Below are 72,089 nucleotides of genomic sequence, written 5' to 3'. Positions count from 1 at the left end.
AGATGGAGGTACAGTGAGACGTTTAGCATCAGAGAAACGAAGTGTGTGGGCTGGATTGTAGAAGAGTAGTGAGGTGAGAGGTAGGAGGGGACAAGGTGATTAAGTGCTTTAAAGCCAATGATGAGGAGTTTTTGTTTGATGCGGAGGTGGATGGGCAACCACTGGAGTTTCTTGAGGAGGGAGGAAACATGGTCTGAACGTTTTTGAAGGAAAATGATTTGGACAGCAAAATGGAGTATGGACTGAAGTGGGGAGAGACAGGAGGCAGGGAGTTCAGCAAGAAGGCTGATATAATAATCAAGGCGGGATAGGATAAGTGCTTGCATTAATGTGGTAGCAGTTTGGACGGAGAGGAAGGGGTGGATTTTGGCAATGTTGTGAAGGTAGAACTGACAGGATTTAGTGGTGGCTTGAATACGAGGGTGGAATGAGAGTGAGGAGACGAGGATAATGCCAAGGTTATGGGCTTGTGAGACGGGAAGGATGGTGGTGCCGTCAACGGTGAATGAAGGGGATGAACCTTTCTGATAGGCTGATAGGCAGATAGGAGCAGATGGGAAACAGAAACCAATTTGGCCAGGTCCAGGAGGCGGGCAGTGACGATGACGATGATGATGGTATTTGTTAAGCACTTACTACGTGCCAAGCACTGTGTTAAGTGTTGGGGTTGATACGGGTTAATCGGGTCGGATATAGTCCCTGTCCCTCGTGGGGCTCACAGTCTAGGTAGGAGGGAGAACAGGTACTGAATCCCCATTTTCCATTTTTCAGATGAGGCCCAGTACTCTGCCTGAGTCATGGATTCCCCACAGCCTGCAGGTTTGAGGTTCCCACGGCACTTTGTTTACAAAGGGAAACTTCATCAGTTCACTCTATCAGCTCTCTTCTCCCCTACACCCCAGCTTGCACTCTTCATTCCTCCCAAGCTGACCTCACTGTGACTATGACTCCTCACTGTGACCTCACTGTGATTCCTTTCTCATGCTCTTCCTCCTGCATGGGACTCCCTTGCCCTCCAAATGGAAAGCAGCAAGGCCTAATGTGAAGAACACGGGCTGGGAGTCAGAGGACCTGGATTCTAATCCCTTCTTCATCACTTGTCTGCTGCATGACCTTGGGTAAGTCACATAACTTCTCTGTGCCTCAGTTTCCTCAACTATAAAATGAGGATTCAATATCTGTTCTCTCTCCTACTTAGATCTCTATGTGGGACAGGGTCTTTGTCCATCCTGACCTACCAAATACTTATGACAGTGCTTGACATACAGTAAGCGCTTAACAAATGCCATCCAAAAAATGGGCTAGGACACAGCTCAGCCCATCTTCAAAGCCCTTCTGAAATAATACCTCCAGGAGGTCTTCCTCAATTAATTTTCTTCTCCCCAGGTTATGTTCTTCCATATACCCACCTCAGTATTTGTGCACTCACAGCGATCCTTAGCGCTTTTGACATACTGATTTAGTAAAAACACTTGAATTAAAAATTCATTTTTTCACCTATCCATCTTTCCATTCCCTTTTTCTTCCTTGTCTAGTCTTATGCCGTCTAGTCATTTCTGACCCAAAGCGACACCACAAACACATCTCTACCAGAACACCCCGCTCTCCATCTGCCATCGTTCTGGTAGTGTATCCACAGAGTTTGCTTGGTAAAAATACGGAAGTGGTTTACCATTGCCTCTTTCCGTGCACTAAACCTGAGTCTCCGCCCTCAATTCTCTCCCAAGCCACTGCTGCCCAGCACAGGTGAGTTTCGACTGGTAGCAGATCGCCTTCCACTCGCTAGCCACTGCCCAAGCTAGGAGTGGAATGGGTATGCCTCTGCTTGACTCTCTCTCCCGTAGCCAAGACTGGTGGAGTACTGGAAACAAATGCCATCAAAAAAAATGGGCTAGGACACAGCTCAGCCCATCTTCAAAGCCCTTCTGAAATAATACCACCTCCAGGAGGTCTTCCTCAATTAATTTTCTTCTCCCCAGGTTATGTTCTTCCATATACCCGCCTCAGTATTTGTGCACTCACAGCGATCCTTAGCGCTTTTGACATACTGATTTAGTAAAAACACTTGAATTAAAAACTCATTTTTTCACCTATCCATCTTTCCATTCCCTTTTTCTTCCTTGTCTTGTCTTATGCCGTCTAGTCATTTCAGACTCAAAGCGACACCACGAACACATTTCTACCAGAATGCCCCGCTCCAGGTACAACCCCGAGAGGGGCTTTTTCCTCCAAAAGGTAAAATTTATCGCCATTAAATTGTAAGCTCCTTGAGGGCAGGGATTGTGTCTTTGACCTGCTCCTTGTGGGCAGGAAACGTTTCTTTCAACTCTGTTAATATTGTACTCTCCCAAGAGCTTGGTACAATGCTCTGCACACAGTAAGCGCTCAATAAATACCTTTCATTGCCTGGTTGATTGATTGATTCCCTGACTAAGCTCTAATTTCCTTTTCTCCCACTCCATTCTGCAGTGCCCTTGCATTTGGATTTGCTCCCTTTTTTCACTCCATGCCTCCCGCCCCACAGCACTTATGTACATATCCGTAATTTATTTATTTATATTAATGTCTGTCTCCCCCTCTAGACTGTAAGTTTGTCGTGGGTAGGGAAAGTGCCGACCAACTCTGTTATATTGTACTCTCCCAAGCTCTTAGTACAGAGCTCTGCAAACAGTTGATGCTCCTAATGATTAATTTGGGGTGTGGTAGGGGGAGGGAGGGTCCTCGCCTATTGGTAGCGGATGCTGGGGTTTCCCAAACCCCCAGCGTCTCATCTCCTGGGTTCTGAGTCTGGCTCAGTCCAGCACCCACTCCCGTAAATCCACAGGGCTCTAAAACCTGACCTCGTCTGTTGTCCCAGGGACCCAGACCAACCCCCATCACCACCTTCCAGCAGTAGGGGAGAAACAGGATTGGGTCCTTACAGCACCAGCTCAGCCCACAGCGACCCTCAGGAGGGAAGGGGCATCCCTGGGTGGGGGGGGGGGAGGCCTAGAAGCCAGAATTGATTGAAGAACGATGGCAAGGCCCTTTCAGAAAATGTGGGTTTGGTTTTCTGCCATTAACATCATCTGAGGAAAGGGGCCACTAGACGAATCCACTGCCCCCAGGGCAACTAGACCAGCCCTTCAGCAGAGCCTAGAGTAGGATCTAAGGGATGCGGGCTGAACCAGCCTCAAGATTACAGTGTGGCCCTAGGATACCACCTGGTTGAGGGCAGGGGGCATGAGGAACGGACTTTCCCGTTTAATATATAGCCCCTGAGCTGGACCATGCCATGCCACAGGGACCGCGGGCCCAGGACCCTGCTCAGACAGCTTCTCCTTTGGGCCCTTGGCATTCCCGGCAAGCTAGAACCCTGAGGGCCCCGAAAGCCGACATATCTGCCATCTGAGTCACGGCTTCGGAGAAACCACCCAAATTATCTAAAAGAACAACCCCTCCAGCCCACTGTCCCCCACCACCGGTGCCCCAGGGGATGAGGCCCTCAAAAGGGAGTGGGAGGAGAGTGGGTATCCACCCTTGGGTGCCCACCTGTCGTGGTCCCATGGCCTCCAGGTGGGGTGGGTCCAGGAAAGCTATTTCAGGGTCTCTGTCTGGAGGGTTCAACACATGGCACACGCTCCCAGTGAGTCACCTCGGCAGTGAGTCAGGTGATACCATCCCCCTGCACCACAGCCCCAGCTCTGTCAGGCTGTCAATCACTCACAGCAGTACAGGGAGGCAGAGGTGGGGAGTGGAAGGGATGAGAGCTGGTTGCCAAGGTTCAGGGTTATCTAGCACCCAAATGGCAGATCCGCCCTTTCCTCTCCATCCATACCGCTACCCTGCTCATTCAAGCTCTCATCCTATCCCGTCTGGACTACTGCTTCAGCCTTCTCTCTGATCTCCCATCCTCGTGTCTCTCTCCACTTCAATCCATACTTCATGAGGCTGCCCGGATTATCTTTGTCCAGAAACGCTCTGGGCATATTACTCCTCTCCTCAAAACTCTCCAGTGGCTACCAATCAATCTGCGCATCAGACTCAAACTCCTCACCCTGAGCTTCAAGGCTCTCCATCACCTCGCCCCCTCCTACCTCACCTCCCTTCTCTCTTTCTACAGCCCAGCCCGCACCCTCCGCTCCTCCACTGCTAATCTCCTCACCGTACCTCTTTCTCGCCTGTCCCGCCATCGACCCCCGGCCCACGTCATCCCCCGGGCCTGGAATGCCCTCCTTCTGCCCATCCGCCAAGCTAGCTCTCTTCCTCCCTTCAAGGCCCTACTGAGAGCTCACCTCCTCCAGGAGGCCTTCCCAGACTGAGCCCCTTCCTTCCTCTCCCCCTCGTCCCCCTCTCCATCCCCCCCATCTTACCTCCTTCCCTTCCCCACAGCACCTGTATATATGTATATATGTTTGTACATATTTATTACTCTATTTATTTATTTATTTATTTACTTGTACATATCTATTCTATTTATTTTATTTTGTTAGTATGTTTGATTTTGTTCTCTGTCTCCCCCTTTTAGACTGTGAGCCCACTGTTGGGTAGGGACTGTCTCTATGTGTTGCCAATTTGTACTTCCCAAGCACTTAGTACAGTGCTCTGCACATAGTCAGCGCTCAATAAATACGATTGATGATGATGATGATGATTGTCCCCTGCCACGCTTCCCAGAGGTCAATCCATCCATCCTGACCCTTTCACTAAGGTCGTGATTTTGAACCCCCTCCTCTCTGTGTTCCTTTACCTCTGAGGAACTCGGCCTATTGATAGGCCACAGACCCTGAGCTGTGTTGAGACATTGGGCAGACTGTCAGATGATCCTGGCAACCCCCCATTTTGCTCCACTGAACACGCTCGGGCCCTTACCCACTTGATCTGGCTCAGCTAGCCCAGTAACCCACAGTGGCTCCCGGCACCTAGTTTCCCTGGTTTGGGGAATCAGTCTGGGTGAGTGGCAGGAGAGTCCGGAGAGTGGATAGCATCCCTGAACCCCACTTCACAGCCTGTGACTGGGCCCTCATCCCCACCACAACCCAGCCAGAGTGATTTCAGCACAGCTTAGAGAAGCAGCATGGTTTAGTGGAATTCCCCAACCTGCCCGCTGTGTGACCTCGGGCAAGTCACTTCACTTCCCTGTGCCTCAGTTTCCTCATCTGTAAAATGAGGATTCAATACCTGTTCTCCTTCCCCCTTAGACTTTGAGTCCCGTGTGGGACAGGGACCGTATCTGACCTAATGACCTTGTATCTACCCCAGGTACAGTGCTTGGCCCATAGTAAATGCTTAACACCTTCCACAGTTATTACTACTATTATTAGGGCACCTTCTTTATGACAGTTCCTTGCCTGTCACTCTAGGGACAGGGAGAAAGGTGAGACAGGAATGTGGCTGCCTTGGAGCTACCACCCAGGTCCCTGTCCTCCCCAGGAAGCCCCAGCCGCTCCTCCGTCTTCCTCAATGTCATTCCCAGCCCCCATCCGAGTGGTGTAAATGACTTTCCATGTTCAGGGCTAAGAGTAGTCCCCAGAGGGGGTGGCTGAGAGCCAAGCTGCTCCATAAATACGATTGAATAAAACACCTCACACACCCTCCCCGGGCCCAGTACACACTGCAAGGTGGGGGAGGATGCAAGGCCTCTGGCACTGGAGCCTAGATCCTGGACCAATCACACATAGAGGGGAAAGGGCAAACACAGCCAGATGTCCGAGCTGTTGCTGCTGCTGCTGTTCTCCTGGCCTGGACCTGCCCCCCATCCCCACCCGCCTCCCTTACAGACCCAGAAGGCCCAGGCTCTTTCCTCTTCCCTTGAAGGAACTGCCTGAGATAGCTGCATCCCTGGAAGGCAGAAACCAAGTAGGTGAATTCATCAGTTTACTGGGACTTCAACTTTGTGCCCAAGGTCACACAGCAGCCAAGTGGCAGAGCTGGAATTAGAACCCAGGTCCTTCTAACTTCCAGACCTTTGCTCTGCTTCTCTAGTTTAGTTGTCTGTCTTCCCCTCTAGATAGTAAGCCTGTTGTAGGCATGAAATGGGCCTACCAATTCTGTTATACTGTACTCTCCTAAGCTGTATGGCCTAGTGGATAGAGCATTGTCCTGGGAGTCAGTAGGTCATGGGTTCTAGTCCCGCCTCCTCCACTTGTCTGCTGTGTGACGTTAGGCAAGTACTTCACTTCTCTGTGCCTTAGTTACCTCCCCTGTAAACTGGGAATTGAGACTGTGAGCCCCACGTGGGACAACGCGATCACCTTGTATCCCCCCAGCGCTTCGAACAGTGCCTGGCGCATAGTAAGCACTTAACAAATACCACAATTATTATTATTATTACTATTACAGTGCTCTGCACACAGGAAGTGCTCGATAAATATGACTGATTGACTGAAATACCTGTACTCCCTCCAACTTAGACGTAAGCCCCCTCCTATCTTACCTCCCTGAGTTCCTGCTGCAACTCAGCCCTCACACTACACACTACGCTCCTCTAACACCAACCTACTCACTGTACCTGGATGTACAGTGGATAGATATCGCCACTGACCCCTCGCCCACGTCCCGCCTCTGGTCTGGACCTCTCACACCCTTCACAACCGATAGACGATCACTCTCCCCACCTTCAAACCCTTATTAAAGCTCATCTCTTCCAAGAGGCCGTTGTGGGAAGGGAATGTGTCTTTCAATTCTTATATTTTCCTCCCCATAAGCACTTAGTACAGTACTCTGCACACAGGAAGCGTTCAATAAAGACAACTGATTGAATTATCTCCCTCTCCCTCTGTGAGGGCCTGGAACCAAGGTCTCCCCAAGCTAGGTAGCAAGGCAAGCACAAGCTCAATAACCAGGTCTCCAGAAAATGCACCGATATCCTGCACCTGGCTCCCCAGGCTCAACGCAAGCAACTCCGTCTGGCTACGGACTGGAGGGGGCTAGCTGGGGAGGAAGCACAGTCCAACTCTAGATAACTTTGGTCATCAGAGCTCAAGAAGACTGTGCTCTAGACTGTGAGCCCACTGTTGGGTAGGGACCGTCTCTATATGTTGCCAACTTGGACTTCCCAAGCGCTTAGTATAGTGCTCTGCACACAGTAAGCGCTCAATAAATACGATTGAATGAACGACTGAGTGAAGAAGAACAGAGCAGAACTGAAGAAGACCTGGAAAAGGACATCCAGGATGGTCAGGAGCGTGGAACACGGCTTAGTGGAAAGAACACGCGCTTGGGAGTCAGACGACATGGGTTCTAATCCCACCTCCACTACTTGTCTGCTGTGTGACCTTGGGTAAGCCACTTCACTTCTCTGTGCCTCAGTTACTTCATCTGTAAAATGGGGATTAAGATTGTGAGCCCCACGTGGGGCAACCTGATTGTCTTGTATCTACCCCAGCACTTAGAACAGTGCTTGGCACATAGTAAGCACTTAACAAATATCATAATTATCATTATGGAACAGCTTTTGTGTAAGGTGAGACTGAAATGGTTAGGGCCGTTCCATCCAATAATAATATTTGTTAAGTGCTTACTGTGTGCCAAGCGCTATCAGGCAAGGCAGTGTCCCTGTCCCATATGGAGCTCACAGTAATAATATAATAATAATAATAATAATAATTATTATTATTATTATAGTATTTTGTTAAGCACTTACTATGTGCCAGAAACTGTTCTAAGCGCTGGGGTAGACACAAGGTAATTGAGTTGGACACAGTCCCTGTCCCACGTGGGGCTCACAGTCTCTATCCTCATTTTACAAATGAGGTAACTGAGGCCCAGGGAAGTTAAGTGACTTGCCCAAAGTCACATAGCAGACAAGTGGCGAAGCTGGGATTAGAACCCATGACCTTCTGACTCTCAGGCGGGTACCCTCTCCACTATCTCCACTATGTCATGCTGCTTCCCACAGTATAAATAATAATAATAATAATAATGGCATTTATTAAGTGCTTACTATGTGCAAAGCACTGTTCTAAGCGCTGGGGAGGATACAAGGTGATCAGGTTGTCCCACAGGGGGCTCACAGTCTTAATCCTCATTTTACAGATGAGGTAACTGAGGCCCAGAGAAGTGAAGTGACTTGCCCAAAGTCACACAGCTGACAATTGGCGGGGCCGGGATTTGAACCCATGACCTCTGACTCCAAAGCCCGGGTTCTTTCCACTGAGCCACGCTGCTTCTCATAATGTGTGGGGGGCTGGGCGGCGCAGAACACTGAATCCTCGTTTTATAGTTGAGGAAACAGAGCACCAAAAGCATCAAGTGACTTCCCCAAGGTCACCCAGCAGGCCAATGGTGGAGCCAGCCAGGAATAGAACCCAGATCTTCTGATTCCCAGGCCCATGCTCATTCCACTAGGCCACATTGCTTTTCATCTGGAAAGATACAGGTGGAGAGGGGACATAGCTCTAGTGACTCTAGTGGGTCACTAGAGGGAAAGTTAGAGAAAGTCAGGAGACTTGAGTAGGCCCACCCTAGCCATGCAGTTAGTTAATAATAATGACAATAATAATAATAATAATGGCATTTATTAAGCACTTACTATGTGCAAAGCACTGTTCTAAGCGCTGGGGAGGTTACAAGGTGATCAGTTTGTCCCACGGGGGGCTCACAGTCTTCATCCCCATTTTCCAGATGAGGGAACTGAGGCCCAGAGAAGTGAAGTGACTTGCCCAAAGTCACACAGCTGACAAGCAGCAGAGCCGGGATTTGAACCCCTGACCTCTGACTCCAAAGCCCGGGCTCTTTCCACAGAGCCACGCTACTTCTCCTGGTTGTCCAGGAGGACCACCGTCTCATGGTTCCCCCAAACATCCTGGCACCACTGTCGGACCCAGAGTCCTAGACTGGATGGACTGTGGAGCTGAGCCAGGAATGGCGTGGCTCTTTGCCTTGGGTGCCCTTTGCTAACTCCCTCCCCACTGCGTAGTGGATAGGGCATGGGGCTGGGAGTCAAAAGGTCATGAGTTCGAATTCCGGCTGTGCCACTTGTCTTTTGTGTGGCCTTGGGCAAGTCACTTCACTTCTCTGTGCCTCAGTTATCTCATCTGTAAAATAGGGATTGAGACTGTGAGCCCCAGGTGGGACAGGGACCATGTCCAACCTAATTTGCTTGTGACCACCCCAGCGCTCAGTACAGTGACTGGCACGTAATAAGCGCTTAGTAAATACCACAATTATTACTTCCATGCCACCCATCTGGCTGGAAGTGGAGGGGATCAACAGAGAGAGAGGACTGCTGGGAAGGGGAGGGAGGGTGGGTGGGTGCACCAAATAATCATAATGATGGCATTTATTAAGCGCTTACTATGTGCAAAGCACTGTTCTAAGCGCTGGGGAGATTACAAGGTGATCAGGTTGTCCCACGGGGGGCTCCCAGTCTTAATCCCCATTCTACAGATGAGGTACTCAGGCCCAGAGAAGTGAAGTGACTTGCCCAAAGTCACACAGCTGACAATCGGCGGAGCCGGGGTTTGAACCCATGACCCCTGACTCCAAAGCCCGGGCTCTTTCCACTGAGCCACGCTAAATGGCGACTGGGTTGTGGCTAAAGCGGAGGAGGGAGGTAAGGAGGAGACTGGGGAGGAGGGGAAGGTGAGGCCCGGCCGGGAAAACGAGGATGAGGCAGGGATAGGGGCCAGGTGCAATAGCTCCACATGGAGTCCTTGTCTTGGCATCCCCAGTTGTTGAGATCCTCCCAGTCTGGACCTCTCCCCTGGCTCCACCGTGCCTGCCAAAATCATTATTCTCTTTTGTGATGGGCGGTGAGACTGTAAAACAGCTTCACTTGCAATTGAGCATTTTATTTCCTCTTTATTCAATTTCCTGCCTCTGGGGCTGTTTCCCTCCCCGATCCCCCACCCCGTCCCCCCAACTAAGTACTTTCCCAATGTCTGAGCAGATCCTGGCCCAAATATGCCCCTCAAGAAAATGCCCAGGACTAGCTCAGATCTTCCAGCCTGTTTCTTCCCATGGCAGGGGGGCAAAGGGAGGGAGGGGCATGGACAGGCTGGGGAGCAGTGGACGCCAAACACACATACACAGACACATACATAACGATGCCTTCCTGGTGGGGTGGACAGCTTGGAATGGCACAGTCCTAGGTCCAAGGAGGAGTTGGATTTTTTATTTGTATTCAAATGCTTCCTGGCCTGTTACTACGACTAATAATAACTCTAGTATTTGTGAAGTAAGCACTTACTATGTGCTAAGAACCGTACGAAGCACCGGTGCAGATCCAAGGTAATCAGGCCAAACAGAGTTCCCCTCCCACAGTCTAAGGGGGAGGGAGAACAGGTATTTAATTCCCATTCTACACATGCAGAGAAATTAAGTGACTTGCCCATAGTCATATAGGAGTCAAAGTGGGCACTTGGGTTTAAAACCAGACTCGAGCTTTTTCCGCTAGGCTTGCCAGAACTTTCCTCTCTGTCAAGGAAACAAGTTTCCCTGCCCCTTCTCGCTGGTTTGTATTCCTCCTGGTGGAGTTTAAGATGGCAGCAAAGTTCCCGTTCTCCCTCTGCTAGCCTGGGGGTACCAACCGTGTCCCCAGCTGGGCAACTTGTACTTCCCAAGCGCTTAGTACAGTGCTCTGCACACAGTAAGCGCTCAATAAATACGACTGAATGAATGAGTGAATCTGGAGCCCCACACCAGCTGAAATTACTGAGCCAACCTGGTCCCAGATGGACCCTGATTGGGCCCAGCCACAAACCTGAAATGCAGTCTTCTTTCGGGCAGACTCCGATGGGCCCGGTTGAGATCAAGGACTTCCTGCATCCCAGTGATACATCCCTCGCTGGAGAAGCAGCGTGGGGAAGTCAGCCCGGCCGAGTATCTGGGTTCTAATCCCAGCTTCACCACTAGTCTGCTATGTGACCCTGGGCACACACTGCACACTGCACTTCTCTGGGCCTCCATCACCTCACCTATAAAATGGGGATTAAGACTGTGAGCCCCTTATGGGACATGGACTGTGTGATTAGTCTGTATCTACCCCAGTGCTTAGAAGAGTGCCTGGCACACAGTAAGTGTTAACAAATGGTGGGAAAAAAAATGGCACGCACACCAAATTGGGCCCTGTGGCCTTGGACCAGCGCCCAATTGGAAGAGAAGCCGAGGGCAAACACGTGCATGTCAAGCCTCTTTTTTTCCCCCAAAGCCCAGAAGTTGCTTGCCGGGTGTTGGCCCGCCTTGTTAGGGATCTCAAGTTACAAACCCTGGCAAGATTTCCGCCATCCTCATCCCTCACTGGTGTTTCCTTCTCTTCCAGAAGTGGTATCAACTCCCAGGGCTGTCTAATTAGGAGGTAATTTTCTCATTTTCAGCCGCTGATACCCGATCACCAGGCTGTTTATGAGATGTCAACACTGACACAGACTGTTTATTGCCACAAAACAGCCCCTTCCCCTGGCACCCAGTGGCCAGGGTGGGCTCGAGGGGCTCAGGCCCAGCAGGGAGAAGTTGACTGGCGGGGCCTGGTTGTGGAAGCTGCCTGGAGCCCTGGACGAGGCCTTGAATAAGCCAGAACAGGGGGACTGTGGGAGCATACTTGCAAGCCGAAATCCCCTTCCACGCGGATTGCGGGATTTAAGGGGATTACTCCAGGGGCGAGGAAATGCGGCTGGCCTGGCCAGTAGAAGCCCAGGTGGTGTTGCCTGTCATTCAAGGAGGGGCATCTGGGGACGGGGATGGGCTGACCGGTCAGCAGCTACTGTGGTTCAGTGTCCCCCAAAAGTCTCCCTGTTCTAGCTCTAGAGAAGCAGTGTGGCCTAGTGGAAAGACTAGGAGCCTGGGAGTCAGAAGACCTGGTTTCTAATTCATTCATTCATTCAATCGTATTTATTGAGCGCTTACTGTGTGCGGAGCACTGTACTAAGCGCTTGGGAAGGACAAGTCGGCAACATCTAGAGACGGTCCCTACCCAACAGCAGGCTCACAGTCTAGAAGGGGGAGACAGACAACAAAACAGAACATATTAACAAAATAATCCCAGCTCTGCCACTCGTCTGCTGTGTGACCTTGGGTAAGTCAATTCACTTCTTTGTGCCTCAGTTCCCTCATCTGCAGGGTGGAGATTCAATCCCTGTTCTCTCTCTTACTTAGACTGTGAGCCCCTTGTGGGACCAGATTGTCTTGTATCTACACCAGTGCTTAGTACAGTGCTAGGCACATAGTAAGTGCTTAACAAGAACTGCAATTAGTATTATCATTATTTATTCACTCATTCAATCATATTTATTGAGCACTTACCGTGTGCAGAGCACTGTACAAAGCGCTTGGGAAGTACAAGTCGGCAATTTATAGAGACGGTCCCTACCCAACAATGGGCTCACAGTCTAGAAGGGGGAGAGTGTCTCCACGCTGTAGAAGCAGCGTGGCTCAGTGGAAAGAGCCCGGGCTTTGGAGTCCGAGGTCTTGCGTTTGAATCCTGGCTCCATCACATGTCTGCTGTGTGACCTTGGGCAAGTCACTTAACTTCTCTGAGCCTCAGTTACGTCATCTGTAAAATGGTGATTACTACTGTGAGCCCCACGTGGGACAACCTGATCACCTTGTATCCCCCCAGCGCTTAGAACAGTGCTTTGCACATAGTAAGTGCTTAACAAATGCCATCATCATCATTAAAATTTCTGGAACTGTCCCCTCCCTTCAAATCCACCAGACCACAGGTGTCCCCATCTCCAAAGCTCTTCTGAGATCCCATCTCCTCCAAGAGCCCTTCCTCAATTGATTTCTCTTCCCCTTCTCCCAAGTCATATCCTCCAACCACCGATGTCTGTCTCCCCCTCTAGACCTTATGCTCACTGTGGGCAGGGAATGTGTCCGATATATTGCCCTTTCCCAAGTGCTTAGTCCGGTGCTTCTGCACACAGAAGCAGCGTGACTCAGTGGAAAGAGCATGGGCTTTGGAGTCAGAGGTCATGGGTTCGAATCCCAGCTCCACCACCTGCCTGCTGTGTGACCTTGGGCAAGTCACTTAACTTCTCTGAGCTTCAGTTACCTCATCTGTAAAATGGGGATGACGACTGTGAGCCCCACGTGGGACAACCTGATCACCTTGTATCCCCCCACCCCCGGTCTTAGAACAGTGCTTTGCACAGAGTAAGTGCTTAACAAATGCCATAATTATTATCTATTATTATTATTATTATTATTAAGTGCTCAATAAATACGATTGAATAGAATGAATGCCGTTGATTAAGAGACTGTATAAGGGCCCTGAGGATCGGGAATTGTCTTTCTCCCCTCGCCCGTGCTCTCCCATCTCTCAGTTCGGTGCTCTGCATCTACGTCGTTCAATACTGTTGCCGCCCGGCTCATCTGAACTAGGCTAGACTGACCCGGCTCCTGCCAGACCCTGCCGGCCATTTTGCCACAGTACATCCATTAGGGGTGTTTACCGAGCGCTTACTCTGTGCAGAGCACTGCGCTAAGCACTTGGGTGAGAAGCGGCATGGCTTAGTGGAAAGAGCCGGGGCTTGGCAGGCGGAGGTCGTTGGCTCTAATCCCGACTCTGCCACGTATCAGCTGTGGGACTCTGGGCGAGTCACTTCACTTCTTTGGGCCTCGGTCCTCTCATCTGTCAAATGGGGATGAAGCCTGTGAGCCCCACTGATGACCCTGTATCTACGACTTTGGGCAAGCCACTTCGCTACACTTGGCCTCAGTTCCCTCATCTGTAAAATGGGGACTAAGATTGTGAGCCCCACATGGGACAACCTGATCGCCTTGTACCCTCCCCAGCCTTTAGAACAGTGCTTTGCACATAGTAAGCGCTTAACAAATACCAAAATTATTATTATTACCCCAGCACTCAGAACGGTGCTTGGGACATAGTAAGCGCTTAACAGACACCCTCGTTATTATTATAATTTTTATGCTACAGTCAGCAGGCACGGTCCCCTCCCGCCCTGCAGATGTTCAGCTGGGATGCCCGTGGCCTAATAGTTGGAGCTTCCCACTCCAAGGTGTCACATCTCCTCCAAGAGGCCTTCCGTGACTGAGCCCTCCTTTCTTCTTCTCCCAGTCCCTCTTACTCCCTTTCTTCATTCCCCTCTCCCAGCCCCATACCCCTTCATTTATTTTTATGGCCCTTCTCCCCCTCTAGACCATCAGCTCACGGTGAGTAGGGAATGTGTCTGTTGATTGCTCTAATGGCTTCCCCCAGGTGCTTAGAACAGTGCTCTGCACCTAGCAAGTGCTCAGTCAATACGATTGACGGGAAGGAAGGAAAGAGAGCAGCAGGTGCTGGGGCTGAGTGAAGGCCTAGGCCTGTGCCCCCTCCTCGCCTCCGGCATGGCTCAGGGGAAAGAGCCAGGGCTTGGGAGTCAGAGGTCATGAGTTCTAATCCCGCTTCTGGGGGGGGGAGGAGAAAGGGAGGGGGTTAAAGTTATCGGGGGTGGAAGCCCCCACCCTGGTTCTCCTCCCACCCACCCGCTCCCCCCATGGGTCCGGTGGCGGCAGCGGCGGCGGTCCCTCCATCCCTCGCTGGCTCACCGGCGGGGACGGTGGCCACGTCGGCTCCGGTCTGGGGGCTCCTCCGGATTGGGGGTTCCTCCGGCCAGGGGCAGTGGCGGCGGCGGCGGTGGCGGCGGCGGCGGCGGCGGGGATGGGACGGGGGCAGGCTCTGCTGTTCTCCACCAGGAGATAACTGAGGCACAGAGAATTGAAGTGACATCCAAGTGACTTCCCTCCTCCTTTCCATATCAGACAGAGCACAGTTTTCCCCACATTCAGAGTCCTGTTAAATCTTACCACCCCTAACCAGCTTCCTCCGATTGATTTCCCAGCACCCTAATCCATATAATTCCTTCAGGAAACTCTGGCATGAATGTGGTGACTTGCATGCTCCTTACACTCATCTACAAATGAACTGTCAGTGCTGTAAGTCTCTTTATTTTCATCTCTTTGTAGACAAGGATTGGGTCACTTGCTTTCAATCTTAGCCAACACCTAGTCCAATACATGGCATCAAGTGGGTGCTCAATAAATACTTTAAAAAAAATGGCATTTGCTAAGCGCTTACTAGGTGGCAGGCACTACACTGAGCACTGGGGAAGATACAAGAAAATGGGGTAGACACAGTCCCTATCTCCTCTAGAGCTCAGTCTTAATTCCCATTCTTCAGATGAGGTATTCCGAGACACGGAGAAGCAAAGTGCCTTGCCCAGTGTCATCCGGCAGACAAGGGGCAGAGCCAGGATTAGAACCCAGGTCCCTGAGCCTGTTGTCGGGTAGGGATTCTCTCTATCTGTTGCCAAACTGTACTTTCCAAGGGCTTAGTACAGAGCTCTGCACATAGTAAGCGCTCAATCAATATGATTGAATGAATTAATTAATAGCAGAGTCGGGATTAGAACCCAGGTCCCCTTACTACTACCACTACTGCTTGCCTCTCCCTGGGCCCAGACACACTTTTTCCTTGGAAAGTGATGGGAGAAGATTCCCTTTTCCTCCTCCCCTCCAGACCTCCGCCAACCAAGGATTCCTCACTGCCTCCTCTGCCCCACCTTGGATACACAAACAGCCCCCGACACAACAAATCTGACTGTGGTTCTCAGAGGAAAATGAAACAGACTGAAGTCTGGTTGACTCCAATTAATTCCTTGCCACTAGCTTCAAGGCTTTTGACCGATGTTCTCCGTGTATCCCTTCCCTCTTCACCAGCTCCCCTCCAGGCCTTGGAAACAGATCTTCTCCCTGTGCTTCTCCAAGGACATTCCCTTCTTCAAAACATGGCTGAGATCCTTCCTTCTGCCCGAATCTCCCTCTCCCTTCAAACTTGCCCAGATTAATGTTTCTCCTCCTCTTGACGTTTCAGCCCAGATACCACCTCTGCATTTACACATTCGCAACTGCTCACAGTTCTTCCGTACCTATAGATTCACATGCCTGAAAGCACTTATTAAACTGTGCATCCACCTTTCCATTCTTATTTCCTCCTAGCTGTAAATTCTTTTGGATCAGTCTAGCCCAGCAGACTGGTAAATCCAGGAGGGAAGGAATGAATCTCTCACCTCCATTGCGTTTACTCGACTTTCCTGCACTGAGTAGCTGATGATAGTGCTGTTGGTCTAAAACCGATCACACTCTCTCATTCCCTCCCCGTCATTTCCCACTAAAAACATTTTCTGACGTCCAGGACCCACTCCTGGCCAAAGTGCCGACCCTGTGCTTAATGGCCTCAGCCAGGCAAGCGGCTTCCATTTTAGCTGGATGGAGGTGGATGAGGAAGGGGAGACGAGTGATGGCTGGGGCCACTGCACTGTCAAAAACCTACCCTCCTGAAAACCCATCTGCCCCTCTGGGGATGTAACCCTGACCCAAAGTCCGACACGGCCCGTGTGTGAGCATTTCACCTGAATGGCTCCGTCTCTTGCATCCCCATCATGATGTTTGCCTCCTCTTCCTCCACCCCCCGGGTCACACTCACTGGGGCAGCGTAGGGCTGGAGGGCTCTGACCTCTGCTGGGTTGGGATGGACCTCTCTCCACTCCAGTTCTTGGGTGCAGCTGTCTAGGAAGGAAGGGACAGCATGGCAACCTCAGCCCCTCTCTGATCTTCTATGGGCAGGGAGATGACCTCCAGAGAGTCCCCCATTCCCAAAGATGAAGCAGCCACTGTTGCATGGGGAACCCCTGGAGGATCAACTCAGGTGGGACCTCGTGATCTGGCCGATGCCAAAAACCTCTGTCTGTGAGGTCCCTGAGGTCCTGTAGAGATAAAGTCCCAGTCCCTAAAGCTAGAGCAATGGTACTGTACCCCAGGGTTCCCATGGAAACAACAGCATCTGCCTCCCAACATCACAACTACTTCTAAAGTTACTGACAATCTACATCAACTGCCTGGTTTCAGCTTCATCTCGTATGCCACTTTAGACAATCAGCTTCTCATTCAACCCGTAAATTGATCGATTTCATTTGCTGACACATTCTGATTTCAAAGCTCGATAGAGCAAGAGATTCCTCTGACTCTATCCTCTGACCCTCCCCCAGGGTGAGTTGGGTGGGGCTGGGACTGAGAGTTTGAGAATGGGGTGATGGGAAAGATAAATTCCTGGCTTGAGGAAGAATTATTTGGAAATGGCTCCTCTTGTTGTGATGATTTACTCACCTGGGTTCTGGAAACTAGAGTTTCATCAGTGAATGCCCCTGTCTCCTCTCAAGATAAAACCAAGTCCTATAACCCAACCACCCTGACCTGGACAAACCCTGAATATCCCGACTTGTTGTTTGGGCCTCTGGGTCAGTGGTATATATCGTTATGTCACAGGGCAATTCCTTTTCTAAGGGGTGGTAGGGGATTATTGGTACATGGACACAAACATTTTGTCCCAGAATGGATGCGGAGGAATGTCCCCTTTAGGATCCTGCCCATGGCATCCTGCAGGTCCCTGTTCCTCAGGCTGTAGATAAGGGGGTTCACAATGGGGGGCACCACAATGTAGTACATGGAAACCAGCAGATCTAGAGTCGAGGGCGAGTCTGCAGGTGGTTTGAGATAGGCAAATGCTGCGGTAAAGATAAACATGATGATGACAGTGAGATGGGGCAGGCAGGTGGAGAAGGCTTTGGTTCGGCCCTCGGAGGATGGCATCCTCAGCACGGCTGAGAAGATGCTTACGTAGGAGAGGGTGATGTAAATGAAGCAGACTGCAGAAGAGAAGAACCCAGTAGCCACAATCACATCAATGGCAATGTGGACCTCAGAGCAGGAGATCTTCAGCAGAGGGGGGACGTCACAGAAGAACTGCTCGACAGCATTGGATCCACAAAAGGTGAGGGAGAAGGTAGAAGCTGAAAGCAAGACTCCAAGCAGACCCCCACTGAGCCATGACGCTGCTAGTATGCACATACAGGCTGTTTCATTCATGATGAGCTCATAGTGCAGCGGGGAGCAGATGGCGGCATAGTGGTCATAACACATTGCAGTGAGGACAAAAATTTTTTAAGAACCAAAGAAAATCACTAGGAAGAGTTGTGATATACAACTCAGAAAGGTGATGGAGCTGTCACTGGTCCAGGAGTTGACAATGGATTTGGGGACCGTGGTAGAAATGTAGCAGAGGTCTATGAAGGACAAGGTCTTGAGAAAGAAGTACATGGGGGTGTGGAGACGCTGGTCGAGGGTGGTGACAGCAATAATGAGGAGATTCCCCAGAAGGGCGGCTAGGTAGACAAGGAGGAACAGCGTGGCATAGACCAGCTGCAGCTCCCGGATGTCAGAGAACCCCAGGAGGAGGAATTCAGCCACCGCGGAGATGTTGGTCATTTCTGGGAGATGATGCCGACTCCATGGAAAGGAAAAGGGGAACTTCAATTTAGAAACATTGGCATTCTCCTCCAGACTGTATGTTCCTTTTGGGCAGGTAACATTTCTACAAATTATATCATATTGTACTCTCTCAAGCACTTGGTACAGCGCTCTACACACTGTAAGTGATCAATAAATAGGATTGATTCCCATTTCAATAAATAAAGCAGTTGCATTCATTGATCACCTATAGAGTTCAACAGTATTGATACATTTTGAGGTATGAACACATCAATCAATAGCTCAATGGTATTTACTGAATACTCACTGTGTGCAGAGCACTGTACTAAGTGCTTGGGAGAGTTCAATCCAATGGAGTTGGCAGATATTTTTCTGCTCACCAGGAGGTAACAGTCTAGTGGGTAGACGACTCTGCATACTATAAATGCATTAATAAATACGATGGATTGATAGCATCGATGAAGTAATCAACACAAATTCCTTTAGGAGTTTGCCAGCGTTTAGAACAGTGCTTCACACATAGTGAGCATTTAACAAATATAATAATAATAATAATAATAATAATAATAATAATAATAATAACAGCATTTATTGAGCACATACTATGTGCAAAGCACTGTACTAAGTGTTGGGGCGGATACAAGGTGATCAGATTGTCCCACATGGTGGGCGTGAGGTGCTCACAGTCTTAATCCCCATTTTACATCATCCTTATCATTCAATCTACCTGTTGTATTTATTTGTCACCTGTAGTGTACAATAGTATTAATATGTGTAGTGGTCTGGCATGCCTTGACTTATGCTGTCGATTCGCCTCCGACCCATAGTGACTCCATGGACATATCTCTCCCAGAATCCTCCACCTCCATCTGAAAGCATTTTGATACGGTATCCATAGAGTTTTCTTGGTAAAAACAGAGGAGTGGTTTACCACTGCATTCTTCCACCCAGTAAACTTGAGTCTCCACCCTCGACTCTCTCCCCTACCACTGCTGCCCAGAACAGGTGCGTTGTGACTTGAAGCAGATTGCCTTCCACTCACTAGCCACTGTACAAGCTATTGTACAAATGAGGAAAATGAATCCGATTGAGGTTTGGTTGACTCCCATCAACTCCTTGCCATTAGCTTCAAGGCTTTTTACGGGTGTTCTCCTCAGTGTTTCCCTTCCCTTTTCACCAACTCCCCTCCAGCCCTTGGAGATAGATCTTCTCCCTCTGCCTCTCCAAGGACATTCCCGTCTCCAACACATGGCTAAGAACCATCATTCTGCCCCAATCTCCCTCTCCCTCCAAATTTGCCCAGGTTGATGTTTCTTCTCTCCATGTCATATCTGCCAGATGCCACCTCTGCATTTACACATTCACACCTGCTCATAGCTCTAACCTGCCTTTAGAGTCACATCACTATGTAAGAATTTATTAAGCTGTGCATTAACATTTTCATGCTCATTTTCCCCTAGCTGTAAATTATTTTGGCTCAGTCTAGCCCAGCAGACTGGCAAGTCCAGGAGGGAAGGTATTGAATCTCTTACCTCCATTGTGTTCACCAGACATTCCTGCCATGAAGGAGTTGATGATAGTGCTGGTGGCCTAGAACCAATCACACTCTCTTATTACCTCCCCGTCATTTCCCACCAGAAACATTTTCTGATGTCCAGGACCCACTTCTGGCCGCAGTGACCACAGCATAATGCTGACGCTCTGCTGCGGGGCCCCAGCCAGCGACTCTCACACACACACACACACACACACACACACACATACACACACACACACACACACACACACACGCTCCTTTCAACTGACTGTGGCTGCTTACACATAAATACACCCAGTCACACCAACCCATACCTATTTAGCCACTCATTTACTCATTTAACTATTTGCTAATGCATCACTCCCCCAGCTCAGAATTGTACCTGGAGAGTTTCTAGTACTCTACCAGTCTCGGCTACCAGACGGACGGTTAAGCACCGGCATACCCGTTCCATTCCTAGCTTGGGCAGTGGCTAGCGGGTGGAAGGCAACCTGTTGCAAGTCAAAACATGCCTGTGCTGGGCAGCAGTGTCATGGGAGATAGTCGAGGAGGAGGCTCAAGTTTACTTCAGGGAAGAAGGCAATGGTAAACCACTTGTGTATTTTTACCAAGAAAACTCTATGGATGAACTACCAGAACATTCACAGTTAGAGAATGGGGCATTCCTGGAGAGATATGTCCATTCATTCGCTATGGGTCAGAGATGACATGAAAGCATAAGAGAAGACAAAGAAGCGCTCAAACATCTCTCCTCCAAACCCTTCACTGACATCATGTATCTTTTCACATGAAACAAAAATACCTCACAATTATCTTCAAGGGTTTCCAGCATGTGAGACTCATTCTAAATTTCCATTTTCCAGAGGCAGTATCTGAGGCACGGAGAAGCAAAGGGACTTGCCTAACGTCATACAGCAAACAGGGGCAGAGCCGGGATTAGAACCTAGGTCCCCAAGCCGGTTGTTGGGTAGGGATTGTCCCTATCTGTTGCCAAATTGTACTTTCTAAGTGCTTAGTACAGTGCTCTGCACACAGTAAGCACTCAATCAATGATTGAATGAATGAATGGCAGAGTCAGGATTCGAACCCAGGTCCCCTTACTACTACCACTACTATTTGCCTATCCCTGGGCCGAGACACACTTTTTCCCTGGAATGTGATGGGAGAAGATTCCCTTCTCCTCCTCCCCTCCAGACCTCCGCCAGCCAAGGTTTGCTCACTGCCTCCCCTGCCCCACCTTGGATACACAACGCAGCTGCTGACACAACAAATCTGATTGTGGTTCTCAGAGGAAAATGAAACAGACTGAAGCCTGATTGGCTCCCATCAACTCCTTGCCACTAGCTTCAAGGCTTTTGAACTGTGTCCTCCTTGTTTCCCTTTCTGTCTTTACCAGCTACCCTCTAGACCTTGGAAATAGATCTCCTCCCTTTTCCTCTCCTCCTCCTCCCCTCCCCATCCTCCCCGCTCCCGCCACCCTACCCCCTTCCCCTCCCCTCAGCACTTGTGTATATTTGTACATATTTAGTACTCAATTCATTTCACTAATGATGTGTATATAGCTATAATTCTATTTATCCCGTTGTTATTGTCACCTGTCTATTTGTTTTGTTTTGTTGTCCGTCTTCCCCTTCTAGATGGTGAGCCCGTATTTAGGTAGGGACCTTCTCTATATGTTGCCGATTTGTACATCCCAAGCACTTTGTACACTGCTCTGCGCACAATAAGCGCTCAATAAATACGACTGAAATAATGAATGAATGAAAGAGGACATTCCCTTCTCCAAAACATGGCTTAGATCCTTCTTTCTTCCCGAATCTCCTTCTCCCTTCAAATTTGCCCAAATTGATGTTTCTTCTCCCCATGCCAAATCAGGGCAGATCCGACCTCTGCATTTACACATTCACAACTGCTCATTGCACTTCCCTACCTATAGATTCACATTACTAAGCATTTATTAATCTGTGCATCCACCTTTCCATTCTTATTTTCCCCTAGCTGTAGATTCTTCTTTTCAGTCAGTCTAGCACCGGCAGACTGGTAAGCCCAGGAGGGAAGGGATTGAATCTTTTACCTACATTGTGTTCACCCAACACTCCTGCATGAAGGAGTTGATGATAGTGCTCCTGGTCTAAAACCAATCACACCCTCTCATTCCCTCCATGTCACTTCTCACCAGAAACATTTTCTGATGTCCAGGACCCACTCCGGGCCGAAGTGACCAAAGCATAATGTGGAAGCTATGCTGCACGGCCACGGGCAGGAAGCGACTTCCATGTTAGCTGGACGGAAGTGGATGAGGAAATCTACATCTCTGCCCCTGCTCTCTCTCCGTCCCTCCAGGCTTGCATCTCCTCCTGCCTTCAGGACATCTCCATCTGGATGCCTGCCCGCCACCTAAAACTCAACGTATCCACGACTGAACTACTTGTCTTCCCTCCCAAACCCTGCCCTCTCCCTGACTTTCCCATCACTGTTGACGGCACTACCATCCTTCCCATCTCACAAGCCAGCAACCTTGGTGTCAACCTTGACTCCGCTCTCTCGTTCACCCCTCACATCCAAGCCGTCACCAAAACCTGCCGGTCTCAGCTCCGCAACATTGCCAAGATCCACCCTTTCCTCTCCATCCAAACCGCTACCCTGCTCGTTCAAGCTCTCATCCTATCCCGTCTGGATTACTGTATCAGCCTCCTCTCCGATCTTTCATCCTCCTGTCTCTCCCCACTTCAATCCATACTTCACACTTCTGCCCGGATTGTCTTTGTCCAGAAATGCTCTGGGCATGTTACTCCCCTCCTCAAAAATCTCCAGTAGCTAAAAATCAACCTACGCATCAGGCAAAAGCTCCTCACACTCAGCTTCAAGGCTCTCCATCACCTCGCCTCCTCTTACCTCACCTCCCTTCTCTCCTTCTACAGCCCAGCCAGCACCCTCTGCTCCTCTGCCACTAATCTCCTCACCGTGCCTCGTTCTCGTCTGTACCACTGTCGAGCCCTGGCCCACGTCATCCCCCTGGCCTGGAATGCCCTCCCCTCGTACATCCCCCAAGCTAGCTCTCTTCCTCCCTTCAAGGCCCTACTGAGAGCTCACCTCCCCCAGGAGGCCTTCCCAGACTGATCCCCCTCCTTCCTCTCCACTTCTCCCTCCCCACTCCCCGCCTTACCTCCTTCCCCTCCCAATCCCCCCCACCTTACCTCCTTCCCCTCCCCACAGCACCCATATATATGTATTTATGTTTGTACGTATTTATTACATTATTTATTTATTTATTTATTTGTACATATTTATTCTATTTATTTTATTTTGTTAATATATTTTGTTTTGTTCTCTGTCTCCCCCTTCTAGACTGTGAACCCACTGTTTGGTAGGGACCGTTTCTATATGTTGCCAACTTGTACTTTCCAAACACTTGGTACAGTGCTCTGCATACAGTATGCGCTCAATAAATACGATTGAATGAATGAATGAATGAATGAGGAACGGGAGATGAGTGATGATTGGGGCCACTGCACTGTCAAATACGTACCCTCCTGAAAGCTCACCTGCCCCTCTGTGGATGTAGTCCTGCCCCAAATTCCGACACTGTCCCCATGTGTGAGCACTTCCCCTGAATGGCTCCATCTCTTGCATCCCCATCCTGGTTTTTTCCTCCCGCTCCACCATCTCCCGGTCACACTCACTGGGGCAGCGTAGGGCTGGAGGGCTCTGACTTTGGCTGGCCTGGGATGGTCCTCTCTCCACTCCAGTTCTTGGGTGCAGCCGGCTATGAAGGAAGGGATGGCGTGGAAACTTCAGCTCCCCTCTGATCTCCTGTGGGCAGGGAGATGTTCTCCAGAGAGTGCCCCGTCCCCAAAGATAACGAGGCCACTGCGTTACAGGTGGTTACAGGTGATACACGAGAGGCAGAGCTTCTCATTCAGTCAATGGAGTGATTTCATTTTCTGACACCTTCTGATTGCAAAGCTAGACAGAGCAAGACAGTCCTCTGAATCCATCCTATGGTTCTCCCCGAGGCTGAGTGGGGTGGGGCAGGGGTCTGAGGTTTTGAGAATGGGATGATGGGATGGAGAAATTCCTGGCTTGAGGAAGAATAGGATGGAAATGGCTCCTCCTGTTGTGATGATGCATTAACCTGGGTTCTGGAAACTAGAGTTCCATCAGTGAATGTCTCTGTCCACTTTCAAACACCATTATTATGATTATTATCACTTTTATTATTCGGTGTTAACAATTTCTGTGTCAACGTCTGTGCCACGTGATGAAGCAGAAACAAAATAATTCAATTGATCGATGGTATGTGTTGTGTGTTTACTGTGGGCAGAACATTGTAGTAAGCTCTTTGAAAAGTACAATACAATGGAGTTGGTAGATTCAATCAGTGCTCACAATGGGCTTGCAGCCCAAAGATCAATCAATCAATCAATCAATCAATCGTATTTATTGAGCGCTTACTATATGCATAGCACTGTACTAAGCGCTTGGGAAGTACAAATTGGCATCACATAGAGACAGTCCCTACCCTACAGTGGGCTCACAGTCTAAAAGGGGGAGACAGAGAACAGAACCAAACATACCAACAAAATAAAATAAGTAGGATAGAAATGTACAAGCAAAATAAATAAATAAATAAATAAATAGAGTAATAAATATGTACAACCATATATCCATATATACAGGTGCTGTGGGGAAGGGAAGGAGGTAAGACGGGGGGATGGAGAGGGGGACGAGGGGGAGAGAAAAGAAGGGGCTCAGTCTGGGAAGGCCTCCTGGAGGAGGTGAGCTCTCAGCAGGGCCTTGAAGGGAGGAAGAGAGCTAGCTTGGTGGATGGGCAGAGGGAGGGCATTCCAGGCCCGGGGGATGACATGGGCCGGGGGTCGATGGCGGGACAGGCGAGAACGAGGTACAGTGAGGAGATTAGCAGTGGAGGAGCGGAGGGTGTGGGCTGGGCAGTAGAAGGAGAGAAGGGAGGTGAGGTAGGAGGGGGCGAGGTGATGGACAGCCTTGAAGCCCAGGGTGAGGAGTTTCTGCCTGATGCGCAGATTGATCGGTAGCCATTGGAGGTTTTTGAGGAGGGGAGTAACATGTCCAGAGCGTTTCTGGACAAAGATGATCCGGGCAGCAGCATGAAGTATGGATTGAAGTGGAGAGAGACACGAGGATGGGAGATCAGAGAGAAGGCTAGTGCAGTAGTCCAGACGGGATAGGATGAGAGCTTGAATGAGCAGGGTAGCGGTTTGGATGGAGAGGAAAGGGCGGATCTTGGCAATGTTGCGGAGCTGAGACCGGCAGGTTTTGGTGACGGCTTGGATGTGAGGGGTGAATGAGAGAGCGGAGTCGAGGATGACACCAAGGTTGCGGGCTTGTGAGACGGGAAGGATGGTAGTGCCGTCAACAGAGATGGGAAAGTCAGGGAGAGGACAAGGTTTGGGAGGGAAGACAAGGAGCTCAGTCTTCGACATGTTGAGCTTTAGGTGGCGGGCGGACATCCAGATGGAGATGTCCTGAAGGCAGGAGGAGATGCGAGCCTGGAGGGAGGGGGAGAGAGCAGGGGCAGAGATGTAGATCTGGGTGTCATCAGCATAGAGATGATAGTTGAAGCCGTGGGAGCGAATGAGGTCACCAAGGGAGTGAGTGTAGATTGAGAACAGAAGGGGACCAAGCACTGAACCTTGGGGAACCCCCACAGTAAGAGGATGGGAGGGGGGAGGAGGAGCCTGCAAAAGAGACTGAGAAAGAACGACTGGAGAGATAAGAGGAGAACCAGGAGAGGACGGAGTCTGTGAAGCCAAGGTCAGATAACGTGTTGAGGAGAAGGGGTGGTCCACAGTGTCAAAGGCAGCTGAGAGGTCGAGGAGGATTAGGACCGAGTATGAGCCGTTGGATTTGGCAAGCAGGAGGTCATTGGTGACCTTTGAGAGGGCAGTTTCCGTGGAATGAAGGGGACGGAAGCCAGACTGGAGGGGGTCGAGGAGAGAGTTGTTGTTGAGGAATTCTAGGCAGCGCGTGTAGGCAACTCGTTCAAGGAGTTTGGAAAGGAATGGTAGGAGGGATATGGGACGATAACTAGAAGGTGAGGTGGGGTCAAGAGAGGGTTTTTTTAGGATGGGAGAGACATGGGCATGTTTGAAGGCAGAGGGGAAGGAACCAGTGGAGAGTGAGCGGTTGAAGATGGAAGTTAAGGAGGGGAGAAGGGATGGAGCGAGAGATTTCATAAGATGAGAGGGAATGGGGTCAGAAGCACAGGTGGCCGGAGTAGCACTTGAGAGGAGGGAGGAGAGTTCCTCTGAGGATACCGCTGGGAAGGATGGGAGAGTAGCAGAGAGTGTTGAGAGCCGGGGGGTTGGAGAAAGGGGGGAAGAGACTTTGGGGAGGTCGGACCTGATGGATTTAATTTTGTTGATGAAGTGGGAGGCCAGATCGTTGGGGGTGAGGGAAGGAGGAGGGGGAGGAACCGGGGGCCTGAGAAGGGAGTTGAATGCACGGAAGAGCTGGGGGGGGGGGTGATGGGCATGGGTGTCAATAAGGGAGGAGAAATAGTTTTGTCTGGCAGAAGAGAGGGCTGAGTTAAGGCAGGAAAGGATAAACTTGAAGTGAACGAGGTTGGCATGGTGTTTAGACTTTCGCCAGCAGCGTTCGGCAGCTCGAGCATAAGAGCGAAGGAGGCGGACAGTGGCAGTGATCCAGGGCTGTGGGTTAGTGGTGCGAGAGCGGCGAAGGGAAAGGGGAGCGAGCGAGTCTAGCTGAGTAGAAAGGGTAGAGTTGAGAGCAGTAATCTGATCATCAAGACTGGGTAGAGAGGAGAGGGCGGCGAGGTGGGTTGTGAGGCGCTCCGAAAGATGGGTGGGGTCCAGAGAGCGGAGATCTCTGTGAGGGAGTAATACGGATTTACAGGGGAAAGGAGTGTGAGTGAGGAGGCAGGTGAGGAGATTATGATCAGAGAGAGGGATCACAGAGTTGGTGAGGGTGGACACAGTGCAGCGGTAGGAGATGATGAGGTCGAGGGTATGACCAAGTTGGTGAGTGGGTGAGGTGGGGTGGAGGAAGAGGTTGGCAGCGTCAAGGAGAGATAGAAGGCGGGTGGCAGAGGAGTCGTTAGGGATATCCATGTGGATATTGAAGTCTCCGAGGATCAGAGTGGGCATGGAGAAGGAGAGAAGGAATGTGAGGAAGGGGTCAAAGTCGTTAAAGAAGTTGGAAGTGGGGCCCGGAGGGCGGTAGATGACGGCTACAAGAATCTGGACGGGGTGGTAGAGGCGAATAATGTGGGCTTCAAAGGAAGGGAAGGAAAGGGAAGCGGGAGGAGGGATAGTGCGAAAGCGACATTGGGGGGCGAGAAGGAAACCGACACCTCCTCCTTTTCCGGTGAGTCTGGGGGATTGGGAGAAGAAGATGAAATTACAATCCAATCAGACACGTTTTCTGTCCCACAAGGGTTCAGAGTGTAAGAGGAAGTGAGAGCCCAGGAATGGTAAGACACTAAGGCCAGGTCACACAGCAGGCCAGTGGCCAAGCTGGGATTAGAACTCAGGTGATGTGACACCCATTCACGTGCCATTTAGCCATGAAGCCTCCTAGGGAATGCATTGTCAATCACTACCTAGTCCTATCAGCCAACCTCCCGGACCTTGACAAATCCTGAATATCCAGAGTTGTTCTTTGGGCCTTTGGTTCAGTGGTATATATTCATTCATTCATTCATTCAATTGTATTTATTGAGCGCTTACTGTGTGCAGAGCACTGTACTAAGCGCTTGGGAAGTACAAGTTGGTAACATATAGAGACGGTCCCTACCCAACAGTGGGCTCACAGTCTAGAAGGGGGAGACAGAGAACAAAACAAAACATATTACCAAAATAAAATAAATAGAATAAATATGTACAAATAAAATAAATAAATAAATAGAGTAATAAATGCTTGCAAACATATATACAGGTGCTGTGGGGAGGGGAAGGAGGTAAGGAAGGAGGTAAGGCAGGGAGGATGGAGAGGGGGACGAGGGGGAGAGAAAGGAGGGGGCTCAGTCTGGGAAGGCCTCGTGGAGGAGGCGAGCTCTCAGTAGGGCCTTGAAGGGAGGAAGAGAGCTAGCTTGGTGGATGTGCAGAGGGAGGGCATTCCAGGCCAGGGGGATGATGTGGGCTGGGGGTCGACGGCGGGACAGGCGAGAACAAGGCACAGTGAGATTAGCGGCAGAGGAGCGGAGGGTGTGGGCTGGGCTGTCAGAAGGAGAGAGGGGAGGTGAGGTAGGAGGGGGCGAGGTGATGGAGAGCCTTGAAGCCGAGGGTGAGGAGTTTCTGCCTGATGTGTAGGTTGACTGGTAGCCACTGGAGATTTTTGAGGAGGGGAGTAACATGCCCAGAGCGTTTCTGGACAAAGACAATCCGGGCAGCGGCGTGAAGTATGGATTGAAGTGGGGAGAGACAGGAGGATGGGAGATCGGAGAGGAGGCTGATACAGTAATCCAGACGGGATAGGATGAGAGCTTGAATGAGCAGGGTATTGGTTTAGATGGAGAGGAAAGGGAGGATCTTGGCAATGTTGCGGAGCTGAGACCGGCAGGTTTTGGTAATGGCTTGGATGTGAGGGGTGAACGAGAGAGCGGAGTCGAGGATGACACCAAGATATGTCTAATGGCAATTTCTTTTTTAAGGTGGGGTAGGGGATTATTGGTACATGGACACAGACATTTTGTCCCAGGATGGATGTTGGGGGAAGAATGTCCCCTTTAGGATCCTGCCCAGAGCAGCCTTCAGATCCCTGTTCCTCAGGCTGTAGATAAGGGGGTTCACAGTGGGGGGCACCACGGTGTAGAACATGGAAACCAACATGTCTAGAGCAGAGGGTGAGTCTGAAGGTGGTTTGAGATAGGCAAACGCTGCGGTAAAGAGAAAAATGATGATGACAGTGAGATGGGGCAGGCAGGTGGAGAAGGCTTTGGTTCGGCCCTCGGAGGACGGCATCCTCAGCACGGCTGAGAAGATCAAGACGTAGGAGAGGATGATGTAAATGAAGCAGACGGCATCTAAGACTAACCCAACAGCCACACTCACGTCAATGGCAATGTGGACTTCAGAGCAGGAGATCTTCAGTAGAGAGGGGACGTCACAGAAGAACTGCTGAACAGTATTCGACCCACAAAAGGTCAGTGAGAAGGTAGAAGTTGAAAACAAGACTGCAAACAGACCCCCAGTGAGCCATGACACTGCTAGTATGCACAGACAGGCTGTTTCGTTCATGATGAGCTCATAGTGCAGTGGGGAGCAGATGGCGGCATAGCGGTCATAAGACATTGCAGTGAGGACTAAAAACTCTGAAAGGCCAAAGAAGATCACTAGGAAGAGCTGCGAGACACAACCCAGAAAGGAGATGGAGCTGTCACTGGTCAAGGAGTTGACAATGGATTTGGGTACCGTCGTAGAAATGTAGCAGAGGTCTATGAAGGACAAGTTCTTGAGAAAGAAGTACATGGGGGCATGGAGACGCTGTTCGAGGGTGGTGACAGCAACAATGAGGAGATTCCCCAGAAGGGCCGCTAGGTAGACAAGGAGGAACAGCGTGGCATAGACCAACTGCAGCTCTTGGATGTCAGAGAACCCCAGGAGGAGGAATTCAGCCACGGTGGAGATGTTGGTCATTTCTGGGAGGTGATGCTGACTCCCTGGAAAGGAAGAGGGGAACTTCAATTCAGAAACATTGGCATTCCCTCCAGTCTGTAAGTTGGGCAGGTAACACTTCTACAAATTATATCATACCGTACCCTCCCAAGCACTTAGTACAGCGCTCTAAACACTGTACGTTATCAATAAATATGATTGATTCCCATTTTAATAAATAAAGCAGTTGTATTCATTGATCACCTATAGAGTTCAATAGTATTGATACATGTAGGGGTATGAACACATCAAGCAATAGCTCAGTGGCATTTACTGAATACTCAATGTGTGCAGAGCACTGTATTAAGTGCTCCTACTCTATCCTAATCCTCCATGACCTCTCAGCTGCCTTCGACACTGTGGACCACCCCCTTCTCCTCAAGACGCTATGCAACCTCGGCTTCACAGACTCTGTCCTCTCCTGGTTCTCCTCTTATCTCTCCGGCCGTTCATTCTCAGTCTCCTTTGCGGGCTCCCCCTCCCCCTCCCATCCCCTTACTGTAGGGGTTCCTCAAGGGTCAGTTCTTGGTCCCCTTCTGTTCTCTACCTACACTCACTCCCTTGGTGAACTCATTCGCTCCCACGGCTTCAACTATCATCTTTACGCTGATTACACCCAAATCTACATCTCTGCCCCTGCTCTCTGCCTCCCTCCAGGCTCGTGTCTCCTCCTGCCTTCAGGACATCTCCATCTGGATGTCTGCCCGCCATCTAAAACTCAGTATGTCCAAGACTGAACTGCTTATCTTCCCTCCCAAACCCTGCCCTCTTCCTGAATTTCCCATCACTGTAGACGGCACTACCACCCTTCCACATCTCACAAGCCCGCAACCTTGGTGTCATCTTCGACTCGGCACTCTCGTTCACCCCACACATCCAATCCGTCATCAAAACCTGCTGGTCTCACCTCCACAACATCACCAAGATCCGCCCTTTCCTCTCCGTCCAAACCGCTACCTTGCTGGCTCAATCTCTCATCTTATCCCGACTGGATTACTGCATCAGCCTTAGTGCTCTGCACACAGTGAGCGCTCAATAAATATGATTGAATCAGCCTCCTCTCTGATCTCCCATCCTCCTGTCTCTCTGCACTTCAGTCTATACTTCACTCTGCTGCCCAGATCATCTTTCTGCAGAAACGCTCTGGGCATGTTACTCCCCTCCTCAAAAATCTCCAGTGGCTGCCTGTCAACCTACGCATCAAGCAAAAACTCCTCACTCTCGGCTTCAAGGCTCTCCATCTCCTCGCCCCCTTCCCACCTCACCTCCCTTCTCTCCTTCTACAGCCCAGCCCACACCCTCCGCTCCTCTGCCGCTAACCTCCTCACTGTACCTCATTCTCGCCCTTCCCACCATCGACCCCCGGCCCACGTCCTTCCCCTGGCCTGAAATGCCCTCCCTCCACACATCCGCCAAGCTAGCTCTCCTCCTCCCTTCAAAGCCTTACTGAGAGCTCCCCTCCTCCAGGAGGCCTTCCCAGACTGAGCCCCCCTTTTCCTCTCCTTATCCCCATCCCCCCGCCCTATCTCCTTCCCCTCCCCACAGTACTTGTATATATATTTGTACAGATGTATTACTCTATTTATTTTACTTGTACATATTTACAATTCTATTTATTTTGTTAATGATTCGCATATAGCTTCAATTCTATTTATTCTGACAATTTTGACACCTGTCCACATGTTTCGTTTTGTTGTCTTTCTCCCCATTCTAGACTGTGAGCCCGTTGTTGGGTAGGGACCGTCTCTCTATGTTGCCGACCTGTGTACTTCCCAAGCGCTTAGTACAGTGCTCTGCACACAGTAAGCACTTAATAAATACGATTGATTGAATGAATGAATGGTTGGGAGAGTTCAGTCCAATGGAGTTGGCAGATATTTTCCTGCCCACCAGGAGGTTACAGTCTAGTAGGTAGACTCTGCATACCATACGTGCTTAATAAATACGATGGATTGTTAGCATCGATGAAGTAATCAACAGTAATTCCTTTTGGAGTTTGCCAGTGCTTAGAACAGTGCTTCACACATAGTGAGCGCTTAACAAATACCATCATCATTATTATTAAATCAACCTGTCGTATGTATCTGTCACCTGTGTGTTCAATAGAACTAATATGTGCAGCAGTCTGGCACGTCTTGACTTATACCGTCGATTCGCCTCTGAGCCATAGCGACTCCATGGACGCATCTCTCCCAGAATGCCCCACCTCCATCGACAAGTGTTCTGGTACTGTATCCATAGAGTTTTCTTGGTAAAAATAGAGAAGTGGTTTACCATTGCCTTCTTCCACCCAGTAAACCTGAGTCTCCACCCTCGACTATCTCCCCTGCCACTGCTGCCCAGAACAGGTGACTTTTGACTTGGAGCGGATTGCCTTCCACTCGCTAGCCACTGCCCAAGCTAGGAATGGAATGGGATTCCCTCTGCTTGACTCTCCCTCCCTTAGCTGAGAATGGTAGAGTACTGGAAACTCTCCAGGTGTGATCCTGAGAGGGGGCAGGGGTATGTTCCCATCAATTAATCAAACAATGGTATTTACTGAGTACTTAGGGCTCAGTCAATTCCCATTCTACAGATGCGGTATTTGGGGCACAGAGAAGCAAAGTGCCTTGCCCAATGTTACCCAGCAGTCAGGGGGCAGAGCCAGAATTAGAACCCAGGTCCCCGAGCTCATTGTTGGGTAGGGATTGTCTCTGTTGCTGAATTGTACTTTCCAAGCACTTTGTACAGTTCTCTACACATAGTAAGTACTCAATAAATACGATTGAAAGAATGAATTAATTAATAGCAGAGTCAGGATAAGAACCCAGGTCCCCTTACTACTTCCACTACTATTTGCCTCTCCTGGGCCCAGACACACTTTTTCCCCGGAAGGTGATGGGAGAAGATTCCCTTCTCCTCCTCCCCTCCAGACCTCTGCCGGCCAAGGTTTGTTCACTGCCTCCCCTGCCCCACCTTGGATACACACATAGCCGCCAACACAACAAATCAGATTGTGGTTCTCAGAGGAAAATGAAACAGACTAAAGTCAGGTTGACTCCAATCAACTCCTTGCCACTAGCTTCAAGGCTTTTAACCAGTGTTCTCCTCCATGTTTCCCTTCCCTCTTCACCAACTCCCCTCCAGCCCTTGGAGACAGATCTGCTCCCTGTGCCTCTCCAAGGACATTCCCTTCTCCAACACATGGCTCAGATCCTTCCTTCTGCCCGAATCTCCCTCTCCCTCTAAATTTGCCCAGATTAATGTTTCCTCTCCCCATGCCGAATCAGCCCAGATGCCACCTTTGCATTTACACATTCAAAACTGCTCATAGCTCTTCCCTACGTATAGATTCACATTACTATGGAAGAAGTTATTAAGCTGTGCATTCACATCTTCATGCTTATTTCCCCCTAGATGTAAATTATTTTGGATCAGTCTTGCCCAGCAGACTGGTATGTCCAGGAGAGAAAGGACTGAATCTCTTACCTCCATTGTGTTCACCCAACATTTCTGTATGGAGGAGTTGATGATAGTGCTCGTGTTCTAGAACCAATCACGCTTTCTCATTCCCTCCCTGTCATTTCTCACCAGAAACATTTTCTGAGATCCAGAACCCACTCCTGGCCGAGGTGACCACAGCACAATGCTGACGCTGTGCAGCAGGGCCCCAGCCAGAAATGTTAGTTGGATGGAGGTGGATGAGGAAGGGGAGACGAGTGATGGTTGGGACCACTGCACTGTCAAATACTTACCCTCCTGAAAGCCCTCCTGCCCCTAAAGTCCGACACTGGCCCCATGTGTGAGCATTTCCCCTGAATGGCTCCATCTGTTGCATCCCCATCATGGTCTCTCCCTCCCCCTCCAACACTCCCTGGTCACACTGACTGGGGCAGCGTAAGGCTGCAGGGCTCTGACCTCTGCTAGCTTGGGATGGTCCTCTCTCCACTCCAGTTCTTGGGTGCAGCTGTCTATGAAGGAAGGGACAGCATGGCACCCTCAGCCCCTCTCTTATCTCTTGTGGACAGGGGGATGTTCTTCAGGGAATCCCCCATCCCTAAAGATAAAGCAGCCACTGCTCCATGGGGAACCCCTGGAGGATCAACTCAGGTGGGACCTCGTGTCCTGGCCGTTGCCTAAATCCTCTGCCTGTGAGGTCCCTGAGGTCCTACGGAGATAAATGCACAGTTCCTAAAGCTGCAGCAATGGTGCTGCACCCCAGGGTTCCCATGGAAACAACAGCATCTGCATCCCAACATCCCAACTGTTTCTAATATTACTGACAATCTACATCAACTGTGGGTGGTTTCAGCTTCATCTCATATACCACCTTAGACAGCTTCTCATTCAGTCAGTCAATTGTTCAATTTCATTTTCTGACACCTTATGATTTCAAAGCTTGAGAGAGCAAGAGATTCCTCTGAATAGATCTTCTGATCTGCCCCCAGTCTGAGTTGGGTGGGGCAGGGGACTGAGGTTTTGAGAATGGGATGATGAGAAGGAGAAATTCCTGGCTTGAGAAAGAATAAGAAGCAAATGGTTCCTCCTGTTGTGATGACTTACTAACCTGGGTTCTGGAAATTGGAGTTCCAAACTGCTACCTTGCTGGTTCAATCTCTCATCCTATCCCGACTGGATTACTGCACCAGCCTCCTCTCTGATCTCCCATCCTCCTGTCTCTCCCTGGTTTAGTGTATACTTCATTCTGCTGCCCAGATTTTCTCTGTACAGAAACACTCTGGGCATGTCACTCTCGGCCTCAAAAATTTCCACTGGTTTCCTGTCAACCCACGCATCATGCAAAAACCCTTCACTCCCAGCTTCAAGACTCTCCAACACCTCACCCCCACCTACATCACTTCCCTTCTTTCCTTCTACAGCCCAGCCTGCACCCTCCGCTCCTCTGCCACTATCCTCCACTCTGTGCCTCGTTCTTGCCCGTCCCGCCGTCGACCCCTGGCCCACGTCCTTCCCATGGCCTGGAATGCCCTCCCTCCCCACGTCCGCCAAGCTAGCTCTCTTCTTCCCTTCAAAGCCCTACTGAGAGCTCACCTCCTCCAGGAGGCCTTCCCAGACTGAGCCCCCTTTTTCCTCTCCTCCACCCCATCCCCCCTACCCTACTTCCTTCCCCTCCCCACAGCACTGGTATATATTTGTAAGGATTTATGACTCTATTCATTTTACTTGTACATATGTACTACTCTATTTTGTTAATGATGTGCATATAGCTATAATTCTATTTATTCTGACAGTTTTGACACTTGTCTACATGTTTTGTTTTGTTGTCTGTCTCCCCCTTGTAGACTGTGAGCCCGTTGTTGGGTAGGGACCGTCTCTATATGTTACCGACTTGTACTCCCCAAGTGCTTAGTCCAGTGCTCTGCACACAGTAAGTGCTCAATAAATACAATTGAATGAATGGAGATCCCTCAGTGAATGTCTCTATTGCTTTTCAAACACGATGATTATAATTATTTTTATTATTCGGTGTTAACAATTTCTGTGTCAAAGTCTGTGCCACGTGATGATAAATAATTCAATCGATCAATGGTATTTGTTGAGTGTTTACTGTGTGCATTACATTGTACTAAGCACTTTGAAGTATACAATACAATGGAGTTGGTAGATCCAATCCGTGCCCACAATGAGCTTACAGCCCAAAGATTCATTCATTCATTCAATTGTATTTATTGAGCGCTTACTGTGTGCAAAGCACTGTACTAAGCGCTTGAGAAGTACAAGTTGGCGACATATAGAGATGGTCCCTACCCAACAACGAGGTCACAGTCTAGAAGGGGGAGACAGACAACAAAACAAAACATGTGGACAGGTATCACATCATCAGAATAAATACAATTAAGGCTAAATGCACATCATTAACAAAATAAATAGAATAGTAAATATGTGCAAGTAAAATAGAGGAATATATCTGTACAAACATATATACAGGTGCTGTGGGGAGGAGAAGGAGGTAGGAAGATGAAATTACAGTCCAAAGAGACACGTTTCCTGTCCCACAGGGGCTCAGAGTGTAAGAGGAACTAAGATCCCAGGAATGGTAAGACACCAACCCCAGGTCACACAGCCGGACAGGGGCCGAGCTGGGATTAGAACTCAGGTCATGTGACACCCATTCACATGCCATTGAGCCATGAGGCTTGCTAGAGAATGCCTTGCCACTCATGACCTAATCTTATCAGCCAACCTCCCGGACCTTGACAAATCCTGAATATACGGACTTGTTCTTTGGGACTCTGGGTCAGTGATATATATGGATACGTCTAAGGGCAATTCCTCTTTTAAAGGGGTGGTAGGGGATTATTAGTACATGGACACAGACATTTTGTCCCAGAATGGATGCTGGGGGAATGTCCCCTTTAGGATCCTGCCCAGGGCAGCCTTCAGGTCCCTGTTCCTCAGGCTGTAGATAAGGGGGTTCACAGTGGGGGGCACCACGGTATAGGACATGGAAACCAGCAGATCCAGAGCCGAGGGTGAGTCTGAAGGTGGTCTGAGATAGGCAAATGCTCCAGTAACGAGAAAAATGATGATGACAGTGAGATGGGGCAGGCAGGTGGAGAAGGCTTTGGTTCGGCCCTCGGAGGACGGCATCCTCAGCACGGCTGAGAAGATGAAGATGTAGGAGAGGAAGATGTAAATGAAGCAGACAATATTTAAGATGAACCCACCAGCCACACTCACGTCAATGGCAATGTGGACTTCAGAGCAGGTGATCTTCAGCAGAGGGGGGACGTCACAGAAGAACTGCTCAACAATATTGGACTCACAAAAAGTCAGTGAGAAAGTGGAAGCTGAAAGCAAGACTCCAAACAGACCCCCACTGAGCCATGACGCTGCTAGTATGCTAGTGCATGGTGCTAGTATGCACACACAGACTGTTTTGTTCATGATGAGCTCATAGTGCAGCGGGGAGCAGATGGTGGCATAGCGGTCATAAGACATTGCAGTGAGGAGAAAAAACTCTGAAGCGGCAAACAAGATCACTAGGAAGAGCTGTGAGACACAACCCAGAAAGGAGATGGAGCTGTCACTGGTCAAGGAGTTGACAATGGATTTGGGGACCGTTGTAGAAATGTAGCAGAGGTCTATGAAGGACAAGTTCTTGAGAAAGAAGTACATGGGGGTGCGGAGACGCTGGTCGAGGGTGGTGACAGCAACGATGAGGAGATTCCCCAGAAGAGCCGCCAGGTAGACAAGGAGGAACAGCGTGGCATAGACCAGCTGCAGCTCCTGGATGTCAGAGAACCCTAGGAGGAGGAATTCAGTCACAGTGGAGATGTTGGTCATTTCTGGGAGATGATGCCGGCTCCCTGGAAAGGAAGAGGGGAACTTCAATTTAGAATCACTGGCATTCCCTCCAGACTGTAAGTTCCTTTTGGGCAGGTAACACTTCTACAAATGATGTCATATTGTACTCTCTCAAGCACTTAGTACAGTGCTCTACACACTGTAAGTGATCAGTAAATAGGATTGCTTCCCATTCTAATAAATAAAGCAGTTGTATTCATTGCTCACCTGTAGAGTTCAATAGTATTGATACATGTAGAGGCATAAACCCATCAATCAATAGCTCAATGGTATTTACTGAATACTCATTGTGTGCAGAGCACTGTACTAAGTGCTTGGGAGAGTTCAATCCAACGGAGTTGGCAGCTATTTTCCTGCCCATCAGGAGGCAACAGTCTAGGAGGTAGACTCTGCATACCATACGTGCTTAATAAATATGATGGATTGATAGCATCGATGAAGTAATCAACACTAATTCCTTTAGGAGTTTGTCAGCGCTTAGAACAGTGCTTCACACATAGTGAGCGCTTAACAAATACCATCATCATTATTATTAAATCAATCTGTTGTATTTATCTGTCACCTGTAGTGTTCAGTAGGATTAATATGTGCAGCGGTCTGGCGTGTCTTGACGTATGCTGTCGATTCGCCTCCGAGCCATAGCGACTCCATGGACGCATCTCTCCCAGAATGCCCCACCTCCATCGACAAGTGTTCTGGTACTGTATCCATAGAGTTTTCTTGGTAAAAATAGAGAAGTGGTTTACCATTGCCTTCTTCCACCCAGTAAACCTGAGTCTCCACCCTCGACTATCTCCCCTGCCACTGCTGTCCAGAACAGGTGCCTTTTGACCTGGAGCGGATTGCCTTCCACTCGCTAGCCACTGCCCAAGCTAGGAATGGAATGGGTATCCCTCTTCTTGACTCTTCCTCCCTTGCCTGAGACTGGTAGGGTACTGGAAACTCTCCAGGCATGATCCTGAGAGGGGGCAGGGGTAAGTAGCCATCAGTGAATCAAGCATTGGTATTTACGGAGCACTTAGGGCTCAGTCTTAATTCCCATTTTACAGATGCGGTATTTGTGGCACAGAGAAGCAAAGTGCCTTGAGCAACATCACCCAGCAGTCAAGGGGCAGAGTCAGGATTAGAACCCAGGTCCCCGAGCTCGTGGTTGGGTAGGGATTGTCTGTCTGTTGCCGAATTGTACTTTCCAAGGACTTAGTACAGTTCTCTGCACACAGTAAGTGCCCAATCACTACGATTGAATGAATGAATAAATGAATGAATGAATGAATAGCAGTCAGGATTAGAACCCAGGTCCCCTTACTACTGCCACTACTCTTTGCCTCTCCCCGGGCCCAGACACACTGTTTCCCTGGAAGATGATGGGAGAAGATTCCCTTCTCCTCCTCCCCTCCAGCCCTCCGCCAGCCAGGGTTTGCTCACTGCCTCCCCGGCCCCACCTTGGACACACACACAGCCGCCGACACAACCAATCTGATTGTGGTTCTCAGAGGAAAATGAAACAAACTGAAGTCTGGTTGACTACAGTCAACTCCCTGCCACTGTCTTCAGGCTTTTGACTGGTATTCTCCTCCGTGTTTCCCTTTCCCTCTTTACCAACTACCCTGCAGCCCTTAGAAATAGATCTTCTCCCTTTTCCTCTCCTCCTCCTCTTCTCCTCCCCCAATCCTCCCCCTGCCCTACCCCCTTCTCCTCCTCACAGTACTCATGTATGTTTGTACATATTTATTACTCTATTTATTTTATTAATGATGTGTATATAGCTATAATTCCATTTATTCTGATGGCATCGTCACCTGTCTACTTGTTTTGTTTTATTGTCCGTCTTCCCCTTCTAGACTGTGAGCCCGTTATTGGGTAGGTTCCTTCTCTATATGTTGCCGATTTGTACTTCCCAAGCACTTAGTACACTGCTCTGCACACAGTAAGCACTCAGTAAATACAATTGAATGAATGAAAAGGACATTCCCTTCTCCAACACATGGCTTAGATCCTTCTTTCTTCCCGAATCTCTGTCTCCCTTCAATTTTGCCCAGATTTATGTTTCTTCTCCCCACGCCGAATCAGGCCAGATACCACCTCTGCATGTACATATTCACAACTGCTCATTGTAGTTCCCCACTTATAGATTCACATTACTAAGTACTTATTAAGCTGTGCATCCACCTTTCCATTTTTATTTCCCCCTAGCTGTAAATTCTTTTTGATCAGTCTAGCCCAGCAGACTGGTAAGTCCAGGAGGGTAGGTACTGAATCTCTTACCTCCAGTGTGTTCACCCAACATTCCTGCAAGGAGGAGTTGATGATAGTGCTGGTGGTCTAGAACTAATCACACTCTCTCATTCCCTCCCTGTCATTTCTCACCAGAAACATTTTCTGACATCCAGGACATACACCAGGCCAAAGTAACCACAGCATAATGCTGACGCTGTGCAGCAAGGCCCCAGCTGGACATGTTAGCTGGATGGAGGTGGATGAGGAAGGGGGGACGAGTGATGGTTGGGGCCACTGCACTGTCAAATACTTACCTCCCGAAAGCCCCCCTGCATCTTTGAGGATGTAGCCCTGCCCCAAAGTCTGACACTGGCCCCATGTGTGAGCATTTCCCCTGAATGGCTCCATCTGTTGCAACCTCATCATGGTCTCTCCCTCCCCCTCCAACACCACCTGGTCACACTTACTGGGACAGCTTAAGGCTGTAGGGCTCTGACCTCTGCTAGCTTGGGATGGTCCTCCCTCCACTCTAGTTCTTGGGTGCAGCTGGCTATGAAGGAAGGGACAGCATGGCACCCTCAGCCCCTCTCTGATCTCCTCTGGGCAGGGAAATGTTTTTAAGAGAGTCCCCCATCCCCAAAGATAAAGAAGCCACTGCTCTGTGGGGAACCCCTGGAGGATTAACTCAGATGGGACCTCGTGTCCTGGCCGATGCCAAAATCCTCTGCCTGTGAGGTCCCTGAGGTCCTGCGGAGATAAATGCCCAGTCCCTAAAGCTGCAGCAATTGTGCTGCAGCCCAGGGTTCCCATGGAAACAACCGCATCTGCATCCCAACAGTTTCTAATATTACTGACAATCTACACCAACTGTGGGTGGTTTCAGCTTCATCTTATATACCACCTTAGACAGTCAGCTTCTCATTCAGTCAGTCAATTGATCGATTTCATTTTCTGACACCTTCTGATTTCAAAGCTCGAGACAGCTAGAGATTCCTCTGAATCCATCCTCTGATCTGCCCCCAGGCTGAGTGGGGTGGGGCAGGGGACTGAGGTTTTGAGAATGGGATGATGGGAAGGAGAAATTCCTGGCTTGAGAAAGAATGAGAAGCAAATGGTTCCTCCTGTTGTGATGACTTATTAACCTGGGTTCTGGAAACTAGAGTTCCAAAACGCTACCTTGCTGGTTCAATCTCTCCTCCTATCCTGACTGGATTACTGCACCAGCCTCCTCTCTGGTCTCCCATCCTCCTGTCTCTCCCTGGTTCAGTCTATACTTCATTCTGCTACCCGGATTTTCTCTGTACAGAAACGCTCTGGGCATGTCACTCCCCTCCTCAAAAATCTCCAGTGGTTGCCTGTCAACCTACGCATCATGCAAAAACCCCTCACTCCCAGCTTCAAGGCTCTCCATCACCTCGCCCCCTCCTACCTCACCTCCCTTCTCTCCTTCTACAGCCCAGCCTGCGCCATCCGCTCCTCCGCTGCTTACCACCTCATTGTGCCTGGTTCTTGCCTGTCCCGCCGTCAACCCCTGGCCCATGTCCTTGCCCCCGGCCTGGAATGCCCTCCCTCCACATATCTACCAAACTAGCTCTCTTCCTCCCTTCAAAGCCCTACTGAGAGCTCACCTCCTCCAGTAGGCCTTCCCAGACTGAGCCCCCTTTTTCCTCTCCCCTGCCCTACCTCCTTCCCCTCCCCATAGCACTTGTTTATATTTGTACAGATTTATTACTCTATTTATTTTACTTGTACCTATCTGCTACTCTATTTTGCTAATGATGTGCATGTAGCTATAATTCTATATATTCTGACAGTTTTGACACCTGTCTACATGTTTTGTTTTGTTGTCTGTCTCCCCCTTGTAGACTGTGAGCCCGTTGTTGGGTAGGGACCGTCTCTATATGTTGCCGACTTGTACTCCCCAAGCACTTAGTACTGTGCTCTGCACTCAGTAAGCGCTCAATAAATATAATTGAATGAATGGAGTTCCATCAGTGAAAGCCTCTATCGCTTTTCAGACACCATTATTATAATTATTTTTATTATTCGGTGTTATCAATTTCTGTGTCAAAGTCTGTGCCACGTGATGATAAATAATTCAATTGATCGATGGTATTAGTTGAGTGTTTACTGTGTGCATTACATTGTACTAAGCGCTTTGAAGAGTACAATACAATGGAGTTGGTAGATACAATCCATGCCCACAATGATCTGACAGCCCAAAAATGAAATTACAATTCAAATAGACACGTTTCCTGTCCCACAGGGGCTCAGAATGTAAGAGGAAGTAAGAGCCCAGGGACGGTAAGACACTAAGGCCAGGTCACACAGAAGTCCAGTGGCCGAGCTGGGATTAGAACTCAGGTCACGTGACACCCATTCACATGCCATTGAGCCATGAGGCCTCCTAGGGAATGCACTGCCACTCATGACCTAGTCTTATCAGCCAACCTCCCAGACCTTGACAAATCCTGAATATCCAGACTTGTTCTTTGGGCCTCTGGGTCAGTGATATATTTGCACTTGTCTGAGGGCAATTCCTCTTTTAAAGGGGTGGTAGAGGATTATTGGTACCTGGACACAGACATTTTGTCCCAGAATGGATACTGGGTGAATGTCCCCTTTAGGAACCTGCCCAGGGCAGCCTTCAGGTCCCTGTTCCTCAGGCTGTAGATAAGGGGGCTCACAGTGGTGGGGGGGGCACCACGGTGTAGGACATGGAAACCAGCAGATCCAGAGCCGAGGGAGAGTCTGAAGGTGGTTTGAGATGGGCAAATGCTGTGGTAAAGAGAAAAATGATGATGACAGTGAGATGGGGCAGGCAGGTGGAGAAGGCTTTGGTTCGGCCCTTGGCGGACGGCATCCTCAGCACGGCTGAGAAGATGCGGACATAGGAGAAGATGATGAAAAAAAAACAGATGTGCCATCTAAGACTATCACAATAGCCACACTCACATTTATGGCAATGTGGTCCTCTGAGCAGGAGCTCTTCAGCAGAGGGGGGACGTCACAGAAGAACTGCTGGACAGCATTGGACCCACAAAAGTTCAGGGAGAAGGTAGAAGCTGAAAGCCAGACTCGAAACAGATCCACTGAGCCATGATGCTGCTACTAAGCGCACACAGGCTGTTTTGTTCATGATGAGCTCATAACACAAGGGGGAGCAGATGGCGGCATAGCGGTCATGAGACATTGCAGTGAGGACAAATAGCTCTGAAGCACCAAAGAAGATCAGTAGGAAGAGCTGTGAGACACCACCCAGAAAGGAGATGGAGCTGTCACTGGTCAGGGAGCTGACAATGGATTTGAGTACCTTTGCAGAAATGTAGCAGAGGTCTACAAAGGGCAGGTTTTTGAAAAGAAGAACATAGGGGTGTGGAGACACTGGTCGAGGGTGGTGACAGCAACAATGAGGAGATTCCCCAGAAGGGCCATTAGGTAGACAAGGAGGAACAATGTGGCATGGAGCAGCTGCAGTTCCTGGATGTCAGAGAACCCCAGGAGGAGGAACTCAGTCACAGTGGAGACGTTGGTCATTTCTGGGAGTTGACGTTGACTCCCTGCAAAGGAAGAGAGACACTTCAATTTAGAAACATTGGCTTTCCCTCTAAACCGTAAGTTACTTGAGGGCAGGGGACATGTCTACCAACCATATCAAATTGTACTCTCTCAAGCAGTTAGTACAGTGCGCCACAGATGATAAATGCTTAATAAATATGATTGATAGCATCAATGAAGGAATCAACACAACTTCCCTTAGAAGTAAATCAATCCATTGGATTTATTTATCACCTATAGCGTTCCATAGAATTAATATGTGCAGGGGTCTAGCATGTCTTGTCTTATGCCGTCGAGTCGTCTCCAACCCGTAGCAATTCCATGGACGCATCTCTCCCAGCATGCCCCACCTCCATCTGCAAGCGTTCTGGTAGTGGATCCATAGAGGTTTCTTGGTAAAAATGGAGAAGTGGTTACCATTGCCTTCTTCCACCCAGTAAACCTGATTCTCCACCCTCGACTCTCTCCCCTGCCACTGCTGCCCAGAACAGGTGCCTTTTGACTTGTAGCTGATTGCTTTCCTCTCACTAGCCACTGCCCCAGCTATGAATGGAATGGGTATGCCTCTGCTGGATTCTCCCTCCCTTGGCCGAGACTGGTAGGGTACTGGAAACTCTCCAGGTGTGATCCTGAGAGGGGCAGGGGTATTTACCCATCAAGTAATCTAGCAGTGTCATTTACTGAGCACTTACCATTTGCAGAGCACTGTACTAAGCCCTTGGGAGAGTACAATCCTAAAGAGTTAGTAGACACATTCCCTGACAACCAGGAGCTTACAGTCTAGAGGGGGCACTAATATGACTGTTGATTGTATGGTGCATAAAAAGGGGCAACAGCAGAGAAACGGCAACAGCAATAAAATACAGAATATAGTATGCGGCAAAGTGCATACTCCCAAGGCTTGCAAGTCTATGTTGCACAATACTGTATAGAATGTAACTAAACATAACTGACTGTGGTATGCTTCATAATTTATAACTGTATGTTGTGCTTTATGGGAAGATGGTGCTTAGACAACTAGAGTCCTTCAAGGTCCTAGATTAGGGTGACAGATTTATAGCATGACAGAGAGAGGGAAGGGGAGGAAGGTTTGCTTGAAGTCTACAGTGGAAATAAAGAAGTAACTGTGTCGAAGTACAGAGGCCAACTTGAGGAGACATCACTTGCCAGATTGCAACAGTGGCATGAGGGCTGGATGACCTCATCAACAGCTAAGGTGGGACACTGGTAACATAGAGAACGGTTGGACATCCAGTGTTAATATTGGAGACCAATTGATATGAGGGTGGTGGTATTGTTGTGGGTTTATTCTCTAGTAGTTCTGGAGAGTGTATCCATGGATGTGCCTTTCTTGATGTGTGACAACAATAATCCTGCTTTGGGGAACTTCTGAGTGCCTCCTTGTTGTGGTTTTGTGGCGTGACCACCGGAGCTAATGTTCATATGATCCTTTCCCTCACGGGGCTTCCATTCTATTGTGGCGGGGCCTAGTGGAAAGATCCTAGGCCCGGGAGTCAGAGGATCTGAGGTGTAGTCCTGGCTCTGCCACTTTCCTGCTGTGTCACCTTAGGCATGTAACTTTGCTCTACCTCAGTTCCCTCATCTGTAAAATGGGGATTCAATTCTTCTCCTTTAAACTTAGACCCTGAGCCCCACGGGAGATGTACACTGTGTCTGACTCGATTATCGTGAGCTGAACCCAGCCCTCAATATTTTGATCAGACTATTGTAATATCTTTATAAATACCACAATTAGCATTATGAGTGATGGCCCGAGAGGCCCGCCCGCCCACCCGCCATCACACCGCGTGGCCCCTGCTGCTCCCGGAAGGCTCCTCTCCTCCGAGCGCCGCCATAGACGCCCCCTGCTTCCACCCCCACCCACTTAAGCGACCTTCCTTATAGTGCCCACCAATCCCTCTTCCTGGTCCGGTCCGCCATAGACGCCATAGACTCCCCCCGCCACACCCCGGGAAAAAGGCCCTTGTTATCACCAAGTTACATTAACGACAACCTCATTCGCACCTACTCAGCCTTCCTGTCCCGCCATCGACCCCCGGCACATGTCCTCCCCAGGGCCTGGAATGCCCTCCCTCTGCCCATCCGCCAAGCTAGCTCTCTTCCTCCCTTCAAGGCCCTACTGAGAGCTCATCTCCTCCAGGAGGCCTTCCCAGACTGAGCCCCTTCCTTCCTCTCCCCCTCGTCCCCCTCTCCACCCCCCGCATCTTACCTCCTTCCCTTCCCCACCGCACCTGTATATATGTATATATGTTTGTACATATTTATTACTCTATTTATTTATTTATTTATTTTACTTGTACCTATCCATTCTATTTTATTTTGTTAGTATGTTTGTTTTTGTTCTCTGTCTCCTCCTTCTAGACTGTGAGCCCACTGTTGGGTAGGGACTGTCTCCATATGTTGCCAGCTTGTACTTCCCAAGCGCTTAGTACAGTGCTCTGCACACAGTAAGTGCTCAATAAATACGATTGATTGATTGATTGAGTGGAGAAGGCAGAAACTAAAATAAATTACAGATAGGAGAAGGCCAGAGAGGAGCCCAGATAGCTCAGTCGGTAGAGCATCAGACTTTTAATCTGAGGGTCCAGGGTTCAAGTCCCTGTTCAGGTGGATAAGCTTTTTATTTGTCAAATGGGATTGAGACTGTGAGCCCCACGTGGGTAAGGGAGTGTGTCCAATCTGATTTGCTTGTATCCACCCCGGCGCTTCGTACATTGCCTGGTACTTAGGAAATACCATAATCATTCATTATTATTAAAGATGTGGTATTTGTTAAACATTTACTCCATACCATGCACTGTACTAAGTGCCAGGGTAGAGAAACTTTTTCTGGGTCAGATATAGTACCTGTCCCACACCTGGGCTCAGATTCTAAGACTGAGGGAGATCAGGGATTGCGTTCCCATTTTCCAGATGAGGTAACCGAGGCCCAGAGAAGTGTAGTGACTGGCCCAAAGTCACATGGCTAGCAAGTGTGGCTCAGTGGAAAGAGCACGGTCTTGGGAGTCAGAGGTCATGAGTTCTAATCCCAGCTCTGCCACTTATCAGCTGAGTGACTTCGGGCCAGTCACTTCACTTCTCTGTGCCTCGGTTCCCTCATCTGTAGAAGGGAATTAAGACTGTGAGCCCCATGTGGGGCAACCTGATTATCTTGTATCCCCCCCAGCACTTAGAACAGAGCCTGGCACATAGTAAGCACTTAACAAATGCCATTATTATTATGATTATTATTATTATCAAGAGATGCACATGATGGCTATGAATTGCTCTCGATGATTTTATAATACTTCGACAAAAAAACACCCTCATATGTAAACACACTTATCATGGAGATATACGCAACCACACACACACACACACACACACGGCCACTCAGGCACACACACACACACACACACACACACGCGCGCGCGCGCGCGCGCGCGCTTCAACTGACTGCGGTTACTTACACATAAACACACACAACCACACAAACCCACACCTATTTAGCCACTCATTTACTCATTTAACTATTTGCTAAAGCATCACTCCCCCGACTCAGAATAGTACCTTGAGAGTTTCCAGTACTCTTCCAGTTTTGGCTATGGGAGGGAGAGTCAAGCAGAGGCATAGCCATTCCATTCCTATTTTGCGCAGTGGCTAGTGAGTGGAAGGCAAACTGTTACAAGTCAAAACTCACCCAGGCTGGGCAGCAGCGGCAAGGGAGAGAGTCGAGGGCGGAGACTCAAGTTTACTGCAGGGAAGAAGGCAATGGTATACCACTTCTGTATTTTTACCAAGAAAACTCTATGGATAAACTTGAAGATGGAGAATGGAGTGTTCTGGGAGAGATGTGCCCATTGATAGGTCGGAGACGACTCGACAGCATAAGACAAGACAAAGCATCGCTAAGACAGCATCTCTCCTCTCTTCCAAACCTTTCACATGCACCACGTATCTTTTCACACGAAACAAAAACACCTCACAATTAGCTTCCAGGCTTTCTACCATGTGAGACCCCCCTCCCCCCACCAGCCCCTGTCCATCTCCTCCATTCAGTTCCTCTTCTTTGTTCCCAAGCCAACCTTCAAGTTGTAACTCACTCTTGATTCTCCCATCTCCATCCCTTGACTCACTGTTCCCCTAGCCTGGGCCAGGAATTCTTTTCTTTTTTTTTGGTACATGGTAAGAGCTTACTACTTACCCAGTGCTTAGAACAGTGCTTTGCACATAGTAAGCACTTCGTAAATGCCATCCTTATTATTATTATTACCAGGCACTGTACTAGTCACTGGAGTGGAGACAAGCTAATCAGGTTGGACACAGTCCATGTTCCACATGGGGCTCACGGTCTTAATCCCCATTTTACAGATGAGATAACTGAGGCACAGAGAATTGAAGTGATTTACCAAAGTGACTTCCCTCCTCCTTTCCATATCAGACAGACCACAGTTTTCCCCACATTCAGAGTCCTGCTAAATCTTACCTCCCCTAACCAGCTTCCTCTAATTAATTTCCCAGCACCTTAACCCATATCATTCCTACAGGATACTCTGGCTTGAATGTGGTGACTTGCATCCTCTTTACACTCATCAACAAATGAATTCTCAGTGCTGTAAGTATTTTTATTTTCATCTCCTTGTAGACAAGCAATGGGTCACTTGCTTTCAAACTTTGCCAACACCTAGTCCAATACACCACTTCAAATGGGTGCTCAATAAATACTTTTCTTAAAAAATCGTGTTTGCTAAGTGCTTTCTAGGTGCCAGGCACTATACTAAGTACTGGGGAAGATACAAGAAAATTGGGCAGACACAGTCCCTATCTCATCTAGGGCTCAGTCTTAATTCCCATTTTACAGATGGGGTATTCCGAGGCACAGAGAAGCAAAGTGCCTTGCCCAGCGTCACCCAGCAGACAAGGGTCAGAGCCAGGATTAGAACCCAGGTCCCTGAGCCCATTTTTGGGTAGGGATTCTCTCTATCGGTTGCCAAATTGTGCTTTCCAAGGGCTTAGTACAGAGCTCTGCACATAGTAAGCGCTCAATCAATAAGATTGAATGAATTAATTAATTAATAGCAGAGTCAGGATTTGAACACAGGTCCCCTTACTGCTACCACTACTGTTTACCTCTCCCTGGGCTCAGACACACTTTTTGCCTGGAAGGTGATGGGAGAAGATTCCCTTCTCCTCCTCCCCTCCAGACCTCCGCCAGCCAAGGTTTGCTCACTGCCTTCCCTGCCCCACCTTGGATACACACACAGCTGCCAACACAACAAATCTGACTGCGGTTCTCAGAGGAAAATGAAACAGACTGCAGTCTGGTTGACTCCAATCAACTCCTTGCCACTAGCTTCAAGGCTTTTGACCGGTGTTCTCCTCCGTGTTTCCCTTCCCTCTTCACCAACTCCCGTCCAGGCCTTAGAAACAGATCTGCTCCCTGTGCCTCTCTAAGGACATTCCCTTCTCCAACACATGGCTTAGATCCTTCCTTCTGCCTGAATCTCCCTCTCCCTTCAAACTTGCCCAGATTAATGTTTCTCCTTCCCATGCCATATCAGCCCTGATACCACCTCTGCATTTACACATTCACAACTGCTCACAGCTCTTCCGTACCGATAGATTCACATGACTATGTAAGCACTTATTAAGCTGTGCATCCACCTTTCCATTCTTATTTCCCCCTAGCTGTAAATTCTTTTCAATCGGTCTAGCCCAGCAGACTGGTAAATCCAGGAGGGAAGGAAAGAATCTCTTACCTCCATTGCGTTCACCCGGCATTCCTGCACTGAGGAGTTGATGATAGTGCTATTGGTCTAGAACCAATCACATTCTCTCATTTCCTCCCTGTCATTTCCCACCAGAAACATTTTCTGACGTCCAGGACCCACTACTGGCCAAAGTGCCGACCCTGTGCTGAAGGGCCCCAGCCAGGCAAGCGGCTTCCATTTTAGCTGGATGGAGGTGGATGAGGAAGGGGAGATGAGTGATGGTTGGGGCCACTGCACTGCCAAATATTTACCCTCCCGAAAACCCATCTGCCCCTCTGGGGAGGTAGCTCTGCCCCAAAGTCCGACACTGGCCCCGTGCGTGAGCATTTCACCTGAATGGCTCCATCTCTTGCATCCCCATCATGGTCTTTGCCTCCTCCTCCCCCGGGTCACACTCACTGGGGCAGCATATCAGAGAGAGCCCCTGCTCTCTCTCCCTCCCTTCAGGCTTGTGTCTCCTCCAGTCTTCAGGACATCTCCATCTGGATGTCTGACTGCCATCTAAAACTCAGTATGTCCAAGACTGAACTCCTTATCTTCCCTCCCAAACTCTGCTCTCTCCCTGACTTTCCCATCACTGTAGACGTCACTACCATCCTTCCCGTCTCACAAGCCCGCAAACTTGGTGTCATCCTCGACTCTGCTCTCTCATTCACCCCTCACATCCAATCTGTCACCAAAACCTGCCGGTCTCACCTCCGCAACATCGCCAAGATCTGCCCTTTCCTCTCCATCCAAACCGCTACCCTGCTGGTTCAATCTTTCATCCTATACCGACTGGATTACTGCATCAGCCTCCTCTCTGATGTCCCAACCTCCTGTCTCTCCCCACTTCAGTCTGCACTTCATGCCGCTGCCCGGATCATCTCTGTGCAGAAATGCTCTAGGCATGTTACTCCCCTCCTCAAAACTCTCCAGTGGCTACCAGTCAACCTACGCATCAGGCAAAAACTCCTCACTCTCGGCTTCAAGGCTCTCCATCACCTCGCCCCCTTCTACCTCACCTTCCCTTCTTTCCTTCTACAGCCCAGCCCGCACCCTCCGGTCCTCTGATACTAACCTCCTCTCTGTGCCTTGTTCTCGCCCGTTCCGCCGTCGACCCCCGGGTGTGGAGACTTCCTCCCCCTGGCCTGGAATGCCCTCCCTCCGCACATATGCCAAGCTAGCTCTCTTCCTCCCTTCAAAGCCCTACTGAGAGCTCACCTCCTCCAGGAGGCCTTCCCAGACTAAGCCCCCTCCTTCCTCTCCCCCTCCCCATCCCCCCGCCCTACCTCCTTTCCCTCCCTACAGCACCTGTATATATGTTTGTACAGATTACTACTCTATTTATTTTACTTGTGCATATTTACTATTCTATTTATTTTATTTTGTTAATGATGTGCATCTAGCTTTACTTCTATCTCTTCTGATGACTTGACACCTGTTCACATGTTTTGTTTTGTTGTCTGTCTCCCCCTTCTAGACTGTGAGCCTGTTGTTGGGTAGGGACCGTCTCTATATGTGGCCAATTTGTACTTCCCAAGCACTTAGTACAGTGCTCTGCACAAAGTAAGCGCTCAGTAAATACGATTGAATGAATGAATGAATGAATGAATGGAGGGCTCTGACCTCTGCTGGGTTGGGATGGACCTCTCTCCACTCCAGTTCTTGGGTGCAGCTGGCTAGGAAAGAAGGGACAGCATGGCAACTTCAGCCCCTCTCTGATCTCCTATGGGCAGGGAGATGATCTCCAGAGAGTCCCCCATTCCCAAAGATGAAGCAGCCAATGTTCCGCAGGGATCCCCTGGAGGGCCAACTCAGGTGGGACCTCGTGTCCTGGCCAATGTCGAAAACCTCTGCCTGTGAGGTCCCTGAGGTCCTGTGGAGATAAATGCCCAGTCCCTAAAGCTAGAGAATGGTGCAGCACCCCAGGGTTCCCATGGAAACAACAGCATCTGCATCCCAACATCACAACTACTTCTAAAGTTACTGACAATCTACATCAACTGTGTGGTTTCAGCTTCATATCATATACCACCTTGTACAATCAGTTTCTCATTCAATCCGTAAATTGATCGATTTCATTCTCTGACATGTTCTGATTTCAAAGCTCGAGAGAGCAAGAGATTCCTCTGATTCCATCCTCTGATACTCCCCCAAGCCAAGTGGGTTGGGGCAGGGGACTGAGGTTTTGAGAATTGGATGATGGGAAGGAGAAATTCCTGGCTTGAGGAAGAATTATATGGAAATGGCTCCTCCTGTTGTGATGCTTACTCACCTCTGTTCTGGAAACTAGAGTTCCATCAGTGAATGCCCCTGTCTCCTCTCAAGATAAGACCTAGTCTTATCAGCCAACCGCCCTAACCTGGACAAATCTTGAATAGCCCGACTTGTTGTTTGGGCCTCTGGGTCAGTGGTATATATTGTTATGTCTAAGGTCAATTCCTCTTTTAAAGGGTGGTAGGGGATTATTGGTACCTGGACACAGACATTTTGTCCCAGAATGGATGCTGGGGGAATGTCCCCTTTACGATCCTGCCCAGGGCCGCCTTCAGCTCCCTGTTCCTCAGGCTGTAGATAAGGGGGTTCACAGTGGGGGGCACCACGGTGTAGGACATGGAAACCAGCAGAACCAGAGCCGAGGGCGAGTCTGAAGGTGGTCTGAGATAGGCAAATGCTGTGGTAAAGAGAAAAATGAGGATGACAGTGAGATGGGGCAGGCAGGTGGAGAAGGCTTTTGTTCGGCCCTCAGAGGACGGCATCCTCAGCACGGCTGAGAAGATGAAGACATAGGAGAGGAAAATGTAAGTGAAGCAGACAGCAGCGAAGAAGAACCCAGCAGCCACACTCACATCAATGGCAATGTGGACTTCGGAGCAGGAGATCTTCAGCAGAGGGGGGACGTCACAGAAAAACTGCTGGACAGCATTGGACCCACAGAAGGTCAAGGAGAAGGTAGAAGCTGAAAGCAAGATTCCAACCAGACCCTCACTGAGCCATGACACTGCTAGTATGCACACACAGGCTGTTTCGTTCATGATGAGCTCATAGCGCAGCGGGAAGCAGATGGCAGCATAGCGGTCATAAGACATTGCAGTGAGGACAAAAAACTCTGAAGCACCAAAGAAGATCGCTAGGAAGAGCTGGGAGACACAACCCAGAAAGGAGATGGAGCTGTCACTGGTCAAGGAGTTGACAATGGATTTGGGGACCGTTGTAGAAATGTAGCAGAGGTCTATGAAGGACAAGTTCTTGAGAAAGAAGTACATGGGGGTGTGGAGACGCTGGTCGAGGGTGGTGACAGCAATAATGAGGAGATTCCCCAGAAGGGCCATTAGGTAGACAAGGCGGAACAGCATGGCATAGACAAGCTGCAGCTCCCGGATGTCAGAGAACCTCAGGAGGAGGAATTGAGCCACGGTGGAGATGTTGGTCATTTCTGGGAGATGATGTTGATTCCCTGGAAAGGAAAAGGGGAACTTCAATTTAGAAACATTGGCATTCCCTCCAGACTGTACATCCTTTGGGGGTAGGTAACACTTCTACAAATTATATCACATTGTACTCTATCAAGCACTTAGTACAGCGCTCTACACACTGTAAGTGATCAATAAATAGGATTGATTTCCATTTTAATAAATAAAGCAGTTGTATTCATTGATCACCTATAGAATTCAACAGTATTGATACATGTAGGGGTATGAACACATCAATTAATAGCTCAAGGGTATTTACTGAATACTCCCTGTGTGCAGAGCACTGTACTAAATGCTTGGGAGAGTTCAATCCAATGGAGTTGGCAGATATTTTCCTGCCCACCAGAAGGTAACAGTCTACTGGGTAGACTCTGCATACCATAAATGCTTAACGAATACAATGGATTGATAGCACCGATGAAGTAATCAACACTAATTCCTTTTGGAATTTTCCAGCATTTAGAACAGTGCTACACGCGTAGTGAGTGTTTAACAAATTCCATCATCATTATTATTAAATCAACCTGTTGCATTTATTTGTCACTTGTAATGCTCAACAGTATTAAAACGTGCAACGGTCTGGCATGTCTTGACTTATGCTGTCGATTTGCCTCTGACCCATAGCGACTCCATGGACGCATCACTCCAAGAATACCCCACCTCCATCTGCAAGCGTTCTGGTACTGTATCCATGGAGTTTTCTTGGTAAAAATAGAGAAGTGCTTTACCATTGCCTTCTTCCACCCAGTAAACCTGAGTCTCCACTCTCGACTCTCTCCCCTGCCACTGCTGCCCAGAACAGGTGCGTTTTGACTTGGAGCAGATTGCCTTCCACTCACTAGCCACTGCCCAAGCTAAGGTACAAATGAGGAAAATGAATCCGATTGAGGTTTGGTTGACTCCAATCAGCTCCTTGCCATTAGCTTCAAGGCTTTTTACCGGTGTTCTCCTCAGTGTTTCCCTTCCCTCTTCACCAACTCCCCTCCAGCCCTTGGAAACAGATCTTCTACCTGTGCCTCTCCAAGGACATTCCCTTCTCCAACACATGGCTTAGATCCTTCCTTCTGTCTGAATCTCCCTATCCCTCCAAATTTGCCCAGATTTATGTTTCTTCTCCCCATGACGAATCCACCCAGATGCCACCTCTGCATTTACACATTCAGGAATGGGGCGTTCCTGGAGAGATGTGTCAATTCATTCGTTATGGGGAAGAGACGAAACGATAGCCTAAGAAAAGACATAGAAGCGCTCAAACATCTCTCCTCCAAACCTTTCACTGGCACCATGTATCTTTTCACATGAAACAAAAACACCTCACAATGATCTTCAAGGCTTTCTACCATGTAAGACTCACTCTTAACTCCCATTTTACAGATACGGTATCTGAGCCACAGAGAAGTAAAGTGACTTGCCCGACGTCACACAGCAGACAAGCGGCAGAGCCAGGATTAGAACCTAGGTCCCCGAGCCGGTTGTTGGGTAGGGACTGTCCCTATCTGTTGCCAAATTTTACTTTCCAAGTGCTTAGTACAGTGCTCTGCACACAGTAAGCACTCAATCAATACGATTGAATGAATGAATGAATGGCAAAGTCAGGATTAGAACCCAGGTCCCCTTACTACTACCACTACTATTTGCCTCTCCGTGGGCCCGGACACACTTTTTCTCTGGAAGGTGATGGGAGAAGGTTCCCTTCTCCTCCTCCCCTCCAGACCTCCGCCAGCCAAGGTTTGCTCACTGCCTCCCCTGCCCAACCTCGGATACACAAACAGCCGCCGACACAACAAATCTGACTGTGGTTCTCAGAGGAAAATGAAGTGGACTGAAGTCTGGTTAACTCCAATCAACTCCTTGCCACTAGCTTCAAGGCTTTTGACTGGTGTTCTCCTCCTTGTTTCCCTTTCTGTCTTTACAAACTACCCTGCACACCTTGGAAATAGATCTACCTTTTCCTCTCCTCCTTCTCCCCTCCCCATCCTCCTCCCAACCACCCCCTTACCCCATTCCCCTCCCCTCAGCACTTGTGTAGATTTGTACATATTCATTACTCTATTTTATTGATGATGTGTATATAGCTATAATTCTATTTATCCCGATGGTATTGTCTCCTGCCTACTTGTTTTGTTTTGTTGTCCATCTCCCCCTTCTAGACTGTGAGCCCGTATTTGGGTAGGGACCTTCTCTATATGTTGCCAATTTGTACTTCCCAAGCACTTAGTACACTGCTCTGCATATAATAAGCACTCAATAAATATGACTGAATGAATGAATGAAAGAAAAAGGACATTCCCTTCTCCAAAACATGGCTTAGATGCTTCTTTATTTCCGAATCTCCCCCCCACCCCCGCTTCAAATTTGCCCAGATTGATGTTTCTTCTCCCCATGTCGAATCAGGGCAGATCCCACCTCTGCATTTACACATTCACAACTGCTCAATGTACTTCCCTACCTACAGATTCACATTACTAAGCGCTTGTTAAGCTGTGCATCCACCTTTCCATTCTTATTTCCCCCTAAGCTGTAAATTATTTTGGGTCAGTCTAGCACCGGCAGACGGGCAAGTCCAGGAGGGAAGGGATTGAATCTCTTACATCCATTATGTTCACCCAACATTCTTGCATGGAGGAATTGATGATAGTGCTCCTGGTCTAAAACCAATCACACCCCCTCATTCCCTCCATGTCATTTCTCACCAGAAACATTTTCTGATGTCCGGACCCACTCCTGGCCGAAGTGACCACAGCATAATGCTGATGCTGTGCTGCAGGGCCCCAGCCGGGAAGCGACTTCCATGTTAGCTGGATGGAGGTGGATGAGGAAGGGGAGATGAGTGATGGTTGGGGCTACTGCACTGTCAAATACGTACCCTCCTGAAAGCCCACCCGCCCCTCTGTGGTTGTAGTCCTGCCCTGAAGTCCGACACTGCCCCCGTGTGTGAGCACTTCCCCTGAATGGCTCCGTCTCTTGCATCCCCATCATGGCTTCTCCCTCCCACTCTAGCATCCCCTGGTCACACTCACTGGGGCAGCATGGGGCTGGAGGGCTCTGACTTCGGCTGGCTTGGGATGGTCCTCTCTCCACTCCACTTCTTGGGTGCAGCTGGCTATGAAGGAAGGGACGGCATGGCACCCTCAGCCCCTCTCTGATCTCCTCTGAGCAGGGAGATGTTCTCCAGAGAGTCCCCCGTCCCCAAAGATAACACGGCCACTGCACCATGGGGAACCCCTGGAGGATCAACTCATGTGGGACCTCGTGTCCTGGCCGATGCCAAAATCCTCTGCCTATGAGGTCCCTTACGCCCTGCAGAGATAAAGGCCTAGTCCCTAAAGCTGCAGTAATGGTGCTGCACCCCAGGGTTTCCATGGAAACAACAGCATCTGCCTCCCAACATCCCAACTGCTTCTAATGTGACTGACCATCTCCAACAACTGTGGGTGGTTTCATCCTCATCTCATATACAACCCTAGACAATCAATCAATCAATCAATCACATTTATTGAGCGCTTACTGTGTGCAGAACACTGTACTAAGCGCTTGGGAAGTACAAATTGACAACATATAGAGACAGTCCCTACCCAACAGTGGGCTCACAGTCTAAAAGGGGGAGACAGAGAACAAAACCAAACATACTAACAAAATAAAATAAATAGAATAGATATGTACAAGCAAAATAAATAAGTAAATAAATAGAGTAATAAATTTGTACAAACATATATACATATATACAGGTGCTGTGAGGAAGGGAAGGAGGTAAGATGGGGGGATGGAGAGGGGGGCGAGGGGGAGAGGAAGGGGCTCAGTCTGGGAAGGCCTCCTGGAGGAGGTGAGCTCTCAGTAGGGCCTTGAAGGGAGGAAGAGAGCTAGCTTGGCGGATGGGCAGAGGGAGGGCATTCCAGGCCCGGGGGATGACGTGGGCCGGGGGTCAATGGCGGGACAAGCCATTCTACAGCCCACCCCGCACCCTCCGCTCCTCCGCTGCTAATCTCCTCACCGTACCTCGTTCTCGCCTGTCCCGACGTCGACCCCCGGCCCACGTCATCCCCCGGGCCTGGAATGCCCTCCCTCTGTCCATCCGCCAAGCTAGCTCTCTTCCTCCCTTCAAGGCCCTACTGAGAGCTCACCTCCTCCAGGAGGCCTTGCCAGACTGAGCCCCTTCCTTCCTCTCCCCCTCGTCCCCCTCTCCATCCCCCCATCTTACCTCCTTCCCTTCCCCACAGCATCTGTATATATGTATATATGTTTGTACATATTTATTACTCTATTTATTTATTTATTTATTTTTGCTTGTACATATCTATTCTATTCATTTTATTTTGTTAGTATGTTTGGTTTTGTTCTCTGTCTCCCCCTTTTAGACTGTGAGCCCACTGCTGGGTAGGGACTGTCTCGATATGTTGCCAACTTGTACTTCCTAAGCGCTTAGTACAGTGCTCTGCACACAGTAAGCGCTCAATAAATACGATTGATGATGATGATGATGATGACAGGCGAGAACGAGGTACGGTGAGAAGATTAGCGGCAGAGGAGCGGAGGGTGCAGGATGGGCTGTAGAAGGAGAGAAGGGAGGTGAGGTAGGAGAGGGCGAGGAGATGGAGAGCCTTGAAGCCCAGGGTGAGGAGTTTCTGCCTGATGCGCAGATTGATTGGTAGCCACTGGAGATTTTTGAGGAGGGGAGTACCATGCCCAGAGCGTTTCTGGACAAAGACAATCCGGGCAGCAGCATCAGCTTCTCACTCAATCAGTCAGTTGAACGATTTCATTTTCTGACATCTTCTGATTGGAAAGCTAGACAGAGCAAGACAATCCTCTGAATCCATCCTATGATTCTCCTCCAGGCTGAATGGGGTGAGGAAGGGAACTGAGGTTTTGAGAATGGGATGATGGGAAGGAGAAATTCCTGGCTTGAGGAAGAATAGGATGGAAATGGCTCCTGCTGTGATGATTTACTAACCCAGGTTCTGGAAACTAGAGTTCCATCAGTGAATGTCTCTGTCCCATTCATTCATTCATTCAATCATATTTATGGAGCGCTTACTGTGTGTAGAGCACTGTACTAAGCGCTGGGGAAGTACAAGTCGGCAACATATAGAGACGGTCCCTACCCAACAACGGGCTCACAGGATAGACATACAATGAAACAAAACATGTAGCCAGGTGTCAAAATCGTCAGAACAAATAGAATTAAGGCTCTATGCACATCATTAACAAAATAAATGGAATAGTAAATATGTACAAGTAAAATAGATAGAGGAATAAATCTGTACAAATATATACAAGTCCTTTGGGGAGGGGAAGAAGGTAGGGCCGGGGGGATGGGGAGGAGGAGAGGAAGGAGGGGGCTCAGTGTGGGAAGGCCTCCTGGAGGAGATGAGCTTTCAGTAGGGCTTTTCATTCATTCATTCATTCAATCGTATTTATTGAGCACTTACTGTGTGCAGAGCACTGTACTAAGCGCTTGGGAAATACAAGTTGGCAACATATAGATAGGGTCCCTACCCAACAATGGGCTCACAGTCTAGAAGGGGGAGACAGACAACAAAACAAAACATGTGGACAGGTGTCAAGTCACCAGAATAAATAAAAATAAAGCTAGATACACATCATTAACAAAATAAATAGAATAGGGTAAACTTGAAACGAACAAGATTAGCTTGGTGTTTAGACTTTCACAAGCAGCAGCCAGCAGCTCGAGCAAAGAGCGAATGAGGCGGACAGTGGGAGTGATCCAAGGCTGTGGGTTAGTGTTACGAGAGCGGTGAAGGGAAAGGGGAGCGAGCGAGTTGAGTTGAGTAGAGAGAGTGGAGTTGAGAGCAGTAATCTGGTCATCAAGATTGGGTAGAGAGGCTAGGGAGGTGAGGTGGGATATGATGCACTGAGAAAGACGGATGGGGTCGAGAGTGCAGAGGTCTCTATGGGGTAGTAATATAGATTTACAGGGGGGAGGAGTGTGAGTCCCCTTTCAAACACCATTATCATGACTATTATCATTTTTATTATTTGGTGTTAACAATTTCTGTGTCCATGTCTGTGCCACGTGATGAAACAGAAACAAAATGATTCAATCCATCGATGGTATTTGTTGTGTGTTTACTGTGTGCAGAACACTGTAGTAAGCACTTTGAAGAGTACAATACAACAGAGTTGGTAGATTCAATCCATGCCCACAATGGATTTACAGCCAAAAGATGAAATTACAATCTAATCAGACCCATTTCCTGTCCCACAAGGGCTCAGATTGTAAAAGGACGTGAGAGCCCAGCAATGGTAAGACAGTAATGCCAGGTCACACAGCAGGCCAGTGGCTGAGCTGGGATTAGAATCAGGTCATGTGACACCCATTGAGCCATTGAGCCATTGAGCCATGAGGCCTCCTAGGGAATGCATTGTCATTCACGACCTAGTCTTATCAACCAATCGCCAAGAACTTGAAAAATCCTGAATATCCAGACTTATTCTTTGGGACTCTGGGTCAGTGGAATATATGGATATGTCTAAGGGCAATTCCTTTTTAAGGGGGGTAGGAGATTATTGGTAAATGGACACAGACATCTTGTCCCAGAATGGATCCTGGGAGAATGTCCCCTTTAGGACAGGGCAGCCCAGGGCAGCCTTCAGGTCCCTGTTCCTCAGGCTGTAGATAAGGGGGTTCAGAGCGGGGGACACCACAGTGTAGAACATGGAAACCAGCAGATCCAGAGCTGAGGGCAAGTCTGAAGGTGGTTTGAGATAGGCAAATGCTGCAGTAAATAGAAAAATGATGATGACAGTGAGATGGGGCAGGCAGGTGGAGAAGGCTTTGGTTCGACCCTCGGAGGACGGCATCCTCAGCACGGCTGAGAAGATTAAGACATAGGAGAGAATGATGCAAATGAAACATACAGCATCTAAGAAGAATCCAGCAGCCATACTCACATCAATGGCAATGTGGACTTCGGAGCAGGAGATCTTCAACAGAGGGGGGACGTCACAGAAGAACTGCTGAACAGCATTGGACCCGCAGAAGATCAGGGAGAAGGTAGAAGCTGAAAACAAGATTCCCAACAGACCCCCACTGAGCCATGGCACTGCTAGTATGCACACACAGGCTGTTTTGGTCATGATGAGCTCATATCGCAGTGGGGAGCAGATGGCGGCATAGCGGTCATAAGACATTGCAGTGAGGACAAAAAACTCTGAAGCACCAAAGAAGATCACTAGGAAGAGCTGCGAGACACAACCTAGAAAGGAGATGGAGCTGTCACTGGTCCAGGAGTTGACAATGGATTTGGGTACTGTTGTAGAAATGTAGCAGAGGTCTATGAAGGACAAGGTCTTGAGAAAGAAGTACATGGGGGTGTGGAGACGCTGGTCGAAGGTGGTGACAGCAACAATGAGGAGATTCCCCAGAATGGCTGCTAGGTAGACAAGGAGGAACAGCGTGGTGTGGAGCAGTTGCAGCTCCCAGATATCAGAGAACCCCAGAAGGAGGAATTCACCCACCGTGGAGATGTTGGTCATTTCTGGGAGATGGCGCTGGCTCCCTGGAAAGGAAGAGGGGAACTTCAATTTAAAAACATTGGCATTCCCTCCAGACTATAAGTTCCTTTTGGGCAGATAACACTATTACAAATTATATCATATTGTACTCTCTCAAGCACTTAGTACAGAGCTCTAAACACTATAAGCAATCAATAAATATGATTGATTCCAATTTTAATAAATCAAGCAGTTGTATTCATTGATCACATATAGAGTTCACTAGTATTGATAAATGTAGGGATATGAACACATCCATCAGTAGCTCAATGGTATTTACTGAATAGCACTGTACTAAGTGCTTGGGAGAGTTCAATCCAATGGAGTTGGCAGATATTTTCCTGCCCACCAGGAGGTAACAATCCAGTGGGTAGACTCTGCATACCATAAATACTTAATAAATACGATGGATTGATAGCATCGATTAAGTAATCAACACTAATTCCTTGTGGAGTTGGAGTTTGGCAGCACTTAGAAAAGTGCTTCACACATAGTGAGCACTTAAGAATTACCATCATCATTATTATTAAATCAATCTGTTGTATTTATTTGTCACCTGTAGTGTTCAATAGTGTTAATGTGTGCAGCGGTCTGGCATATGTTGACTTATGCCGTCGATTCGCCTCCGACCCATAGCGACTCCATGGACGCATCTCTCCCAGAATGTTCCACCTCCATCTGCAAGCGTTCTGGTACTGTATCCATGGAGTTTTCTTGGTAAAAATAGAGAAGTGCTTTACCATTGCCTTCTTCCACCCACTAAACCTGAGTCTCCACCCTCGACTCTCTCCCCTGCCACTGCTGCCCAGAACAGGTGCATTTTGGCTTGTAGCAGATTGCTTTCCACTCTCTAGCCACTGCCCAAGCTAATGTACAAATGAGGAAAATGAATCCGTATGAGGTTGGGTTGACTCCAATCAACTCCTTGCCATTCGCTTCAAGGCTTTTTACCCGTGTTCTCCTTCATGTTTCCCTTCCCTCCTCACCAACTCCCCTGCAGCCCTTGGAAATAGATCTGCTCCCTGTGCCTCTCCAAGGACATTCCCCTCTCCAACACATGACTCAGATCCTTCCTTCTGCCCAAATCTCCCTCTACCTCCAAATTTGCCCAGATTAATGTTTCTTCTCCCCATGCTGAATCCGCCCAGATGCCACCTCTGCATTTACACATTCACAACTGCTCATAGCTCTTCCCTACATATAGATTCACATTACTATGGAAGAACGTATTAAACTGTGCATGCACATTTTTATGTTCATTTTCCCCTCGCTGTAAATTATTTTGGCTCAGTCTAGCCCAGCAGACTGTCAGGTCCAGGAGGGAAGGGATTGTTTCTCTTACCTCCATTGTGTTCTCCTGACATTTCTGCATGGAGGAGTTGATGATAGTGCTGGTGGTCTAGAACCAATCACACTTTCTCATTCCCTCCCTGTCACTTCCCACCAGAAACATTTTCTGACGTCCAGGACCCACTCTGGCCAACGTGATCGCAGCATAATGCTGAGGCTGTGCTGCAGGGCCCCGGCCAGCCACTCAGACACACACACACACACACACACACACACACACACACACACACACACACACACACACACAAGCTTCAACTGACTGTTTTTGCTCACACATAAATACACACACTCTCACAAACCCACACCTATTTAGCCACTCATTTATTCATTTAACTATTTGCTAAAGCATCACTCCCCTCCACTCAGTATCGTACCTGGAGAGTTTCCAGTACTCTACCAGTCTCATCTACCAGACGGACGTGGCTGTGGCTAGTGGGTGGAAGACAATCTGCTATAAGTCAAAACTCCCCTGTGCTGGGCAGCAAAGTCATGGGAGAGAGTCGAGTAGGAGATTTAAGTTTACTGCAGAGAAGAATGCAATAGTACACCACTTCTGCATTTTTACCAGAAATACTCTATGGATACTACCAGAAGAGTTGCAGTTGCAGAATGAGGCGTTCCTGGAGAGATGTGTCCATTCATTCGCTACAGGTCAGAGATGATACGATAGCATAGGAAAAGACAAAGAAGCATTCAAACATCTCTCTTCCAAACCCTTCACTGGCACCATGTATCTTTTCACATGAAACAAAAACACCTCACAATTATCTTCAAAGCTTTCTAGTGTGTGAGACTCACTCTTAATTCCCATTTTACAGATGTGGTATCTGAGGCACAGAGAAGCAAAGTGACTTGCCCAATGTCACACAGCAGACAAGGGGCAGAGCCAGGATTAGAACCTAGGTCCCCGAGCTGGTTGTTGGATAGGAATCGTCCCTATCTGTTGCCAAATAGTATTTTCCAAGTGCTTCGTACAGTGCTCTGCACATAGTAAGTGCTCAATCAATACGATTGAATGAATGAATGACTGAATGGCAGAGTCAGGATTAGAAGCCAGGTCCACCTTACTACTGCCACTACTATTTGCCTCTCCCTGGGGCCAGACACGCTTTTTCCCTGGACTGTGATGGGAGAAGATTCCCTTCTCCTCCTCCCCTCAAGACCTCAGCCAGCCAATGTTTGTTCACTGCCTCCTGTGCCCCACCTTGGTTATACACACACAGCCGCCAACACAATAAATCTGCCATAGTAAGCGCTCAATAAATACGATTGTTGATGATGATTGTGGTTCTCAGAGGAAAATGAAACAGACTGAAGCCTGTTTGACTCCAATCAACTCCTTGCCACTAGCTTCAAGGCTTTTGACCGGTGTTCTCCTCCGTGTTTCCCTTCCCTCTTCACCGACTACCCTCCAGCCCTTGGAAATAGATATTCTCCCTTTTCCTCTCCTCCTCCTCCCCTCCCATCTGCCCCCCAACTACCCTACCCCATCCCCTCCCCACAGCACTTGTGTATATTTGTACATATTCATTACTATATTGCATTAATGATGTGTATATAGCTATAATTCTCTTTTTTCTGATGGTATTGCCCTCTGTCTACTTGTTTTGTTTTGTTTTGCTGTCTGTCTTGCCCTTCTAGAGTGTGAGCCTTCAGTGCTTGGTCCCCTTCTGTTCTCAATATACACCCACTCCCTTGGTGACCTCATTCGCTCCCACGGCTTCAACTATCATCTCTACGCTGATGACACCCAGATCTACATCTCTGCCCCTGCTCCCTCCCCCTCCCTCCAGGCTCGCATCTCCTCCTGCCTTCAGGACATCTCCATCTGGATGTCCGCCCGCCACCTAAAGCTCAACATGTCGAAGACTGAGCTCCTTGTCTTCCCTCCCAAACCTTGTCCTCTCCCTGACTTTCCCATCTCTGTTGACGGCACTACCATCCTTCCCGTCTCACAAGCCCGCAACCTTGGTGTCATCCTCGACTCCGCTCTCTCATTCACCCCTCACATCCAAGCCGTCACCAAAACCTGCCGGTCTCAGCTCCGCAACATTGCCAAGATCCGCCCTTTCCTCTCCATCCAAACCGCTACCCTGCTAATTCAAGCTCTCATCCTATCCCGTCTGGACTACTGCACTAGCCTTCTCTCTGATCTCCCATCCTCGTGTCTCTCTCCACTTCAATCCATACTTCATGCTGCTGCCCGGATTATCTTTGTCCAGAAACGCTCTGGACATATTACTCCCCTCCTCAAAAACCTCCAATGGCTACCGATCAATCTGCGCATCAGGCAGAAACTCCTCACCCTGGGCTTCAAGGCTGTCCATCACCTCGCCCCCTCCTACCTCACCTCCCTTCTCTCCTTCTACTGCCCAGCCCGCAACCTCCACTCCTCCACCACTAATCTCCTCACTGTACCTCGCTCTCGCCTGTCCCGCCATCGACCCCCGGCCCATGTCATCCCCCGAGCCTGGAATGCCCTTCCTCTGCCCATCCGCCAAGCTAGCTCTCTTCCTCCCTTCAAGGCCCTGCTGAGAGCTCACCTCCTCCAGGATGCCTTCCCAGACTGAGCCCCTTCTTTCCTCTCCCCCTCGTCCCCCTCTCCATCCCCCCATCTTACCTCCTTCCCTTCCCCACAGCACCTGTATATATGTATATATGGTTGTACGTATTTATTACTCTATTTATTTATTTATTTATTTATTTATTTTACTTGTACATTTCTATCCTACTTATTTTATTTTGTTGGTATGTTTGGTTCTGTTCTCTGTCTCCCCCTTTTAGACTGTGAGCCCACTGTTGGGTAGGGACTGTCTCTATGTGATGCCAATTTGTACTTCCCAAGCGCTTAGTACAGTGCTCTGCACATAGTAAGCGCTCAATAAATACGATTGATTGATTGATTGATTGAGCCCGTGATTGGGTAGGGACCGTCTCTATATATTGCTGATTTGTACTTCCCAAGTGCTTATTACCCTGCTCTGTGCACAGTAAGCGCTCAATAAATACGATTGAATGAATGAATGAATGAAAAAGGACATTCCCTTCTCCAACACATGGCTCAGATCCTTCTTTCTTCCCGGATCTCCTTCTCCCTTCAAATTTGTCCAGATTGATGTTTCTTCTCCCCATGCTGAATCAGGCCAGATACCACCTCTGCATTACCACTTTTACAACTGCTCATTGCACTTCTCTACCTATAGATTCACATTACTAAGCATTTATTAAGCTGTGCATCCACCTTTCAATTCTTAGTTCCCCCTAGCTGTAAATTCGTCTGGATCAGTCTAGCCCAGCAGACCGGTAAGTCCAGGAGGGAAGAGATTGAATGTCTTACCTCCATTGTGTTCACCCAACATTCCTACATGGAGGAGTTGATGATAGTGCACTTGGTCTAGAACCAGTCACACTCTCTCATTCTCTCCCTTTCATTTCTCACCAGAAACATTTTCTGACGTCCAGGACCCACTCCTGGCCAAAGTGACCACAGCATAATGCTGACGTTGTGCTGCAGGGCCCCAGCCAGGCATGCTAGCTGGATGGAGGTGGATGAGGAAGAGGAGATGAGTGATGGTTATGGCCACTGCACTGTCAAATACTTACACCCCCGAAAGCCCACCTGCCCCTCTGGGGTGTAGCCCTGCCCCAAAATCCGACACTGTCCCCATGTGTGAGCATTTTCCCTGAATTGCTCCATCTGTTCCATCCCCATCATGGTCTCCCCCTCCCCCTCCAACATCCCCGGGTCACACTCACTGGGGCAGCGTAGGGCTGGAGGGCTTTGACCTCTTCTGGGTAGAGATGGGCCTCTCTCCACTCCAGTTCTTGAGTGCAGCTGGCTATGAAGGAAGGGAGAGCATGGCAACCTCAGCTCTTCTCTTATCTCCAGTGATCAGGGAGATGTTTTTCAGAGAGTACCCCATCCCCAAAGTAAAAGCAGCCACTGCTCTGTTTGGAACCCCTGGAGGATCACCTCAGATGCGACCTCGTGTCCTGGCTGATGCCAACATCCTCTGCCTGAGAGGTCCCTGAGGTCCTGTAGAGATAGAGGCCCAGTCCCTAAAACCGCAGCCACGGTGTTGTACTCCAGGGTTTCCATGGAAACAACAGCATGTGCATACCAACCTCCCAACTATTTCTAATGTTACTGACTATCTAAAACAACTGTGGGTGTTTTCAGCTTCACTTCATATGCAACCTTAATCAATCAGCTTCTCAATCAGTCAATTGAACAATTTCATTTTCTGACACCTTCTGATTGCAAAGCTAGACAGAGGAAGACATTCCTCTGAATCCATCCTATGATTCTCCCCCAGGCTGAGTAGGGTGGGGCGGGGGACTGGGGTTTTGAGAATGGGATGATGGGAAGGAGAAATTCCTGGCTTGAGGAAGAATAGGATGGAAATGGCTCCTCCTGTTGTGATGATGTACTAACCTGGGCTCTGGAAACTAGAGTTCCATCAGTAAATGTGTCTGTCCCTTTACAAAGACCATTATTATCACTTTTATTATCTGGTGTTAACAATTTCTGTGTCCACGTCTGTGCCACATGATGAAGCAGAACAAAATAATTCTGTCCATTGATGGCATTTGTTGTGTGTTTATTGTGTGCAGAACATTGTAGTAAGCGCTTCAAAGAGTACAACAAGAGTTGGTAGATTCAATCCGTGCCCACAAGGGGCTTACAGCCCAAAAATGAAATTACAATCCAGTCAGACACGTTTCGTCTCCCACAAGAGCTGAGAGTGTGTGAGAAAGTGAGAGCCCTGGAATGGTAAGACACTAACGCCAGGGCACACAGTAGGCCAGTGGCCGAGCTGGGATTAGAACTCAGGTCATGTGACACCCATTCACATGCCATTTAGCCATGAAGCCTCCTAGGGACTGCATTGTCACTCACAACCTAGTCTTATTAGCCAACCTCCCAGACCTTGACAAATCCTGAATATCCAGACTTGTTTTCTTTGGGCCTCTGGTTCAGTGGGATACATATGGATATGTTTAATGGCAATTACTCATTTTATTGGGGGTAGGGGATTATTGGTACATGGACACAGGCATTTTGTCCCAGAATGGATGCTGGGGGAATGTCCCCTTTAGGATCCTGCCCAGGGAAGCCTTCAGGTCCCTGTTCCTCAGGTTGTAGATAAGGGGGTTCACAATGGGGGGCACCACAATGTAGAACATGGAAACCAGCAGATCTAGAGCTGAGGGTAAGTCTGCAGGTGGTTTGAGATAGGCAAATGATCCGGTAAAGACAAAAATGATGATGACAGTGAGAGGGGGCAGGCAGGTGGAGAAGGCTTTGGTTCGGCCCTCGGAGGACGGCATCCTCAGCACGGCTGAGAAGATGAAGAAGTAGGAGAGGATGATGTAAATGAAGCAGACAACAGACAAGAAGAACCCAGCAGCCACACTCACGTCAATGGCAATGTGGACTCCAGAGGACGACATCTTCACCAGAGAGGGGACGTCACAGAAGAACTGCTGAGCAGCATTCGACCCACAAAAGGTCAGGGAGAAGGTAGAAGCTGAAAGCAAGACTCCAAACAGACCCCCACTGAGCCATGAAGCTGCTGCCATGCGCATACAGGTTGCTTTGTTCATGATGAGCTCATAGTGCAGGGGGGAGTAGATGGCGGCAATGCGGTCATAAGGCATTGCAGTGAGGACATGAAACTCTGAAGTGGCAAACAAGATCAGTAGGAAGAGATGCGAGACACAACCCAGAAAGGAGATGGAGCTGTCACTGGACAAGGAGCTGACAATGGATGTGGGTACTGTTGTAGAAATGAAGCAGAGGTCTATGAAGGACAAGTTCTTGAGAAAGAAGTACATGGGGGTGTGGAGATGCTGGTCGATGTTGGTGACAGCAATAATTAGGAGAATCCCCAGAAGGGCCACTAGGTAGACCAGGAGGAACAGTGTGGCATGGAGCAGCTGCAGCTCCCGGATGTCAGAGAACCCCAGGAGGAGGAATTCGGTCACCATGGAGATGTTGGTCATTTCTCGGAGATGATGCTGACTCCCTGGAAAGGAAAAGGGGAACTTCATTTTGGAAACATTGGCATTCCCTCCAGGCTGTAAGTTCCTTTTGGCCAAGTAACATTTCTACAAATTATATCATATTACACCCTCCCAAGCACTTAGTACAGCACTCTACACACTGTAAGTGATCAATAAATATGACTCCCATTTTAATAAATAAAGCAGTTGTATTCATTGATCAATCAATCAATCAATCAATCATATTTATTGAGCGCTTACTGTGTGCAGAGCACTGTACTAAGCGCTTGGGTAGTACAAGTTGGCAACATAATTGATCACCTATAGAGTTCAATAGTACTGATACATGTAGGGGTATGAACTCATCAAGCTCAATGGCATTCACTGAATACTCACTGTGTGCAGAGCACTGTACTAAGTGCTCCTACTCTATCCTAATCCTCCTCAACCTCTCAGCTGCCTTCGACACTGTGGACCACCCCCTTCTCCTCAACACGCTATCCAACCTTGGCTTCACAGGCTCCGTCCTCTCCTGGTTCTCCTCTTATCTCTCCGGCCGTTCATTCTCAGTCTCCTTGGCGGGCTCCTCCTCCCACTCCCATCCCCTTACTGTAGGGGTTCCTCAAGGGTCAGTTCTTGGTCCCCTTCTGTTCTCTATCTACACTCACGCCCTTGGTGAACTCATTCGGTCCCACAGCTTCAACTATCATCTCTACGCTGATGACACCCAAATCTACATCTCTGCCCCTGCACTCTCCCTCCCTCCATGCTCGTGTCTCCTCCTGCCTTCAGGACATCTTCATATGGTTGTCTGCCTGCCATCTAAAACTCAATATGTCCAAGACTGAAATGCTTATCTTCCCTCCCAAACCCTTCCCTCTCCCTGAATTTCCCATCACTGTAGACGGCACTACCATCCTTCCCGTCTCACAGGCCCGAACCTTGGTGTCATCCTCGATTCAACTCTCTCGTTCACCCCACACATCGAATCTGTCACCAAAACCTGCCGGTCTCACCTCCACAACATCGCCAAGATCTGCCCTTTCCTCTCCATCCAAACTGCTACCTTACTGGTTTAATCTCTCAACCTGTCCCTACTGGATCAGCCTCCGCTCTGATCTCCCATCCTCCTGTCTCTCCCCACTTCAGTCTATACTTCACTTTGCTGCCTGGATCATATTTGTGCAGAAACGCTCTGGGCATGTTATTCCCCTCCTCAAAAATCTCCAGTGTGTCTGCCTGTCAACCTACGAATCAAGCAAAAACTCCTCACTCTTGGCTTCAAGGCTCTCCATCGCCTCACCTCCTCCTACCTCACCTCCCTTCTTTCCTTCTACAGCCCAGCCTGCACCCTCCACTCCTCTACCGATAACCTCCTAACTGTACCTCGTTCTAGCCTCTCCTGCCATAGACCCCCGGCCCACATCCTTCCCCTGGCCTGGAATGCCCTCCCTCCACACATCCACCAAGCTAGCTCTCTTCCTCCCTTCAAAGCCCTACTGAGAGCTCACCTCCTCCAGGAGGCCTTCCCAGATTGAACCCCCTTTTTCCTCTCTTCCTCCCCATCCCCCCCACTGCCCTACCTCCTTCCCATCCCCACAGCACTTGTATGAATATATATATATATATATATACATACATATATATATTTTACAGATTTATTACTCTATTTAACATGTACATATTTACTATTCTATTTATTTTGTTAATAATGTGCATATAGCATTAATTCTATTTATTCTGTCTACATGTCTTGCTTCGCTCTCTGTCTCCCCCTTTTAGACTGTGAGCCCGTTGTTGGGTAGGGACCGTCTCTATATGTTGCCGACTTGTACTTCCCAAGCGCTTAGTACAGTGCTCTGCATTCAAAACTCCCCTGGGCTGGGTAGCAGTGTCATGGGAGAGAGTCGAGGAGGAGACTCATGTTTACTGCAGGGAAGAAGACAATGGTAAACCACTTCTGTATTTTTACCAAGAAAACTCTATGGATGAACTACCAGAACACTTGCAGTTGGAGAATGGGGCGTTCTTAGAGAGATATGCACATTCATTCGCTATGGGTCAGAGATGACACGATAGCATAAGAATAGACAAAGAAGCATTCAGACATCTCTCGTCCAAACCCTTCACTGGCACCATGTATCTTTTCACATGAAAAATTACCTCACAATTATCTTCAAGGCTTTCTACCATGTGAGACTCACTCTTAATTCCCATTTTACAGATGCGGTATCTGAGGCACAGGGAAGCAAAGTGACTTGTCCGACGTCACACAGCAGACAAGCGGCAGAGCCAGGATTAGAACCTAGGTCACCGAGCCAGTTGTTGGGTAGGTATTGTCCCGATCTGTTGCCAAATTGTAATTTCCAAGCGCTTAGTACAGTGCTCTGCACACAGTAAGTGCTCAATCAATACGATTGAATAATTGAATGAATGAATGAATGAATGAATCGTATTTATTGAGCGCTTACTGTGTGCAGAACACTGTACTAAGCGCTTGGGAAGTACAGGTTGGCAACACATAGAGACGGTCCCTACCCACCAATCAACCAATCAATCAATCAATCGTATTTATTGAGCGCTTACTATGTGCAGAGCACTGTACTAAGCGCTTGGGAAGTACAAATTGGCAACACATAGAGACAGTCCCTACCCAACAGTGGGCTCACAGTCTAAAAGGGGGAGACAGAGAACAGAACCAAACATACCAACAAAATAAAATAGGATAGAAATGTACAAGTAAAATAAATAAATAAATAAATAAATAGAGTAATAAATATGTACAACCATGTATACATATATACAGGTGCTATGGGGAAGGGAAGGAGGTAAGATGGGGGGATGGAGAGGGGGACAGGGGGAGAGGAAGGAAGGGGCTCAGTCTGGGAAGGCCTCCTGGAGGAGGTGAGCTCTCAGCAGGGCCTTGAAGGGAGGAAGAGAGCTAGCTTGGCGGAGGGGCAGAGGGAGGGCATTCCAGGCCCGGGGGATGACGTGGGCCGGGGGTCGACGGCGGGACAGGCGAGAACGAGGTACAGTGAGGAGATTAGTGGTGGAGGAGTGGAGGTTGCGGGCTGGGCAGTAGAAGGAGAGAAGGGAGGTGAGGTAGGAGGGGGCGAGGTGATGGAGAGCCTTGAAGCCCAGGGTGAGGAGTTTCTGCCTGATGCGCAGATTGATTGGTAGCCACTGGAGATTTTTGAGGCGGGGAGTAATATGCCCAGAGCGTTTCTGGACAAAGATAATCCGGGCAGCAGCATGAAGTATGTATTGAAGTGGAGAGAGACACGAGGATGGGAGATCAGAGAGAAGGCTGGTGCAGTAGTCCAGACGGGATAGGATGAGAGCTTGAATGAGCAGGGTAGCAGTTTGCATGGAGAGGAAAGGGCGGATCTTGGCAATGTTGCGGAGCTGAGACCGGCAGGTTTTGGTGACGGCTTGGATGTGAGGGGTGAATGAGAGAGCGGAGTCGAGGATGACACCAAGGTTGCGGGCTTGTGAGACGGGAAGGATGGTAGTGCCGTCAACAGAGATGGGAAAGTCAGGGAGAGGACAAGGTTTGGGAGGGAAGACAAGGAGCTCAGTCTTCGACATGTTGAGCTTTAGGTGGCGGGCGGACATCCAGATGGAGATGTCCTGAAGGCAGGAGGAGATGCGAGCCTGGAGAGAGGGGGAGAGAGCAGGGGCAGAGATGTAGATCTGGGTGTCATCAGCGTAGAGATGATAGTTGAAGCCGTGGGAGCGAATGAGGTCACCAAGGGAGTGAGTGTAGATTGAGAACAGAAGGGGACCAAGCACTGAACCTTGGGGAACCCCCACAGTAAGGGGATGGGAGGGGGAGGAGGAGCCTGCAAAAGAGACTGAGAAAGAACGACCGGAGAGATAAGAGGAGAACCAGGAGAGGATGGAGTCTGTGAAGCCAAGGTCAGATAGCGTGTTGAGGAGAAGGGGGTGGTCCACAGTGTCAAAGGCAGCTGAGAGTGGGCACCAGTGGGCTCACAGTCTAGAAGGGGGAGACAGAGAACAAAACCAAACATATTAACAAAATAAAATAAATAGAATAGATATGTACAAGTAAAATAAATAAATAAATAGAGTAATAAATATGTACAAGCATATATACATATATACAGGTGCTGTGGGGAAGGGAAGGAGGTAAGGCGAGGGGGATGGAGGGGGGAGGAGGGGGAAAGAAAGGAGAGGGCTCAGTCTGGGAAGGCCTCCTGGAGGAGGTGAGCTCTCAGTAGGGCCTTGAAGGGAGGAAGAGAGCTAGCTTGGCGGATGTGGGGAGGGAGGGCATTCCAGGCCAGGGGGATGATGTGGGCCGGGGGTCGATGGCAGGACAGGCGAGAATAAGGCACGGTGAGGAGATTAGCGGCAGAGGAGCGGAGGGTGCGGGTTGGGCTGTAGAAGGAGAGAAGAGAGGTGAGGTAAGAGGGGGTGAGGTGGTGGAGAGCCTTGAAGCTGAGGGTGAGGAGTTTCTGCCTGATGCGCAGATTGATTGGTAGCCACTGGAGATTTTTGAGGAGGGAAGTAACATGCCCAGAGCGTTTCTGGACAAAGACAATACGGGCAGTGGCGTGAAGTATGGATTGAAGTGGGGAGAGACAAGAGGATGGGCGATGGGAGAGGAGGCTGATACAGTAGTCCAGGCGGGATAGGATGAGAGCTTGAACGAGCAGGGTAGCGGTTTGGATGGAGAGGAAAGGGCAGATCTTGGCAATGTTGTGGAGCTGAGACCGGCAGGTTTTGGTGACGGCTTGGATGTGAGGAGTGAACGAGAAAGCGGAGTCGAGGATGACACCAAAGTTGTGGGCTCGTGTGGCAGACCTAACATGTGGCCCATCAATTACTGGGCCTAAGTAGTAAGCCAGGCCTTCCGTGCTCACACGAAGACCTACAAGGAACTGAGAGGAGAGCTGTGGACAGGCAAGAGTTACTTGTTATCGGCCCTACGGCCTTGCATAGACGGGTGTTGCTTGTTACTGGTTTTGAAGGTTACAGAATTGCTGTGTTAGTTATAAACACAGGAACATGGAAACATACAGAATGTGACTGAAAGATATAAAAGTCTTGCTGCTTAACCCAATAAACAGTCTCCTTGTCCACCTCGAGACTCGTCTGGCCTGCGTTCTTCCATAGCGAGTGCCCATCTCCCCACTGTGCTGGACTCGTGGAGGCAGACGGCAACAAATGGCGCCCGAACAGGGACAGGGACATGAACCCTGGACCCTCAGACTCAGCACCGCAACCCTCACGGAACAACTCATCACTGCGCAGTGACTCACTAAGGAACCGAAGAGGTGAGGGCATTTAACTTTACTTTCATTTTCAAACACCAGGCTTACAGCAGGGAAGAAAATGCGACAAATTCAATTCCGTTCTCGGGATCATTATATCCAATTACTTAAGGATGTTGTAAAGGAGCGTGGGTTGATTATCACCACTGCCCAGATTGAGCAATTTTTGGAATGCGTGG

General features: G+C 49.1%; 1 protein-coding gene, 2 non-coding genes and 1 pseudogene across 3 annotated transcripts; 1 reads left to right on the top strand and 3 right to left on the bottom strand.

Annotated features, from left to right (window-relative positions):
* Window positions 1-28,446: 28,446 nt before the first annotated feature.
* LOC119922756 (olfactory receptor 14A2-like) lies at window positions 28,447-36,723 on the bottom strand. The gene is made up of 3 exons (XM_038742423.1): window positions 36,305-36,723; window positions 30,258-30,268; window positions 28,447-28,988 (listed from the first exon to the last, which is right to left on the bottom strand). Exons 1-3 carry the CDS (start codon window positions 36,721-36,723, stop codon window positions 28,447-28,449), a joined length of 972 nt encoding a protein of 323 aa, XP_038598351.1.
* On the bottom strand, window positions 31,795-31,932 carry LOC119922778. The gene has a single exon (XR_005448713.1). It is a non-coding gene; the product is annotated as a small nucleolar RNA SNORA7 (small nucleolar RNA).
* A 5,771-nt stretch (window positions 36,724-42,494) lies between the features above and the next one.
* LOC119922755 lies at window positions 42,495-61,101 on the bottom strand (annotated as a pseudogene).
* On the top strand, window positions 45,078-45,150 carry TRNAK-UUU. The gene has a single exon. It is a non-coding gene; the product is annotated as a tRNA-Lys (tRNA).
* Window positions 61,102-72,089: the final 10,988 nt, after the last annotated feature.

Source organism: Tachyglossus aculeatus, unplaced genomic scaffold (genome assembly GCF_015852505.1).
Source record: "Tachyglossus aculeatus isolate mTacAcu1 unplaced genomic scaffold, mTacAcu1.pri scaffold_123_arrow_ctg1, whole genome shotgun sequence".
NCBI classification, from domain to species: domain Eukaryota; kingdom Metazoa; phylum Chordata; class Mammalia; order Monotremata; family Tachyglossidae; genus Tachyglossus; species Tachyglossus aculeatus.
Note: the sequence above shows the minus strand (reverse complement) of the source record. Positions and strands in the feature narration are given on the sequence as shown.

Excerpts from the sequence above, each read along its gene's own strand:
- LOC119922756 (XM_038742423.1), bottom strand. The coding sequence starts at position 36,723 with ATGACCAACATCTCCACTGTGACTGAATTCCTCCTCCTAGGGTTCTCT.